Below are 70966 nucleotides of genomic sequence, written 5' to 3'. Positions count from 1 at the left end.
ATGTCACCCATTGAGCATGTTCGGGATGTGCTTGACCGGCGTATACAACAGCGTGTACCAGTTCCCACGAATATCCAACAACCTCGCACAGCCATTGAAGTGGAGTGGACCAACATTCCACAGGCCACAATTGACAATCTGATAGACTCCATGCGACGATGTGTTGCACTGCATGAGGCAAATGGTGGTCACACCAGATACTGACCGGTTCTGGGTCCCCAGACCCCCAATAGCGCAAAAAACTGCACATTCCAGGGTGGCCTTTTGTTGTGGGCAGTCTGAGGTACACCTGTGCACTACTCATGATGTCAGATCAGCATCCTGATGTGGCACACCTGTGAGGTGGGATGGATTATCTCAATATAGCAGATGTGCCCACTACCACACAATTGGACTGATTTGTGACCACTGTTTGGGAGGGATGGTTATATTGTGTATCTGGAATGAATTTTAGGTCTCTACGTCCATCCCATGGGGAATGGGAGCAGTAACAAAGGTGTTGCGTTTATATTTTTGTTGAGTGTAGCTTGCCACCACCAGTGTGTGAATGTGTGTGGGAATGGGTGGATGACTGGATGTGTAAAGCGCTTTAGGGTCCTTAGGGACTAGTAAAGCGCTATACAAATATAGGCCATTACTAATAAACACACACACAAAGTAACTCCACCAGAGTGCCTATTTCAGGTCACTTTTGCCGGTGCAAGCCCGGGTAAAGGAGCAGGGTTGGAATTGTGACATTAAAAAACAATAATTGCTAAAAGAAATTTAATTTATAGTTCTAAATAAATTCTAAATGCATTTAAGATGTTTTTTTTTTTTTTTACTCACTTTATGTGTCTTCCACAATGTTATTTCTCTCTCCAACAACTTAGGTTACAATTACATTAGCATGACCAATTATGCAAATTAGGCGATGACATCATTTAGCGACTTCTAGCGATTTTTAGGACAGCCAATAGCGATTTTCCTAACTGAGGAGCTGGCAACACTGGAGCACTCAAAGTGCTTTACACAACTTGTGCATTCACACCCAGTCGCACAAGCACATTCAACACACCCGTTCATTCTCCGATGGATGCATCGGAGAGTAATTTGGGGTTAGTATCTTGCCCAAGGATATTTGGCATGCAGACTAGGGGAAGCCAGGAATCGAACCTCTAACCTTCCGATCAGTAGATGACCTGCTCTAACATTGTTGCAACACATTTAAATAACCCCCCTGACTGTACTGCCACAGAGTCAATATTTCTGTTAAGTACAATTACAACACATAAGTAAACAATTGAGCAATACTTCACCTAAACTGGGCTGAGTCTCGAATGTCCAGAACACACTTCAGAGTCTGAAGCCACACTATCAGCAGATGAGCCATGATGGAGTTTGTTCACGTTGCTGTAGCTGTGCTCGGTCTTCTGTCTCTTGGACACTCAGCTCCTGTGACAAGCTGTGAGAATCTAATCCAGCCTCTTGAAATCTACAGAAGTCAGGTCAGACTCTCTCTTACATCATTTCTCACTTGTTTATTTGTTTTTTTATTTTCGATATGAAATGTTTGTTGTCTTATACAGCTAATACCATCTGTTTCAGCTGCTGGGCAAATGGGTACTACAAGGAGAGAGCACAAGCATACCTGGATCCAAAATTCTGGTACAGATGGTTATGGAAAATGCCTGGATGAAGATCACCGCTGCCAGTGAAGCCGATACATTTAACAACCTCCAAATTCAAAAAATGTAATAAAAAGGATGTTTTTCCTGAACTGACCCTGTTTTCAAATAATATTAATGTAAAAATCTCAATAATTGTATCTTCTAAAAGGATGGGCAAGTGCTTCACACGGAAAACCAACATGACTTTGGTTAACAACACTCTCACTGTGGGTGAGTATTACTGAGGGAACAAACATTTGATTTAGACTTTGTGCCTAGCATTGCCATAACACTTTCAGTATATATCGATTGGTGTGTATTTGCACACTGCAGCTTTACCCTTACCAATGCTAAAAGAATATGAAGTATGGCCATCATCTGTCATCTGTCCACAGAGCTCCCTTTCCAAAATTCTGCTGTCCTGCTGAATACTGGCTGCCCTGACTGCCTTGTTATCTTCGCAAATAACACCGTTGGAAGAACCACAGTTAAAGATCTCCAGCTCCTGAGTAAAAACAATGACACACCTAAATAATGTAATGTCAAAGTACTTATTTTAAGTATTTTTTATGAGACGCCGGCCACTAATTTCCAAAATAAAACAATGACTAATAATTGAACAGTGGTTTCCACTGTGCTACGGCTTAATAAATCGGAACACTGCCCTTTGAAATACCAGTTACAAATAACACTTGCCAGTTAAAGGCATATTTAGAAATATTTCTTTTAAAAAAAAAGAATAAAACATCTAAAAACATGCAGTGCTGTGAGAATGTATTTGCACCCTTCCTGGTTTCTCTCTATTTTACATATTAGTCACACTTAGATATTTCAGATCATCAAATACAATTTTAGATTAGACAAAAATAACCCAAGCAAATAGAAAACACAGTTCTTAAAGGAATATTTCCTTTACATGGCACTGTGTGAAAAGGAAATTGTCCCTAAACCTAATAATTGGTTATCAAGAACTGAAATCAAGCATTTGCAATCATTAGCAATGAGTCTTTCACATCGCTGTGGAAGAATTTTTCAAAACTCTACTATGTAGAGTCCGTTCAATTCAGCCGCACTGGATTGGATTTTCAAGCATGAACAGATTTTGAAAGCCATTCAGAGGTGGCCTTGCTCATGTGCTCATGGCCACAAATTCTCCTTCAATATCATGGTTCCTTCAATTGCAGCAAGTGGTCCAGGTCCTGAAATAGCAGCAGCAGTTGTTTCTTTGTGTTTTAATCTCTTTACTTACTTGGTGCCGTGCTAACACTTTTTCTGTCTCTCAGGTAGGAGAACTAAAGTGTCTGCTGCTGAGCTGGAAGAGTTTACAAAGCAGGCAGAGTGTCTGAACCTACAACCACCTGCTATCATGGACTTAGAAAAGGGTATGAACTTCTACTTAATATGAAAGTCTTAAAGCCACGTCTGTATGTGCCCTGAAAAATAAACAAAACGCAATAGACAGTAGCAGATTACAATTTTTCAAATGAGTTCAGTTACACAAAGAAACTGCAGCTGAACTAAATGTTACACCTTCAGTTTAATGTTGTCATTATTTGTATACCACCATGGTTTGAACAACTGTAGATTCAATTAATTTCTCCTCTCATAAATTAAAGGCATTCACAAATGTCATCTTCACAGGTTTGTGCCCAGATCCATCTCTTACCCCAGAAACAAATTTCACTGATGTAACCACACACACCATAAGCTCTGATGAGCGCAGCCTTCTAGAAGAACTTCTCAGTAGTGAAGATGGAGTGAAGACCCTTTTCGATATGATCCAAAGTATGGCTTCAGTCAAGCAAGACTGACGGCTATGCCTGTGAAGAATATTGCCACTTAAAATAAAGATGCGTGACTGTTTTTTCCTCTGTGGCAATTTGTTCTGTGTCATCAGTGTAATTTAGATTTAGTTTCATTGAACTGACATAAAAATGACAATGTGAACCTGCTTTAAGAAGAAAAGATTACTTAGTTTTGTCACTTTAATGCACCATGTACTAAAAACAATCAACAAACCATGATAAAGTTTGTTCATGTTGCTCCGGTTGGGCTCAGTCTGCTGATGGTTGGACAAAGCATTATGGACACTGTAAAACTATAAAGTCCAGCTCTTGTGACTACTAATCATCTTGTTTGATCCTTTTTACACTCAACAAAAATATAAACGCAACACCTTTGTTACTGCTCCCATTCCCCATGGGATGGACGTAGAGACCTAAAATTCATTCCAGATACACAATATAACCATCCCTCCCAAACAGTGGTCACAAATCAGTCCAAATGTGTGGTAGTGGGCACATCTGCTATATTGAGATAATCCATCCCACCTCACAGGTGTGCCACATCAGGATGCTGATCTGACATCATGAGTAGTGCACAGGTGTACCTCAGACTGCCCACAACAAAAGGCCACCCTGGAATGTGCAGTTTTTTGCACTATTGGGGGTCTGGGGACCCAGAACTGGTCAGTATCTGGTGTGACCACCATTTGCCTCATGCAGTGCAACACATCGTCGCATGGAGTCTATCAGATTGTCAATTGTGGCCTGTGGAATGTTGGTCCACTCCACTTCAATGGCTGTGCGAGGTTGTTGGATATTCGTGGGAACTGGTACACGCTGTTGTATACGCCGGTCAAGCACATCCCGAACATGCTCAATGGGTGACATGTCCGGTGAGTATGCTGGCCATGCAAGAACTGGGACATTCTCAGCTGCCATCTGCCCTGAACAATGTGAACCATGATTCATCCGTGAAGCGCACACCTCTCCAACGTGCCAGACGCCATCGAATGTGAGCATTTGCCCACACAAGTCTGTCACGGCGACGAGCTGGAGTCAGGTCAAGACCCCGATGAGGACGACGGGCATGCAGTTGAGCGTCCCTGAGACGGTTTCTGACAGTTTGTGCAGAAATTGTTTGGTTGTGCAAACCAATTGTTCCAGCAGCTGTCTGGGTGGCTGGTCTCAGACGATCTTGGAGGTGAACCTGCTGGATGTGGAGGTCCTGGGCTGGTGTGGTTACACGAGGTCTGCGGTTGTGAGGCCGGTTGGATGTGCTGCCATATTCTCTGAAACGCCTGTGGAGACGGCTTATGGTTGAGAAATGAACATTCAATGCACGGGCGACAGATCTGGTTGACATTCCTGCTGTCAGCATGCCAATTGCACGCTCCCTCATTGCTTGTGGCATCTGTGGCATTTTGCTGTGAGACAAAACTGCACATTCCAGGGTGGCCTTTTGTTGTGGGCAGTCTGAGGTACACCTGTGCACTACTCATGATGTCAGATCAGCATCCTGATGTGGCACACCTGTGAGGTGGGATGGATTATCTCAATATAGCAGATGTGCCCACTACCACACATTTGGACTGATTTGTGACCACTGTTTGGGAGGGATGGTTATATTGTGTATCTGGAATGAATTTTAGGTCTCTACGTCCATCCCATGGGGAATGGGAGCAGTAACAAAGGTGTTGCGTTTATATTTTTGTTGAGTGTAGTTGCTGGATTTGACTACAGAAGATCGAGCCAGTGGCAGTGTGGCCTTTCTGGTTGTGGCCCTGCTTTTTCACACTTCTTTTATTGACCAGCACTCTGGGTTTGAAGTGACTTATAGTGTCTGTATTTCTTTTCATTCCCTTTTGTTTGAGCCTCTAGCTACCAAGTCCATCCCAACATCTATTATTTTTCTTCATTGGTACTCCCAAAAGGTAGAGTCTGTTCATCTGGATTTAGCGCTTTCAGTGGGAGAAACGTTTCGTCACTCATCCAAGTGACTTCTTCAGTCTCAGCTGACTGCAGGTTTGCATGAAACTAGCCCACTGAATGAACAGTAGGCTGTGAGGTCAGTTCCTTGATCATTAAAAATGCTACGTCCAGATGAACAGGATCAACCTTGGTGGCACTTTGTGTTCGCTCGCTCTGTGGTAGAGTATCACTTCCTGTTCCTGCTCAAACACAGTGGTGTTTCTGAGTAGCTTATTTGCTTAGCAATTTAATTAACAACTTTTAAATACATTCTTTTTCATAGTATAATCTTCACGTGCTTCATCCGAAGCACACTTTCTGTGTACTCACTACCTAATTTATAGCCAAAGTATTCACTCACTGTCTCTGTACTGTCTCGCTAGCTTAGCTTAGCTCGTAGCCGACTCGTTAGCACCATGGCTACTTCACCTGTTCCTCCTGCACTTTCTTGCTCATTGTGTCAGATGTTTAGTTACTCCTCGGCCACCTTTAGCAGTAATGATATCTGTAACAAATGTAGCATATTTGCAGCGCTGGAGGCCAGGATTACTGAATTGGAGACTCTGCTTCGCACCCTTCATTCACCCGTAGCTAGCCAGGCCCCTGTAGCTGTTGCAGCCGAAGATAGCGTAGGCCCCGCTAGCTGTTCCCCGGCAGACCCCAAGCAGCTGGGGAAAGAGGGCGGCTGGGTCACGGTGAGGAGGAAGCATAGTCCTAAACAGAAGCCCCAGGTACACCATCAACCCGTTCATGTGTCTAACCGTTTTTCCCCACTCGGCGACACACCCGCCGGGGGTCAAACTCTGGTAATTGGCGATTCTGTTCTCAGACATGTGAAGCTAGAGACACCGGCAACCATAGTCAATTGTCTCCCAGGGGCCAGAGCAGGCGACATTGAAGGAAATTTAAAACTGCTGGCTAAGGGTAAACGTAAATTCAGTAAAATCATAATTCACGTTGGCAGTAATGACACCCGGTTACGCCAATCGGAGGTCACTAAAATCAATATTGAATCGGTGTGCAACTTTGCTAAAACAATGTCGGACTCTGTAGTTTTCTCTGGTCCCCTCCCCAATCAGACCAGGAGTGACATGTTTAGCCGCATGTTCTCCTTAAATTGCTGGCTGTCTGAGTGGCGTCCCAGAAACGATGTGGGCTTCATAGATAATTGGCAAACCTTCTGGAGGAAACCTGGTCTTGTTAGGAGAGACGGCATCCATCCCACCTTGGATGGAGCAGCTCTCATTTCTAGAAATATGGACAAATTTATTAAACCCCCCAAAATATGACTATCCAGAGTTGGGACCAGGAAGCAGAGTTGCAGTCTTACACGCCTCTCTGCAGCTTCTCTCCTCCTGCTACCCCCCCCCAAAAACCCATCTCCATAGAGACTGTGTCAGCTTCCAAAAAGACAAAACAAACTAAAAACCAGCAACAAACAACTTAAACATAAACAATCACAAAGAAAGAACAATACAGTATCCACATCTGAACCAAAGAGTAAAACAGTGAAATGTGGATTATTAAATATTAGGTCTCTCTCCTCCAAGTCTCTGTTAGTACATGACTTAATAATTGATCAACAAATCGATTTACTCTGCCTTACAGAAACCTGGTTGCAGCAGGATGATTATGTTAGTTTAAATGAATCAACACCCCCGAGTCATTCTAACTACCAGAAATCTCGAAGCACAGGCCGAGGGGGCGGTGTGGCAGCAATTTTTCACACCAGCCTATTAATTAATGAAAGACTAAGACAGACTTTTAATTCATTTGAAAGCCTGATGCTTAACATTGTCCACCCCAGCTGTGAAACTCAGAAACCAGTCTTACTTGTTATCATCTATCGTCCACCTGGGCCTTACACAGAGTTTCTGTCTGATTTCTCAGACTTTATATCTAATTTAGTTCTGAGCTCAGATAAAATAATTATTGTGGGTGATTTTAACATCCATGTAGATGCTAAAAATGACAGCCTCAACATGGCATTTAATCTGTTATTAGACTCAATTGGTTTCTCTCAAAATGTAAAAGAACCCACCCACCACTTTAATCACACTCTAGATCTTGTTTTAACATATGGCATAGAAACTGAACATTTAACAGTGTTTCCTGAAAACTCTCTCCTGTCTGATCATTTCCTGATAACATTTACATTTACAATAATTGATTACACAGCGGTGGAGAGTAGACTTTATCAAAGTAGATGTCTTTCTGAAAGTGCTGTAACTAAGTTTAAGAATATAATCCACCCACTGTTATCATCTCCAATGCCCTGTACCAACACAGAGCAGAGCAGCTATCTGAACGCTACCCCAACAGAGGTCGATTATCTTGTTAATAATTTCACCTCCTCACTACGTACGACTCTGGATACTGTAGCTCCAGTGAAAACTAAGGTCTCTAATCAGAAGTACCTGACTCCGTGGTATAATTCTCAAACATGTACCCTAAAGCAGATGACTCGTAATCTGGAGAGGAAATGGCGTGTCACAAATCTAGAGGATCATCATTTAGCCTGGAGAAATAGTTTGCTGCTTTATAAGAAAGCCCTCCGCAAAGCCAGAACATCTTACTATTCATCACTGATTGAAGAAAATAAGAACAACCCCAGGTTTCTCTTCAGCACTGTAGCCAGGCTGACAAAAAGTCAGAGCTCTTTTGAGCCAACCATCCCTTTAACGTTAACTAGTAATGACTTCATGAACTTCTTCACAAATAAAATTTTTATCATTAGAGAAAAAATTACCAATAATCATCCCACAGATGTAATATTATCTACAGCTACTCTTAGTACCATTGATGTTAAGTTAGACTCTTTTTCTCCAATTGATCTTTCTGAGTTAACTTCAATAATTACTTCCTCCAAACCATTAACGTGTCTTTTAGACCCCATTCCTACAAAACTGCTCAAAGAAGTCCTGCCATTAATTAATTCTTCGATCTTAAATATGATCAACCTATCTCTAATAATCGGCTATGTACCACAGGCCTTCAAGCTGGCTGTAGTTAAACCTTTACTCAAAAAGCCATCTCTAGACCCAGCAGTCTTAGCTAATTATAGGCCAATCTCCAACCTTCCTTTCATATCAAAAATCCTTGAAAGAGTAGTTGTCAAACAGCTAACAGATCATCTGCAGAGGAATGGTTTATTTGAAGAGTTTCAGTCAGGTTTCAGAGCTCATCACAGCACAGAAACAGCTTTAGTGAAGGTTACAAATGATCTTCTTATGGCCTCTGACAGTGGACTCATCTCTGTGCTTGTCCTGCTAGACCTTAGCGCAGCATTCGATACTGTTGACCATAATATCCTATTAGAGCGATTAGAACATGCTGTAGGTATTACAGGTACTGCACTGCAGTGGTTTGTATCATATCTATCTAATAGACTCCAATTTGTGCATGTAAATGGAGAGTCCTCTTCACACACTGAGGTTAATTATGGAGTTCCACAGGGTTCAGTGCTAGGACCAATTCTGTTTACATTATACATGCTTCCCTTAGGCAGTATCATTAGAAGACATAGCATACATTTTCACTGCTATGCTGATGACACCCAGCTCTATCTGTCCATGAAGCCAGATAACACACACCAATTAGTTAAACTGCAGGAATGTCTTAAAGACATAAAGACCTGGATGGCCGCTAACTTTCTGCTTCTTAATTCAGATAAAACTGAGGTTATTGTACTCTGCCCTGAAAATCTTAGAAATATGGTATCTAACCAGATTCTTACCCTGGATGGCATTACCTTGGCCTCCAGTAACGCTGTGAGGAACCTTGGAGTCATTTTTGACCAGGACATGTCCTTCAACGCACATATTAAACAAATATGTAAGACTGCTTTCTTCCATTTGCGCAACATCTCTAAAATTAGAAATATCCTGTCTCAGAGTGACGCTGAAAAACTAGTTCATGCATTTATTACTTCCAGGCTGGACTACTGTAATTCATTATTATCAGGATGTCCAAAAAACTCACTGAAAAGCCTTCAGCTAATCCAAAATGCTGCAGCCAGAGTCCTGACAGGGACTAGAAAGAGAGAGCATATTTCTCCTGTTTTGGCTTCCCTTCATTGGCTTCCTGTTAAGTCCAGAATTGAATTCAAAATCCTGCTCCTCACATACAAGGTCTTAAATAATCAGGCCCCATCTTATCTTAATGACCTTGTAGTACCATATCACCCTATTAGAGCACTTCGCTCTCGCTCTGCAGGCCTACTTGTTGTTCCTAGAGTATTTAAAAGTAGAATGGGAGGGAGAGCCTTCAGTTTTCAGGCCCCTCTTCTGTGGAACCAGCTTCCAGTTTGGATTCGGGAGACAGACACTATCTCTACTTTTAAGATTAGGCTTAAAACTTTCCTTTTTGCTAAAGCATATAGTTAGGGCTGGACCAGGTGACCCTGAATCCTCCCTTAGTTATGCTGCAATAGATGTAGGCTGCCGGGGGATTCCCATGATGCATTGAGTTTTTCCTTTCCAGTCACCTTTCTCACTCACTATGTATTAATAGACCTCTCTGCATTGAATCATATCTGTTATTAACCTCTGTCTCTCTTCCACAGCATGTCTTTTATCCTGTCTTCCTTCTCTCACCCCAACCGGTCGCAGCAGATGGCCGCCCCTCCCTGAGCCTGGTTCTGCCGGAGGTTTCTTCCTGTTAAAAGGGAGTTTTTCCTTCCCACTGTCGCCAAAGTGCTTGCTCATAGGGGGGTCATATGATTGTTGGGTTTTTCTCTGTATCTATGAAGCGCCTTGAGGCGACTTTTGTTGTGATTTGGCGCTATATAAATAAAATTGAATTGAATTGAATTGAACCTTTTGGGATTTACTTACCTGGATGACTGAGCATGCATCAAGACATTTATTGGTACTGATATGAGGACACTATTAGGCTTATTCTATTATTTTTATTCCATTTATGTTTTTATTGTATAACTTTCAATAAAGTGTTGTTTTTTGTCATTGAAACCATCTCTTGCTTGCTCCTCCCCTTTGTGAGTGTGGACGCTTCATCTCTTTGCTCTTGAATGCTTTGCTTCTTATATTGATTTTTATTGATTTTTATGCTGATTTTTTCCCTTTTTTCCGTGTGAGCTTACCTGCGATAACTTCTGGACACTTGTAGATCATTAGGACTAGAGTGTTCTTAACAGAAACAGCAACATTTTATGGTTACCTTATCCTCAGCGCTCCGTGTGTCTGTGGCCTAGACACAGCTGAAGCCTGATTACAGCGTCTGGGCACCGAGCAGCCTCAATAACCTGGAAAGGTGCTAACCGCTAGGCTAACTAGCAACAAGATGCCTTCCCTCTCCACAGATGACTACCACAGCCTCCTGCAGAAGATTGCAGTACTGGAGACAAAAATTCATCGCTTAGAATTAAACGTGGAGGTAAATGGACTGTGTGGAAATGAAACAACCTTGCCTTTGATTCAAAACAATGGCGATGAGCAAGCTAGTACACAGCTAAGGAGCACAGATAACATGACCAAGAAAGTAGACTCTGTGCATTATTATAAATCCTCAAGTGATAATCCCCCCTTAGACTGTCTTGGTGCAAAACCAAGACATAAATCATGTCTCCTGGAAGGGGGAGGACGTATCACAGGCAGGGCACAGCGAGCTGAAATCTCTGAAACCGACTGGCCTTCACTTCCTACGAGACAGAGAAGCTCTTCTACCCCTGTATACGGGAGGAAACAGGACTGGACAACCGTGAATAGGAAGGTTAACAACAAACCTCCAAAACAACTGAATGTGAAACTGCAGAACAGATTTGCTCCACTATCAAAGGACCCTGGATCTATATCGGACAACCATCCATCTAAAAGCAGCGAAATAAGGTCTGAAAATCTGTTGAAAAGTGAAAGGCCACAGGGAAAGCTAAAGGCTAGGCCTGAAACTCTGATTGTGGGTGACTCTGCCATAAAGGATGTACAAAGGATGTGCGGTAAGAACACTAAAGTCCTCTGCTTTCCTAACGATATGGTCAACAACCTGAAGGAGAGAATTCTTCAAATTGCAGATGAATATCCAACTGTGACAAACATTGTTCTGCATACAGGGTCAAACGATGTGTCCAAACAACAGTCGGAGGTTCTGAAACGGGACTTTACTGGATTATTAAATACTGTAAACTCTCTGAATGCAGCTGTATTCATCAGTGGACCTGTACCGCCGGTCAGAGGAGGAGACGAGAGATTCAGCAGGTTGTTTACACTGAATAAATGGCTTATATCAGCATGTGCTGACCACTCAGTGCACTTTATCGACAACTTTAATATTTTTTGGGAACGCAGGCATCTGTTCAAAGCAAATGGATTTAATTTTAACAAGTCAGGGGTGAAACTGTTCACCTCCAACTTGTTTTATTCCATACGTCATCCATCCGTGCTTGGTGCCAAGGCTGAGATAAACGAGGAGTTATCTCATAAAGAGGAACAAACAGTACTCCAAGAACAGACAAAGCCCAGCAGAAACCTTGAGGAGGAGCTCCATTTGCCCCCACCCGGGAAGAGCCTCAGAAAGGAGAGACATCCATGGCATCTGAGGAAGAGCCTCAGAAAGGAGAGACATCTAAGGCAAGAAGAGGGGTCCCAACTCTCTCAACAACACCAACGACCAGGACAAGGGACCACGACCTTCCCCAGTCCCCCAAACCCCTGACAGGCCATCACCCTCCTCCCCCTCCCTTTCTCCCTCCTCCCCACACCTGAAATTCACTGAGGAGATGATGGAGCGGGTCAATGCTGGGCTCAGATCTACCCCCCGTCCCAATCCCTTTTTGTCCCCCATAAACCCCCCCACCAGAGCGGCCAAAGGTTCGCCATCGAGCCCCACCCTCAACAGAGCAATCGAAGTCACATTGCCCAGCCTCGCCCCCCTTAGTTCCTCTTCATGCCCTGTCTCCGCAGTCTGATGCGTGATGTGTGAAGGGTCCGGGCTGTGAGGATTATGGCAGTGATGACTTTTCCCAGGAGAAGCTGGGACCCTGTTTACTAGAAGGTTTTAAAATTTCTGTACTTTTAGGTGACAGGAGACATGTGGCCTGGTCAAAACACAGAGAGCTGCACTCTAAAAGATCTTTAAACATAGTAAACATACCTTGTGTGCCACAGACTGCTCCCAAACACGAGGGGACAAGTAATACCTCTAAAACACTTAAGTTGGCTTTATTAAACATTAGATCTCTAGCTGGGAAAACATTTTTAATTAATGATTTAATCACTGAGCACAGCCTTGATTTTATGTTTTTAACTGAAAGTTGGTTGGACCAAAGTAACAGTGGAGCTGTTCTCATCGAGACAACCCTTCCTAACTACAGTTTTATCAGTGAGGTCAGGGCGAGCAGGAGAGGAGGAGGGGTTGCCGTCTTATTTAATGAATCATTTCAATGTAAGCAGCTATCTCCTGGAAGTTTTCAGTCTTTTGAATATGTGGCTTTACAGCTGAAGGCCCCATCCAAAGTTGTGTTTCTTAATGTTTACAGGCCTCCCAAATACTGCACAGACTTTTTTAATGACCTCAGTGAACTGCTGTCTGTGATCTGTGTTGATTTTGACTGTGTAATTATTGCTGGGGATTTTAACATTCATGTGGACGACCCTCAGGACAAAGGGACTAAAGACCTGAGTAACACTCTGGGCAACTTTGGGCTGACTCAGCATATAACAGAGGCCACACATAATAGAGGACACACTCTCGACCTACTGATCTCCAAGAGCCTGAGCATTTCAAACATTACTGTGTCTGATGTGGGCCTGTCTGATCATTACTGTGTTTTCTTTGAAAGTAAAATCTCAGCCCACACAAATATATCAACAACAGTGATCACAAAACGGTGTATAACTGAACACAGTAGTGCAATTTTTAACCAGGTCTTCCCATTAACACCTGACCTGCCCAGAGGGTCAGTCAATGAGCTCGTCAATAGCTTCAATGCTAACATGTTAAATGTAATGGACACTATTGCTCCCATTAAGGTGAAGGTTATCTCTGGAAGGAAAAAGTCTCCATGGAGAAACTCCACACTAGTAAAAAATGAAAAAAGAGAGTGTAGGAAAGCTGAGCGCAGATGGAGAAAAACAAACCTCCAGGTTCATTATGACATTTATAAAGAGAAACTTCACAATTATAATTTACAACTGAGGAATGCAAGGAGGTCCTACTTCTCTGACATCATCACTAAAAACAGCCATAATGCTCGGGTCTTATTTTCTACAGTTGACAGGCTAACAAACCCTCCTGTGTCAGTGGCAGCTGAACTTCATTCGACCATGGCCTGCAATGACTTTGCCAAATTCTTCACTGAAAAAATCCAAAAAATTAGACAAGCAATTGGTACATCAACAGCAGATCCAGGATATGTACTGTGTCCACCAAAAAACTGTTTAAACACCATGAAACAGTTTCAACCTATTAACAGCAAAGACCTGGAGGACATCTTAGGTCAACTGAACTCCTCCTCCTGCTGTTTAGATGTCCTGCCAACAAGTTTTTTCAAAAAGGTCTCAAAGACTTTAGAGTCAGACCTGTTACAGATCGTCAACTTTTCTTTATTATCAGGTGTGTTTCCAGAATCACTAAAAACTGCTGTAATCAAACCTATACTGAAAAAGGACAATCTTGACAAGACACAAATGAACAACTACAGGCCGATCTCAAATCTCCCGTTTTTAAGTAAGATCATTGAAAAAGCAGTTTCTCAACAGCTCAGTTACTTCTTAAAACAGAATAATTGCTACGATGCCTTCCAGTCAGGTTTTAGACAGAACCACAGCACTGAAACCGCTCTGACCAAAGTGTTTAATGACATATGTCTGAATACAGACAGTGGAAAAATGTCAGTCCTAGTTTTACTGGATCTCAGTGCAGCATTTGATACAGTTGACCACAACATATTACTCAAACGACTGGAGAACTGGACAGGTCTTTCAGGAACTGTACTAAACTGGTTCAAAACATACGTAGAAAACAGGAAATACTTTGTATCAATAGGTAACTTCACATCTGAGCAGACAAGTATCACATGTGGAGTTCCCCAAGGTTCCATCTTGGGACCCCTTCTGTTTAACATCTACATGCTCCCACTGGCACAGATTATAAACAACAACAAAATAAACTATCACAGCTATGCAGATGACACACAAATATATATCACAATGTCACCAGGAGCCCGAGGCCCTGTACAGGCTCTTGGTAAATGCATTGAGGAAATCAATGACTGGTTGTGCCACAATTTTCTCCAGCTAAACAAAAACAAAACTGAGGTAATAGTCTTTGGCGCCAAAGAAAAACGATTACAGGTCACCAGAGAACTTCAATCTATACATCTAAAAACCACAAACCAGGCGAGAAATTTGGGTGTAGTGATGGATGCAGACCTAAACTTAGAAAAACACATTAAGACAATAACAAAGTCAGCTTACTATCACCTCAAGAATATATCAAGGATAAAAGATCTGATGTCTCAACAGGACCTGGAAAAACTAGTCCATGCATTCATCTTTAGTAGGCTTGATTACTGTAACAGCATCTTTACAGGTCTACCTAAAAAATCAGTCAGACAACTACAGCTCATTCAGAACTCTGCTGCTCGAGTCCTCACTAAGACCAAAAAAGTGGACCACATCAGTCCAGCTCTGAGGTCCTTACACTGGCTGCCTGTCCGTCAGAGGATAGACTTTAAAGTTCTGATGCTGGCCTATAAAGCTCTGAATGGTTTAGGACCAAAATACATCAATGACCTCCTGACCCAGTATGAACCATCCAGATCCCTCAGGTCATCTGGATCCGGTCTTTTATCAGTTCCCAGAGTCAGAACCAGACACGGAGAAGCTGCATTCAGCTTTTATGCTCCTTATATCTGGAACAAACTCCCAGAAAGCCTCAGATCAGCTGAAACACTCAGTTTATTTAAATCCAGGTTGAAGACTCACCTGTTCTCAGCTGCATTTGAATAAAGCACCAAATCCACACTTTAAGCTTAAATTTCAAAACTTACATTTAACTACTGATTTTATCTACTGTTCTGATTTTATCTGTTTTGATTTTATATACTGTTGTTTGTTTGTTTGTTTGTTTGTTAATTAGTTAGTTAGTTTATTTGCTTGTTTTATTCAATTTTAAATCATGCTTTTTATTTGTTCTTGTTTCTAATGTCTCTGTAAAGCACTTTGAATCACCTTGTTGTTGAATTGTGCTATACAAATAAACTTGCCTTGCCTTGCCTCTCTTGCCGGGATGTGTTTTCAAACCCAGGTAGCTTTTAATTTAATTTGTTACATTTACATGTCAATCTTTTTATTTCCCAGAGGGTGAAATTCCCTTAGGTGGGATTGGTAAATGGACTGGTTCTTATATAGCGCTTTTCTAATCTTCTGAGCACTCAAAGCGCTTTACACAACTTGTGCATTCATACCCATTCGCACAAGCACATTTTCTTGGTGCTTTCTAACTAACATTCACACACCCGTTCATTCTCAGATGGATGCATCGGAGAGTAATTTGGGGTTAGTATCTTGCCCAAGGATATTTGGCATGCAGACTGGGGGAAGCCAGGAATCGAACCTCCAACCTTCCGATCAGTAGATGACCTGCTCTACCATTGTCGCAACACATTTAAATAACCCCCTGACTGTACTGCCACAGAGTCAATATTTCTGTTAAGTACAATTACAACACATAAGTAAACAATTGAGCAATACTTCACCTAAACTGGGCTGAGTCTCGAATGTCCAGAACACACTTCAGAGTCTGAAGCCACACTATCAGCAGATGAGCCATGATGGAGTTTGTTCACGTTGCTGTAGCTGTGCTCGGTCTTCTGTCTCTTGGACACTCAGCTCCTGTGACAAGCTGTGAGAATCTAATCCAGCCTCTTGAAATCCACGGCAATCAGGTCAGACTCTCTCTTATCTCACCTTTCACTTATGACTTTCTGCACATATACGCTGAGTAAAATAAGTTTTGAACATGCCACCAAATTTACATGAAATTCACACCCGATGTGGATAACCACCCATCCAGTCCACACATACAAAGAAATCAAACCATTGATATCCATAAATTAAGCTGTGTTATAATAAGAGGAAAAGTATTGAATATATAGAAAGGAAGGTGCAAAAAGGCATGGAAAGTCATGACACCAGCTGAAATCTATCAGCAATTACAAAGCAACCCTGCCCCCTAGTGCAAATTAATGTTAGCTGGTTCTGTTCTAACTGATGGCCTATAAAAAGTTGTCTCATTACCAATGTGTCACACAAGAAACATCTCATGATGGATAAAACCAATCCATCAGAATTACTAAACTAGTAAGTAGCAAGTAAATAAATTGTAATTTATATAGTGAAACAGTGAAAAATTTAATTAAGAGCTCGTTTGTATAAAAATGTCTTCAGCTGCTTTTTAAAGGAGTCAGTGGAGTCTAGAGAGCGTAAAGACAACAGCAGGGACTTCCACAGCCTCTGTGCCAGTGCCTGAAAAGCCCGATCCCCATGTGTTTTAAACCTAGTACTTTTCAGATCCAACATAACCAGAACGGTTGTGTTGGATCTGAAGGTTCCAGTGAGCACTGTTGGGGCAGGAGAGAACATCATTTCACCATAAACTGGCCAGGACCAGCTGCTCCCCACCAGTTTTCAGACAGGGGAGTGAAAAGAATTATCAGAAGAGTTGTCAAAAGCAAAGGAGCACTTGCGAAGAGCTACAAAAAGACTTGGAATCAGCTCAACTGCTGTGGCCTGTATGCACGCTCACCATACAAGACTCCATTGCTGAAGAAAAAGCATGCTAAAGCACGTTTAAAGTTTGCTGAACAAAATTTAGACAAGAGATACTAGCAGAATATACTCTGGTCAGTAGAGATGTGATGGCTGCACTTACAGCCACACAGTGGTAATACCCACCATGTTAGTGTAGAGGCTTATAAGTAACATTGCAGTCACATTTCTTTCTTTAAATATAGGAATTTGTTTACAGGACAATAAATAACTGGTTTTGGTTTAGAGTTAATTTACATATCCACATAACACTGCATTCTAAAATAAGTGCAGACATTTTAGTTTACACTGTTATGTATGATTAATTTTTTGTTTTCTGAGTTACCTTAGTTGCAGCTGTTCCAGTCCCTTGATTAAGGAGCCAAGAGGTGGAAAAGGGGCAGAGCGAGCTTTAAAGGAAGACTACAAATTGGTTCATGCCATAACTCAGGACCATGGGGGGGAATTGAAGTTCATTATGTTTGGTTTAGTTAGGTTTTGTGTGTTTTACCCCTTCTCCTGTTTTTGTGGGCTGATCAGCCACTATTTAAGTTTCCCCTTTGTCTCATTAAGTTAGGTCAGTTTGTTTGAGTTATCAGTTGTGTTGTCGACTTTGAGTAGAGTTTTGTTATTTTGACCTCTTTTATGGGCCCAAGATTTTGATTCTTTTTGCATGAGTTAACCAAATATGTTTTTTGGGTTAAATAAAAAATCATTTTTTTGGACTTTAACCTGTGCCTAAGTTTCCTTCACTGCTCGGTCCGTCACAAGAGACCAAAACTGAACTGATGCTATAATACATGCCATGTCTGGAGGTCAAAAGGCACTGCATATCACCCCAAAAACACTATACCAGCAGTGAAGTTTGGAGTTGGGAACATCAAAGTATGGGGCTGTTTTTCGTCATGTGGCACTGGAATGTTTCATATAAATGGAGGAAGATGAATAGAAAAATGTTCTGCTAGCATCTACCAGGATGTTGAAGATGAAATGAGGACGGACCTTTCAGCAAGACGATGATCCCAAACACAAAGCCAAAGAAGCTGCTAGAATGACCTGTCAATCTATATATATAATAGAGTTTAGAGTTCATAGCAGGGCTCACAGAACGTTCAGAATCTGAAGACTGTTTGTGTAGAAGAATGAACCAAAATCACACCTGAGCGATGCCTGCGGCTAGGAGGCGTCTTGAAGTTGTCATTACCAACAAAAGCTTTTGCATGAAGTATTAAATACAATTTCAGTAAGCGTGTTCAATACTTTTTCCTTCTTTCATTTCTCATTCTTACACATAACATCTATGGTTTGATTTCTTTGCATGTGTGGACTGGCTGGATTGTTACTGACATTTGGTGAGAATTTTATGTCAATAGCACCTTTAGAAATGTATGTACTGAGAAATCTGGTGATGTTTTCAATATTTATTTTACCCCCTGTATATTATACACCATCTGTTTCAGCTGGTGGGAAAATGGACACAAATAGCAGAGAGCACAGGCATACCTGGATTCAAAATGCTGATGAAGATGCTTGTGGTGTCCGCCTGGATGAACACCACTGCTGCCACTGAGGCTAATACGTTCAATAATCTCTACATTAATAAAATGTAATAAAAATGATAAAACCTTGCCTGAACTGATACTGTTTTCTTTTTTTCTTTTTTTTTTTTTTTCTCCAAATGACATCAGAAACAGCAGTATGCGACATTACGTGATGGCAGAGCTTCAGTTCATCCTTTGTCATTTTTTTTTTTTTTTTTTTTTTTTTTTTTTTAATAAATAGGACAGGGGGAATGAATGAGAGAGAGAGGGGGAGAGAAAGAAAGAAAACCAAAGGGGAGAAGAGACGGTGAGAAGGGGGGGGAAGAGAGACAAAAAAAAAAACAAAAAAAACTCCTGGGTCACCTGTATGGAGAAAAAAAAACAAACAAACAAACAAACAAACAGAGGAGATAGCAAACAACAAAGAGCAACATAATAATAGAGAAAACAAAGCACCATCACAATAAACTAGCTAGTCATAGATATCAGTATTTACTAAGTAATAAACAATATTGTGCAGCACGCAAGATAGACAGCGCACAGTGTGCTTTGAGGCAGCAGCCAAGAAAGCTTTAGTCCGCGTCTGTGAATACCCATGTGTGCATACCTGTGTGGATCAGCATGCTTGCATTCCAAAGGTTTCTCCATGTAATGATCTGCTAGGGAGTGTGGGGGGGCCTCAGCCCCGTCCTCCAGGGTGTGAAGCGGGTATGGAGGAGATCAAAACTCCAGACATCCAGAGGCCCCCAGAACACAAAAGACCATGGAAGACCAACAGAGGGGCAGCCGCGCCACTGTTCCAGTAAGAGCTTAGGAGAGTCCCAGATGAGGGCTCACTCAGCAGCCGCGGAGCAGAAGCCAGGGGGGGTTGCAGTGACGCGCCCGTGAGCTCCGCCGGCCCCCAGCTGCGCCTGAGTGACCGAGCCCTAGGCCGAGAGGTCGGGGGCACCCCACCTCCAAAGGGGGCCCGAGCGAGCCCCAGGCCCCAGGCCCCGACAAGCGGCCGCCAAGGAGTGAGCCGGTGTGTACCCGGACGTCCACCCCCAGACACAAAGAACCACCAACACACCGACACCTGAGGGAGTCCGCCACCGGCAGGGGAAGTGGTGGTGGGTGGAGATAGGCCTCCAAACCTTGGAGGGCCTGAGGTGTCCCCAGAGAGGTGGCGTCTGATACCCAACCTGACATATAGACACAGACATACAGGCACACACAGACACAAACATCCATTCCCACCCTCATGCTCTCATATGCACTCACTCCACACTCAACCAACGTGGAGACAGACATAAAGAGACGCTGTACACACAATCACACTCCCCAAGCGTACTCTACAATCCGGGTCTAGGTACCCTTGCCCCTGGAGGGGGGAATTGCACCCAGACCCAGGTGGTGTTACCCTTTTCCCTGCGGTGGGGAGAGGCAGACCACCCCGACTCCGCAGCAGCAGGGAGGCCCCACACCCCAGACCGCAGTCGGACGGCCAACTCCTCCTACTAGCCCTCCCGCTCCAGCAGGCCGCAGAGAATGGGGGTGGGAGAAGACTCCAAACCTCCCTCCACCCGCTCATTGTAGTGTTGATGCATATGTGTTCTAAGGTGCAATTAAAACCCAGGAGGGCATGGAGCTACCTGCCAAGGAGCAGCAGGTAAGCGCATAGTCCCTCCTGCTAACCCTCAATGACTAAGTGTATTTAAAATTGAGAGGTGGGCAACGACGTCAGGGGTGAGGTATACACCCTGATGGTGATTTGGACTCCGTGATTGTGCCCACCCCCAAGATCCTATATGTATGTGTAATGAGAGTGTGAATAATGTGAATGTCTAAGATGTGGGATAAAATTGAGGCAGAGGCAGCCAGAAGGGGACGGGGGGGGGGGGGGGGGTAGCCTCCTCTGCACCCTGGTGACATACCCCCACTCCAAGGCCCTGCATGTGTGGGTGGTTGTGGAGGAGCGGGAAGAGGGAGGCAGCTGGAGATGGGGAGGGAAGGAAGGGAGGGGCAGGTAACCCCTCCCTGGGGCCAGCTCCCCCGCTGACCCCAGTAGGCACTCCCACCCTCCGCGACCCGCCAGGGAAGGGGGGCCCAGGCCCATCAGACCGGGGCCCAGTGCAGTAGCGCCCCCCGGCTCCACAGAGCCCTGGACAGTCCACCCAACCCCACCACAGAGAAAACTGCACCCACCCCACCAACCACACATCTTCCAGACTACATAAGACGGTAAACGCCCAGGCTGAGATCTTCCTCCACCTCTCCTGTATCTCCCCCTCCTGCAGAGAGTTCCTGAGAGAAGAAAGCTCCTGCCAGATGTGACCATCCCCCCCACCAGTTGAAGAGCCCCCCAGGCGGCTCGATGCACCGGCGGCACCCTGCTCCAGGGCCGGGCCCCCATGCACCCACCCGCCCACAACCCCGGCAACACACCAACCAGGACCCGAGCCCCCGAGGCCCGGCCCGGGCCCCCGCCCAGAGACGGAGCACCCCCAGAACCTCACGCCCATCCCGGACCCACCCAGGGGCAGCCAGGTTGCCAGGTCAGTAACCCACGTCCGTCAGCACAGACCCTCCCCTAGCCCCGCTGCACGCAGCCGCGAGGAAACAGTCACCTGAGAGCCAACAGAGCCCTCAACCGGACGTGACCGCTACCCCGGGTTGAGCCCCCCAAGGAAGATGCCTCCGGGGAACCCCCCGACGCCCTAAGCCTGTCCCTACCCCCTCACCAATCACAACAGTGAAGGCGGGACCAAACTATGACCCCCCACCCCCACTAGGTGATGGAGCTGATAAAAGGGGCCCAGAGCAATTGATCTGATGTGGTGGCAGAGGCTGTGTCAAGACTAATGTAATCTAATAGATAATTTCTATATTGGTTAGAATTAAGATTATTTTTATTTTTCCAGTTCATGAGGACTGTTTTCTTGGCTATGCATAGGGCAGTGAAGATCATATGGGCTATATTCTTTTCTGAAGTGACATTATCTAAGCTGCCCAACAAACACACTAAGGGGGAGGTTGGAATGTTACATTTCAGACATTTTGATAAGTCTTCACATATCTCGCGCCAAAACTTTTGCACTGGTGGACAGAACCAAAGAGCGTGGATGTAATTGTCTGGTGTATTGCCTTGACAGTGTGAGCAGTTGTTGGAAGATGTAAAGCCCATCTTGAACATCCGATGACCTGTATAGTGCACTCTATGAAGTATTTTGTATTGTATTAATTGCAGACTGGGATTTTTAATTAATTTACTGATACTGTTTTCAAGTAATGTGAATTTAGAAATCTCTTTAATTTTATCTTCTAAAAGGATGGGCAAGTGTTTCACACTGAAAACCACCATGACTTTGGTTAACAACAGTTTGGGTGAGTATTAGTGAGGGAACAAACATTCAATGACCAGATTTAGACTTTGATTTAGACTTTGGACCTAGCATTGCCACAACACTTTTAGTATATATCGATTGGTGTGTATTTGCACACTGCACCCTTACCAATGCTAAAAGAATATGAAGCGTGGCCATCATCTGTCATCTGTCCACAGTGCACAATAACCAATCTTCTGCTGTCCTGCTGAATACTGGCTGCCCTGACTGCCTTGTTATCTTCGCAAATGACACCGTTGGAAGAACCACAAGCAAACTCAATCTCCTGAGTAAGAACAATGACACACTAAATAATGTAATGTCAAAGTACTTAAGTATTTTTTATGAGACGCCGGCCACTAATTTCCAAAATAAAACAATGACTAATAATTGAACAGTGGTTTCCACGGCTTAATAAACTGGAACACTGCTGTTAGGTTTGTAGCATAAATCTATTCGCTGGAACGTTAAGACAATATAATTACACTGCTAAGCAAGACACAAATAGGCAAAGTTCTTCATGTTACTCGTGCACGGGAGAGAACCGGACAACCGCTTGACTCCAGTTGGTCTCGTCCGTCCTCCTGTAACACTGCCCTTTTATTGAGGTTACATGAATATGCATAGGTTCATTAACATACGACGTCTACATACAAACAAAGAGTACCTTGCCTGTGTGTGTGTGTGTGTGTGTGTGTGTGTGTGTGTGTTGCTGATCAAAGGGTTAAACATCCTTGGTCAGGAAGAGGGTAGCCTCCCCCTCACCCTAGATGGTTCATCCTAGATAACACGGTGAGGAAGTCCTGCAGTTCATCTAAACAAAGAGCACTTAGACTAGAACAGACGTAGCTACGTTAATCCTACCATAAAACAATAAGACACGGTATGACCTCTCATGCTCCCAAAGTGCTGTCTAATACACACAAAGTTTGCAGACTATCAAGGATCAAAACCTCTACCAATCTACAACTAATTACAAAACTCTAAGCATATATAAGTAAATATTTCTAAGCATAAATGACAATCAACAATACAAATCTAACATTTCCCCCCTTTTTGACCTTTATGCTTAAAAAGTTCCCAGGTATGAATACCTCATGTCTGACAGTTTCAATGCAAACCTTTTTATACTCAGCATATGTCAAATCACCCTAAATTACTGAAAAGGTACACAGTTTAATAAATGTATTAGCAGTTACCCCATTCATTGAGCTCATCTCATGGCAAACTACATCTTACGAGCAACCAAAGAAATTGTTAATTTAATAGTGAAACTAAAAAAGTAACATTTTCAAAAACATCTCAGCTTGGTGGTGCTTCCTCCGGGTGTGCACATCACATGTCTCTCTGCAGAGTGGTTTAAGCTCTGCAGGGCGTCATGAATGTCTCTTCCAGTTGTTTCCATCACTGTCCATAGGACCAGAGTCCAAATGTATGTAGAATAGACATTCAAACATACCAGTTGGTTTTGTTGTTCGTCAACATGGGCCTCAGCTATTTCCAAGCTGCAGACCTCTCAGCACTCTAGTTTTATGGCCTCTTACCAGCCCCCATCACCTGACTTCAGACCTTCGTCTTGTGAGGGGGATATTTATGACTCCTTAATTGTCCACGCTCTGCAGAGAAACACCTCTGTGGAAAGGGTGCAGGGTTCAGTTGTCTTACTGCTGTTATGATCCCAGCAGCCTTCAGAGTGTCATCGTATGCACAGTATAGTGGCACAGCATTAGGTGATGTTCATAGGAAACTGCTGTCATCACCACCATAGCTTCTGGTTCCTGTGCTTTCATAGAATCATGATGTCATCCCCGAACTCCTTCTGCGCTGTCGATGGAGCTTGGCACGCTCCCCTCATCCCACGAGTTTTCATGTTCCAACGCTGCTGAAGGTTTAAGGCAGAGCACGTCGTACACCTTAGTTGTCTTCCTCAGCGTCAATATTGAATCTTTCATTTTATTTAAAATCTCCTGGAAGCTCAGTAGCACAGCTCTCTGTGTGATGTCTGCTGTGCTGAAGATGATCTCTGATCCTCCTGAAGCCTCTCTCCTGGCCTCAGCTCCCATCTTGTGGACGATCCTCTCCTCTATTTTGCAGGCAGTTTCATGGTCCTTGCTGTGGCTCCAAGGTCTGATCTCATGATGGGCCCCAACCAGCTTGACCTTTGACCTCAACCACTGCCTGGCTGTCGGCTATGCCTGGAATGGTTCACGCTTCTCACTGGGCCTCTGAAGATTTCTCAGGAGATTACTGCTGCACCTGTATTTCCTTGCTAAGAAGAAAAACTTCTATTTGGAGAGCATGTCAACAATCATCAAACCACATTCTTTAGTTCAGTGAACTTCACTTATAGGCCATCAAAGCCTCATCTGAACATGGATGCACCACTTGCATAGGTTTAATATTTGTAAATAAAACGGCTAATCACACAAATCACTGCAACAATAATAGTAAACATTGTTTAATGTTAATCCTTGCACTCCACCTCTTGACGCATGGACATTCCCATGCGTCAACTCACCAAACCTGGATCCCTGTCTTAAAGAAAAAGATTAGCTAGATCATGTCCCAGGCAACATCAGGGCATCTCCTCTGGAGTAGCTCCGTAACCCTGCAATAAAAGATGTTAGCGTGTGTTGCATATTAAGTTTGCTTAACACCTGGCTCTCCCAGGAGCCTGCATACACACCATCACGGCCTGGAAAGCAAAATCTGGAAGTGAAATCAAACTTCATACCTGTAAACAATTGTATCATAAGAGTAATAAGCATTCAACATCAGCAAGACAAGTGTCATGTGCAGGTTTTCTCAAATCAGTAACTACAACTATTACCCTAATTCACCTCAGACATGGATTATCCCATGTACTCTGTTAACATTAATGTAATCAGTGACTTCTCTTAAGCAAAGTCACTCCACTCATATATTATTATTATGGGTTCAAAAGTGGCCAGCAAATGAGCCCATAATAAACTATTCCATAAATACCGTAATCTCTTATTTGTTTTACCCATGTCACTTGTCCGCTTCAGCTGAATCTACTACAGCATTCTCAAAGAAACAAACATTAGCAATACACATTGACTGTGGTCAGACGGAGGTCAGACACAGGTCAACGGATTCTAGAGGTGCCATAAAACACCATTAAGTTAACACTCGCTGTGGAAACAGTAACACTGGTCTCATCACAGTATGTCTCAAACTATATTAATTTCTCCATCAACATATGCCTGTAACTACAGTTTTCTTCACACATAAACCCAGAAATCTCGTAGTAGAGAAACATTAGCCAGTATTCCTATAAATCACATGATCAAACACATGAAGAACCGTAATGCTGTAAAAACGAAAATGCAAATGTTAGCGCTTGCGCAGGCGTATGCATACTTTGTCACAGATATCTCTGTGAGCACACAAGCTAGTGAATGACGCACACATAGTAAATTCACAGACACAGAAAATGGCATTTAAAATGTTAAATCATCATGCAACCTCGAGTGTTGCTGTCATCTTTCTGCTCCTGTAAAGGGAAGCACACACAGACTCATCTGCACCCCTGCCAGGCGGGGGTCAACTTCACACAGTCGTGTTACATCAGTAAAGTCTTGTCAGCTTTTGTCAGCTTTTACCAGTCAGTCAGTTTGTTTTCCTTTCACTCACTCATTCATGCATTCATTCTTTCTTTCTTTGCTGATAGTGGAACCTATCGTCGCATTTAGTTTCCACTCTCAGCAAAATGACGTCATTTCAAAAAGAAAAAGAAGAACTTTAGTTTGGATTACATCGCTGAATCCTTTTGGACTGGGACTGTCATTTAATAATTGTCCCAAATAAGTGGCTTTCTCCAGAGTCCATTTAAATGTGGAGAACTCACTTGGCACAATTTTCTCGACGACGTGTAGCGCTTTTAATTCCCGACGTGCAGATCTGCTTAAAGAACAGAGATTATCAAACAAAACTTTCAGTGCACTGTGAAAGTATCAAAATAAAAAGGCCTTGTTAAGTCATGACACAAGCTCCTCATCTCAGGAGGGTAAATCATACCATTAGCATGGTTTATCATACCATCATACTAATCGGCAGGCTCAACTTCACAACAAAAGAAAAATCATCAGCTAGATTCACTCCAAATCAACCATCAGCTGCACAACACACAACATAATCCTAATGTCTTATTAGCTATGAGTTTAATTACCAGGTCTGTGCTCTTCACTCATTTAGGCCACAGATCTATTTTATTCAATTTTCCTTTTCCCTTCATCATAAAACATGTGACATGCTGTCATGCACTTCACAAAACAGTCTGTTCTGACGTATTCAGAGTTGTGTATCTAAATACAGGATTCACTCGCACATCAAAGCAGGAAACTCAGTGTTTTAGAGTCTCTACTCAACACACAACAACTCCAACACATCTCATTCACTCGTGCTAGAATTCAGTCACCTTTCATTAATCTAAAACCAATCAACTAATTTGCATATCAGCTATTAACCCACTAAGTTGACAGGACGACAGAAAAGCATGTTCAAAATAGTATCACAAAAGACAATTTCCCTCATACAGTAAATTACATGTGCTGCCTCAATCAAGCAGGAAGCTTCTCCCAATTTACCATTTTAACAACTAAATTTATTGTCTGATCACTGGTTGGTCAAACCAGGATCTTTTTTCTCACAAAAGTTAAATTGTTGTCCTGCAACTTGGAGAGTCAATTTTTTTTCTTTAGGATAAATTCAGCATTTGATAACAAGTGTCTGCTAAATTGACACTATTGTAACACTGATGAAAGATAACAAGCTAATTTTCATTACATGTGTTTGTGTTATTAGGCAGGTCTAATGCATGTCTGTGGAGCTGCATCTCCAGCAGAGCATGTTCTTAAAGCTGCCTTTCCTACACACTTCTCTGCTATTATTTAATCATTTCTTAACTAATGTGCTATGAGTCTTCATGAGTCATTTTGTGTTTGGAATTGTTAGTAGGGTTAATGCATGTTCTGCTTGTGTGTGTGTGTGATTTTGTATATGTTTCTATTTTCGCAATGTTTCAGACTCCGTCTCAATTTTCCAACTTAAGCAGTCAGTTTTCTTTTCCCCAGGTTTGCTAACCCAAATTTTGATTTCCCACATTAAATAATTCCTATGTGTTCTCACCTAGTCTTCTCACTCTGTTGTCCTCTCCCACTTCAACAGTCCAACAGCCGGCAGTTCTCCTTCAGCTTTGTCCTGTGTCCCACTGTCTCTTCTTGCCATTTTACTCCACAGGTGGCAAATGTCAAACTCCAACTGTTCAGTTCTCCTCAAACGTTTTCTTCACATGCACAGTGAAGTCACAGCCACTCTCACTATTGTCCTCTGATGCGGTTGACTTCGTGCTAGTGGCTGAAGTGCTGCTGCTGCTGCCTTCCTGGGCGACTTCTTAGCAGCTGCTGCCGGTTTCTTGGCTTTGGCCGCGGCGGGCGTCTTAGCTTTGGTCTCAGTAACCCTGTTCATCTTGAAGGATCCGGAGGCCCCGGTGCCCTTGGTCTGCACCAGAGTGCCCTTCGCCACCAGACTCTTGATGGCGGTCTTGACACGGGCCTTGTTCTTGTCCACATCGTAGCCTCCGGCAGCCAGAGCCTTCTTGAGGGCGGCCACGGACAGGCCGTTGCGCTCCTTGGAAGCGGCCACGGCTTTCACAATCAGCTCGCCCACGCTGAGGCTGACCTTCTTGGGCTTGGAAGTCATCGTCTTCTTCTTCTTGGCCTGAACCTCGGCGCAGGGCGCAGGGCATGTTTATGATGGAGCCTTTCCCACCACAGCGCTGGCACGTTGAACGCATCATGAAGGGTCCATTTCTTTCATGTCGCTAGCCAGCATGCTAGCTGCATGTGGCTTGCCCGAGTCACTCAGTCCTTTTTGAGCATTTCAACATGCTGCCACCGCCATCTTGCTCGCCCCTCCGTGGAATTCATCCAATCAGACAGGAAGATGGGTTTGCTTTCTTCTGCTGCTGTTTATCCACATTGCTGCTGCTTTGCTGGGACTTTTTGTGCTCAGGACTTGCTGCTGTCTCTTTATCATGGAGCTGCATTCCTTATCTTCAGGGAGGAGTGAGCTCGCTTGTGAGGTTGAGAAACACATGGCACTGTAAATAAGTCAGCCAGAAACTTGGCCTGCATGTTTCCAATGATGTTAAACTATAACTTTCTTCCGACCGCTGCATGTGGAAAATTGATTCAGGTCTGCTTTTCACCTGAAAGTGACAACTAAGACATTTCATTATTATCATCACTGCTTAATCAACACATATCTCTCTCTCTCTCTCTCGCTCTGTGTTTTTGTGAACAGTCCTTTCTTAAAAGCAGAAAATGAAATTATAGTTGTTTTTTTTTGGTTGATCAACACAAAACCTTTTTCCTATGATTATTTTTTTCTACAATATAAATTCTCCCTCTTATTCACTCTTTTTTTTTTTTTTTTTTTATTTACAATAGCTGGTGACCTGCAAAATCACCGCTGTCACTCACAATCAAAGGCAATTACTCTTGCACAGTGCACAAAAACACTGTGATGTCAGACACATTCACACTCACTTTGTCATCTGCAAAAATAAATCACATGGCTGATGATATGTGCCATGGTGATCCGTAAATATGATCACCAGTTTATTTAACTATTTTTCAACCCAACAAACAAATAATCAAAAACATGATGCTGATGTTATGAACACTCTACACACAAGTCAAGATGCAGGAAAACTGCTCATGGAAACGTTGCACACTCCAGTTATCACAGTTATCATAGCGCTGTTTCCCTCTCTTAGAGTAGTTCTCAGACAGCTCTCGATCTGATAATGTGTAGCCTGCTCATCAGCTCAGAAGAAAAAAAAAAAACTGCAACGCAACATCACACAGTAGTTGCTCTGCCCACAGCGGCAAAGTCTTACACTTTCATATTCAACTCAGCTTCTCCATCATGTACTTTTAGATGTTTCATACAGCGTGCCTCTCCCCCCCTCGGTGAATGCGATTCCAGGGCTCCGGCTCTCGAAGGACCAATTAATGTTAGGTTTGTAGCATAAACCTATTCGCTGGAACGTTAAGACAATATAATTACACTGCTAAGCAAGACACAAATAGGCAAAGTTCTTCATGTTACTCGTGCACGGGAGAGAACCGGACAACCGCTTGACTCCAGTTGGTCTCGTCCGTCCTCCTGTAACACTGCCCTTTTATTGAGGTTACATGAATATGCATAGGTTCATTAACATACGACGTCTACATACAAACAAAGAGTACCTTGCCTGTGTGTGTGTGTGTGTGTGTGTGTGTGTGTGTGTGTGTGTGTGTGTGTGTGTGTGTGTGTTGCTGATCAAAGGGTTAAACATCCTTGGTCAGGAAGAGGGTAGCCTCCCCCTCACCCTAGATGGTTCATCCTAGATAACACGGTGAGGAAGTCCTGCAGTTCATCTAAACAAAGAGCACTTAGACTAGAACAGACGTAGCTACGTTAATCCTACCATAAAACAATAAGACACGGTATGACCTCTCATGCTCCCAAAGTGCTGTCTAATACACACAAAGTTTGCAGACTATCAAGGATCAAAACCTCTACCAATCTACAACTAATTACAAAACTCTAAGCATATATAAGTAAATATTTCTAAGCATAAATGACAATCAACAATACAAATCTAACAACTGCCTTTAGAAATACCAGTTACAAATAACACTTGCCAGTTAAAGGCATATTTAGAAATGTTTCTTCTTTTTTTAAAAAAGAAAAGAAAAGAATAAAACATCTAAAAACATGCAGTGCTGTGAGAATGTATTTGCACCCTTCCTGGTTTCTCTCTATTTTACATATTAGTCACACTTAGATATTTCAGATCATCAAATACAATTTTAGATTAGACAAAAATAACCCAAGCAAATAGAAAACACAGTTCTTAAAGGAATATTTCCTTTACATGGCACTGTGTGAAAAGGAAATTGTCCCTAAACCTAATAACTGGTTATCAAGAACTGAAATCAAGCATTTGCAATCATTAGCAATGAGTCTTTCACATCGCTGTGGAAGAATTTTTCAAAACTCTACTATGTAGAGTCCATTCAATACACCAGCACTGGATTGGATTTTCAAGCATGAACAGATTTTGAAAGCCATTCAGAGGTGGCCTTGCTCATGTGCTCATGGCCACAAATTCTCCTTCAATATCATGGTTCCTTCAATTGCAGCAAGTGGTCCAGGTCCTGAAATAGCAGCAGCAGTTGTTTCTTTGTGTTTTAATCTCTTTACTAACTTGGTGCCGTGCTAACACTTTTTCTGTCTCTCAGGTAGGAGAACTAAAGTGTCTGCTGCTGAGCTGGAAGAGTTTACAAAGCAGGCAGAGTGTCTGAACCTACAACCACCTGCTATCATGGATTCAGAAAAAGGTATAAACCTTTATATAATATGAAAACCTAGAAACTGCAGTTGAACTGAATGTTACTTCTTCAATCTAATATTATCTTTATACTCTTTATATTTTTGTAACCACCATGTTTGATAAGGTCATAGATTAATCAAATTTATGAATGAACTTTATTTACAAATGTCTTCTTGCAGGGTTTTGCCCAGATCCAGCGCTCAGCCCAGGAACAAAGACTATTGATCTGACCTTGAGCAGCACAACGCCCGATGATCTCAACCTATTTGAGAAGCTTTTCACTGAGAGTAGAATGAAGACCATTTTGGACATGGTCCAAACTAGTGTGGATCTATTCAAGGAAGACTGACATGGTCATAAATGTCACTAAGTGTTGATGAAGAAGCCATGTCTGTCAAGAGCATTACCACGAAAATTAAACATGCTAAAAACATATGAGTGGCTGTCATCTCTCTTCTAAAGCAATTTAGATTTAGCTTCACTGAACTGACATAAAAATGAAAATATTCATTTGCTTTCTGAATAAATGGCACCAAGACCATTTTAGACATGGTCCAAAGTAGTCTGGATCTATTCAAGGAAGACTGAAGTAGTCATAAATGTCACTAAGCCATTCTTCTCTGACCTCTGGTGTTAACACATTTTCTAAATCTAAAGCCTACTTGATCTCTTTGTCCGACCACTCTCTGTAAACCCTAGATCCATGCTATGTTAAATGTTACTCAAATCAACTGTCTTACCCATTCTGATGTTCCGATTTGAGCTTCAGCAGGTTATCTTGCGTCTTCATGCTTAAATAAACGGAGTTGCTGTCATTTGATTGGCTGATTAGAATGAAAGAGCAGGTGGACAGGTGTACCTTACAAAGATGCCTGTCAGCGCTTATTATCTAGCAAATAATAGCAGCCAAGGAAGCAGTTAATAAAAAAATGAGTTGAAGAGAAGAATGTCCATACCTTTGTTTAATTAAGTTTATTCCTTTACATACATCTGCTCATGAGTCATGTATATACATTTTCTGTCTCTCAGACACACACGCACACATACGACCACTCAAGATTATATAAAAAGGACTCATTTTTTGTGCAGGATTTCATCACAGTCAGATCTACATCGGAACATTTGCTTCTGCAAACATCATGCACACACACCACAAATATGCATACGGCCCTATGCCTCGCTTTACACAGAACAGTTCAAAGTATAGAAAAGTGACAGATGAACCGACAGGCAAACCAGCAGTAATCAAGTGAATTTGGGTCTTTTAACATAAAAAGGCTAAATCTGTTTTTTGTTGGTGCATGTGCTTCCTTCACTTTCTAAATAGAAAGACCACAGAAATGTTATAAAGGTTATTCTTTTTTTTCCTCAGGGATATTTCCAAATCTTCAACTGCATCGTTTAGCAATTACTCAAAGTAACGTGTGACGCGTGTACTATATGCGACACCCTGGTGTAACAGTGAGATTTTGCTACATTTTGGGGCTTTTCAAAATCTAGTGCAATCCCCTGAGTGTGATCCATGCAATCACCAGACCTCAGTGAACAAAAACTAAGTGGCTTAGCTCAAATTCTTGACATACATAACCTCATAGTCTTCTTATGCTTTCACAAAGGTGTGTGGAGCAGGGAAAGACAATTATACAATCTACTCAAAAAGGCCTTCTTTCAGATTTCCATCTGTTCCTCTCTTTGTCAATGTCAAACATATGCAAGATATGTGATGTGCTTCACGTTGTGATCTGTGACATGAAACCATTTGTTGAAGTAACCATCATGAAGTAGGATTACAGGCTAAATAACTCACTCAGAAACAAGGCTTCATAATCAACATTTTATAACAAAGTGGACTTCTCTGGAGCTGAAAAATCCTGCTAACATCGAACTGCCACCGGCTGCAGCTCCTCATATGACCACCTGAGGCAGGCTCCTTTTAACCATGTTTGCGGCACTCAAACCTTTTTAGGTTGCTTTTAATGGATTTACGCGAAAAATAATAACTGCCTATTATTTAGCAGTTATTTCTGCTAAATATGGCCTATAAATGCCCCTTGCTTGTCAGGCTAGCTGATAACTATAGATGATATAAAAAATGGACATGGCTCCAAGACCTGAAAAAAAAAATGAAGCCAATGTGGAAGAGCCAATACTTGCACTCAGTTGTGATTAAAAACAAAAACAAAAAAAGAGTTCAGGTTCTATAGAAGTCTTTGGAAAAACTGCAATCAAATTAGACACACTTTACTACTGTACGGAGTGCATTTTGTTACTTCCCTTTGAGGTCTGTTACTGGTGTTCACTAACTTCTGCTGGAAAGAGCGGCATGTTTACATATTAGCAGACTGTGGAGAGTCTGAGCTTTTTTTCTGAAAACAACTGGTTCAAACTGGAAGACAAAAACGCCTCATAGAACAGAGTAGGGCTGAAAACTTCTTTACACATATTAGACCTGCGTCATTTCCTTGTTGATTGTTTGAGTTTCCCCATACTATATTGAACGCCCAAATCCTGCTTCATGACACAGATCACTTGTACCACATAACACCTCACAAGGTGGAACTCTTATTCTTTATGCTCATCTCGAGTAAGTTTACATCTAAAACAGAATATCTGCCTTGTACACATCCACATCCTTTAGACACGAGTAAGCCAAGGTCAGCAGATAATCAACACCTTTACTTGGCCTCTCTTATGTACAAAGCGATTGTGTGCTTTAGTCACGACACAAGACCCCAGAGAGAAATAAAACAACCAAGGCATTCCTTTGCAGTTACACAAAAGATGCTTATTTCATCAATGCACGCTCACATTTATAAATTACTTAAACTAAAAGATTGAAGTACTTTTTTTTCATTACCAAAGAAGAGTATCCTCTGTTTGATTTGTCCAATTTCGGTTATTTTTTTGCTTATGTTTGACACACATAAAAGTTTTGCAAGCATTGTCCGTCTTTTCTTTCAACAAAACAGAAAACAAACCTTCAAATAATAAAAACAAAGAAGAAGAAGAAGAAAAAAAAAAAAAAAAAAAAAAAAAAGCTTTTCTTTAACACCGGTGGCCGTCTCTTCAAGAGTCAGCCCACCACCTGGACACATGTTTAAAACAAACTGCTCCACGTAGCCTGTGTAGCATAAAGACCCATTCATACAGTACAGTCAAAGTGTGTGATTGTCACTGGGTTAGGTTGATGCACAGTGAAGTGACGTGAAAAGAGGCCAGAGGATGCCTGGTATTTGAATAGTGACATTGAGTTCAGCTGTTTTTGCCACTGGCCCAACATGTTCCCGCAGGACCCCCACGTTCCGCTACAGCGTCGATTTGGATGAAGGCTCTTTTGAAGTTCAGTGTTGCTTCCTCTGCCTTTAACAAATCGAAAGCACCAAACCAACTATTACAAATGCACTGGCGTGTACTTTTTGCAGGTGAAGTTGGTGGTGTAACATATGAAAGTGTTTTATTGATTGATATATTTTTTAATCATGGTCTGTCTGTGCCATGTGCTTCGGTTAGGAAACATAAAAATGACAAATTTCCAGTCGTGGCTCCCAGAACTCAATTTGAGAGTCTAGTCTCCAGGTATAGTTCCAAAGATCAAGAAAATTGTCCACGGCTGGTTCTCCCCTCACATCCCATAGGCTGATATAGGTTTGCCCAGCTGGCCAAGGTTCAATGGTGATGTCACCCCCCCCCAAAAAAAAAAAAAAAAAAAAAAAGTATGGGGCTGCTGGATTTGTAAACAAGGCTGTAGATATGTTATAGGGAATGGATCCAAGAGAAAACAGGGAGAATAAATGTCAACATAAATGCTGGAGTATTTAAGGAACTGTAATAATTTGGGAACTTTACAGCCATCATGATTCTGTGACAGCGGCAGACAGCAGAAGAAGTTTCAGATCAGCTGTAGTCAGGCTAGTCCGGTCTGAAGATCGGGACCTTAGGTAGGAATTCTATTAGGATTACCTGCAGGGAATAGAACAAAAGGCTCTCAGTAGTGAGTCAGGGATGTTTCAACAAGATTTAAGTCTTAAGATTTAGGCTGTGCTGAGCCGACCCGAGTAGGTATTGATGGAAAAAAAACTCACTTCACTTGGAGAGGTTTGGCCACAGCGTTTATATCAAAACAGCCACCATCTCACATCTAACTGGGTCACAGATGCAAACCTGTGCAAGCCCATTTGTTTACTTCTGAGTGCCAACTTAACTAAGCAGATCGTGCTAAAGTTACTTTTTCTGAAATACAAAAAAACCCCCAAAAAACAAGCAGGCTGCCCGTGGCTATACGCAAAACTAGGGCTGCTCAATTAATCGAATTTTAATCACGATTACGATCTGGGCTTTCAACGATCATTAAAAATGACGGAGCCGATTATTAGCCCCTCCCTCATTTATCCGCGACACCTTAAAGGCCGGTCCGTGAAAATATTGTCGGGCATAAACCGGTCCGTGGCGCAAAAAAGGTTGGAGACCGCTGATTAAGAGGACCCGAGGGAAGCTCGGAAAGCTAAGCAGAAGTTATTTGGAGAGGAGAGTGACTGCCGTTGGTTGAAAAGAGAGGTTAAAAACAACTTCAGTGGTGTTGCACACTATTTTATATTATTTTTTAAAGTCATTGTTAACCCTTTAAAGCCGGTCAGAGCAGCACGCTCCGTTTTGTGTAACTATTTTTAAATCCCTGTAGAACCGGAACCGTGTAAGCTAGCGCAATAACCCGGAGGAGTTGTACTTACATCTGATGCCATCAGCTTGTCCTCGGTCACGGTTTCCTTCCACATATGCAAAAACTGCATAAAAAGCGGTTGCAGGAACAAAAACATAATATTCCAGAAACAGCTTTGCCAATCCGATCAGCTGTTCGTAACACTTCCCACAGTGAAACAGACGTCAGCGCGAACTATCACATGTCCGCCATTTCCTGCCCGAAACCGGAAGTGATGTCATTTTCGCGGAAATTGTAGTTTTTTACTTGTAGGCCTTAAAAGCCTATACTGGTCATGTTTGACTTTTCTGAATAGTTTCTGAGATGCTTAGAACTCGAATTGCACAGCTGGAAATAGTTTATTTTGATGCACCTGCTGTTTTCTTTGCAAATTTGCATCATAGGATTGTTTTTTCGTTTTTCCTGCAGTATATAAAAATTGGTGTATCTCCAAAATAAAACTATGAAGACACTCAAAATAAATTTCCTGTTGTTGTAAAGTATTTTTTGCAACTTTTTTGTATTTAAAGTTTTGAGGGATAAGCCTCTTAAATTTCTCCAAGCAGAAATATATGTAAAAAAAACAAAAACGATTTTCAATTTTTTTTGTAGTTTATTGCACTTTTTTGCAATTAATGTAGTTACTATGGACTTAATGCATACATATTATTAAAATATGGTCTATAATAGTTGTATAGCAACTTGAAATGCTCCCACAAATGGCACTACAACATGTAAAAAAATAATATAAGCTCTGGCGGACTTGGTTCTATAGTAGGTCTTAAAGGGTTAAATAAATATCGTCAAATAATCGAGATCTCAATTTCAGTGAAAATAATCGTGATTATCATTTTTGCCATAATCGAGCAGCCCTACGCAAAACTATGAAAAAGAGGAACTGGCTGATGGATAAATGGCTATTGTGTTACCATTATGAGGAAGCCAGATATATTAACAGATAACAACCACAGAATATTACATTTTGTGTATCTTTACAAGAATCAATATGCTGCGTTTATATTTAGAGGACCATGTCAGTCTCTTCTAAACACAATTAAACTGGCACAGAATCAGATGAAGTAGCTGAAAGCTGGCTGGATAAACAACATCTGTATATAAAAGCCCAGACACCATGACACAAAATTGCTAATGTTAGTAATAAGAAACGCTAATACTAGTAGGTTAAACTAATTTGTAATATTTTGTTAATGCACAACAAAAGACAAGGTGGTACACAACCACTAGCCAGGGCTGTGGATTGCAGGAGCCCCATTTACTCGACAACTAAATATACTCAATTAAAAAGTTGTTGTTTTTTTTCTACCCCTTTCTTTTGGACTGAGCAACAATGCGCTACACTAATCGATCAAAGACACGCAAGCATACACTGCAGATACAATAACTGCCTAACATCTGCGCTCAAAAAGGTTGGAGATATGATACTTTTCCATGGTGCAGCGATAAACCTGTAACTACATGAACAACCACAAACCAACCCTCGGCACAATTTATCATCTGAAATAGTACCTCTTGAGTTAAAATCAGCAGCTTTTTAACGCAATCTGGTAGTGGGTGTAACACCTAGTATACTTTCTTTAACTGTACTGGGATAATTGCACCACTGAAAAGAGCTAATACTTACATATTCCATCATGTTGTTGGTTTCACACTTCCTTTTGCTTAGTCTCCAATGCAAACACAACTACACAGAAACAGTGATTATAGAAGATTAGATAAGTTTCATCAACCCACACATTTCAAATGATGCCTTCATTGCTTACCTTGTGGTAAAGTCTGCTGTTTTCCCACTCCAAAAGTTTCTCTATAGATCTTCTTGTCTGGAAAAAGATATTAGATGATACTGTTGTGAAAAAACGGCCTCATATCAACTTAGGGCACAACATTTTTTGTTGTGTTCACTGTGATGCTGCAACAAATGCGTAACATTTTCAAACTGTGGGACGAAGTGAATGGGCATCTCACCCTTTTGCTGAGGCAGATGACGGGCCACAAACTGAAGCCCAGTGTGCAACAGCAGCAAAGACAACCACACAGAAGCCACCGCACATTCACCGGGAGCGTCTTTCTTAGGCAGCTGTTCACACGATTGATACTGGCTTTGAATTCCTCTGGTGCCACCTAAGGGAAGCACACAGTATTACTTTTATTATTAAAAGTATGTATATTCACACTTTTAGCACCATTAAATGTGGATCAAATATCTGTATTTCGTACAAAAAAAAAAAAAAAAGAGGAAAGAAATTAATTTAAATGACGCACTCCATGTTGATTCTGATCTAAATCCCACGGTCATGGTTTGCTTTCAATAAAAACAACACACTCACCTTTCCTGTAAGTGCTGAAGGAAATTCTGACTCGAATTTGTTACTGAGTCCAAACCTGAAAGTAGGTAAAAAATTACATTTTTACTTACAACATTAAAGATGAAACTGTATCAGACATGAACCACTATTAGAGATTTAATATACTTTTAGTGCAGAAATTAAAAATCACATCACAACATCTTTCTGAGACCCACAGCAAAGAGAAGCTATTTACTTTATCAGAACAAAAATAATTATTTTATAATTCATCTAAAACATTCAAAGATAATGTATAATACACAGTTCAAACATCCCATACATCTGTGTACTATCACACAGACCTGCTTATTTAGCTTCTGTCACTGTTAATTTTGAATTACACAAACAAATCTAATGTTCAACGCAAAGAGCAGCGTAGTGTAAAACACTGTGAGAATGAATGTGAGGCACTGTTAAATTAAAGAAACAGTACCAGTAGGTTAAACTCCCCAAAACAGTAAGGACACAGATTTATGTTTGGAGGTAACTCAACTGTAAGCTCATTTCCACCCAACTAAACTGGACATTTAAAAAAAAAAAACCCAACTTTTAAATCCACAAATGTAAATTGGCTGAAATACGGAGGTATATTTATCCATTCAAGGCACAAAACTTTAACAAACTGCAACCTTTATCCCTTTCCCGTCTTTATTCTTAGTATTTGTACGCTTGATACGCTTCCTTTTTTTTTTTTTTTTTTGAAGAGACAAGGTAAGATAAGCGGAAAAAACAAGTTAAGCGTATACTTGTTTGGAAAAAAGCTCTACTCTCAGTACAGTCAACTACTTAAGAATACAATTTCTTTACTCAAGATATGGTAGGTTATTACTAGCTTTAATTGTGAGAATACCTATTTACGGACACAGTACTGTCTTGTGTTGTAATGATCGGTATAAACAGCTCTGAAAGTCTGTACTTAACTTCAGAAAAATGAAACCAGTGATGGGAACACGTTGTCACAACTTGACAATAGCTACAATAAAAAAATCTCAAGAAAGGTCAAATTTATCTGAAGCTAGACCCGATCATTCACTTCTCGGTTAGTTAGCTTGATGCTAAGTTAGAAGCTAACTAGCTAGGCTAAGCCAGACAGCGGCAGCTAACGCAGCTAGCCACCGGTTACCCACGGAAAGCTGTGTTAGCCGCCGCATTTTACTGTAACGTTAAACTGTTTTGTAGACCCCCGTGAGCTCTGTCAGTTCCTTACACAGTTACGTGACCGGACCCTCGCACCACTACCGGGTCCGGAGCGTACTTAAGGAGCTGTTCTTCCGCGGCCCTGTCCTCGTCCTCCTCTTCCTCCTCCTCCTCTTCGTAGATCTCATCAAAGTCCTCCATCATCGCACGACTCGGCCTCGCGCTTCCCGGGACAGACACCGGGAGAGACACGATGCCGACAAACAGCGAAACCTTAAAGAGAAATAGGACAAAAAGTATCGGGGAAGACGGCCACAAAAATATCGAGCAGTCCCGGAGACGATACAGTTTCACATCGTTCTGAGATCTCTGAAACAAAACATCAACATCCGCCGCAGTAACCGTACGACACCGGAAGAGGGACAGACTTCTTTTCAGACTTTTTTTTTAACAAGCCGATTCACAAAACAAGGCTTTGGTGTCGCGTGTAATTCTTATATGTACTGTTTGTTAAATAAAATAAAATAAAATATGATAGCAATCCATTTTGTTTGGATGCACTTTTCATAGAGGTGTAATTGAGGAATGGACAGATGTACAGAAAAACACCAAGAACAGCACAATTCACAGTTAAACAACGAAGGCCACTATATGAAATAACAATATATAAAATATGTAAAACTAATTCGAGAAATATTTGTAAACAAGTATTCAATTACAGCTCTCTGCAATGTACTAACCCAGGAAGATGGATATCTGTAAAAATCCCAGGTCATTCCACAGATAGATGTTTCTGAAGGCATCTATCTGTGGAATGACATTTACTGCTGTCTAGTGATACTGATATTCCACAGCACATTTTATTTAAAAAATCAGAGTTATCACAATTTGACGCACTGATGCGTGTGAGAGGTTCAAATGGCAAAAAATATTTGTCTCATTTGCTCAGTAAAACAAAGGGAGAACTGAAGTATTGCATTAAGTTTCCTTCATGCTCTTTGAGCTGAGTTATTATTATTTATAGTTTTCATAATTATTGACTGTAGCATGTAATCACTGGCAGTTTTATGTCATTTTAAAAACCTTTATAAACTATTGAGCTTTTCAGTCGGTGTTTCACAGTCTAATATGGTGTCTTGATGCATACTCAATCTCCCAACTATTTAGGAGTCTTGCATGTTGTTATATGAAGATTATTCAAGTATCTTAAACTTGTACAAATACTTGTGGTAAAGAAAAAAGTGCATCTCTTCACTTTGAGCAGAAGGCGCAGAGGTGTGAATGATAGCTAGAGGATGGGCAGTTAAAACCGGAAGCTGAGCAAAGTCTTTTTCAAAATATGACTTGAATGTCGTTGGTTAAATCTTAGAACATACATGTTTTTACTAAAATAAATTAGAGGGAAACTTATTTTGAAAGTTTTACCGAGAAGTTTTCTTATTACCCATGCTAGCCGCCCTGATTCATACCTAGCTAGATGTTTGTACAGTAAGTTAATTTGGTGTGCTTTTTATCGATATATTGCATCACAGACTGCACGCCATTTCTATCCATCAAAAAGGAAACATCCTGAGAAAGTCACAGAAGCCTTCGGCTCGAAACATCCCGGAAATGGCACTTCTTCCTCTTTAGGAAGTGAAGACATCGATGAAGCAGTTCGGCAAGTCTTGCTCAACTTCTATTTAGCTCATTAATCGTGGATATCCTGAGTTGGATGATAAAATGGCTCTCACTGAGCATATTAAGATGATCTGCAAAATTATCAAAGATATTGTTCCAGCTTTCACCAGCGGGATTGTCACAGTGAGCATCATATCGTGTGTTTTATTTGCAATCCAAACATGTTTGAGCTTAAAACAAGGCATCTTCAGCATCGGCGCAAGTGTTTTTCAAAACGGACACCTATACTGCATCCTGATGTTTCCCTTTTACCACCGAACCTTTGCTCAGCTTCTTCTGAACATCACAACTTTGGTGTTTCTCAGCGGGAGCTTGGAGAAAGGTGTGGGGACGGTCCGTTTCCTCTTTCTGTTCCTCCTGCTGTCCTCGATCATAGGCTTGTTTTACAGCTTCATGGATCTCCTGCAGGAGGACGGCTTCCAGGGTCACACTGAGGGGTTGGTTCCCGTCACTCTTGCCTCTGTGGCTATAACTACCATGCACACAAAGATGACTAAAGCCTTTCTATGTGGAGTGAGTTTTCCCACTATGGCCCTTCCTTGGGTGTTCCTTGTCATCACCACTGCTCTGGTCCCTCACTGTGTGCTGCCCTGTAATGTGATTGCCATCCTGGTTGGGGTGATGTACGGTAAAGGATGGGTCTCTTTTCTGGACATGTCTGAGGCAAAGGCTGGAGTTCTGGAGAAGTTGTTGCCTTTCAGGCTGTTCAGGACCGTCAGCGGTGATATGTTCATCCCAGCTTCCTCCGAGGACAGGAAGAAGACCTTGCTTCCACAGATCAATCCCACACCTGGGTCTTACCCAGTGCAAGCTTATGCTCCATTACCCACTGCCAACACTGCTGCCATGACTTATGAAGGCTGGCCACACCAGGCGAGTCCCACACCACCTCTTAGTCTTCATGGACATGTTGCAGGACACAGCTCTGGACACTTTTCACCACAGAGTTTCGACCACAGCTGCAACCACAGTCACAGCCATGGCCACGGTCACAGTCATGGTCATAGCCATGGTCATAGCCATGGCCATAAGAGCGGAGGATCACTGTTACAAGAGTAGATATTTTCAGATGAGTTTGCCTTGGCAAGGATCCACTTATGAAGGCTTATCCTATATAAAAGCTACTCAGTTTTTATCATCTATAAGATCCTGCAGCATCTCAGCACTGATTGTTTCTGCCTGCTTGTATAATTAATTGTAGTTTTTTTTTTTTTGAAAGTTCAAATATTTCTGGTGACTTGTCATTTTTAAAAATTCCAATTTTCTATATTTTTATTCCTACTAATTAAAAATTAAATAAAAACCTTCTAATCTCTTTCTTACAAATTGGAAACCAGAATTGATGCACAGAAGTAACAATACAGACCATGCAGTTAATACAGACCCTAATAGGGCTGTATTAACTGCATGGTCAACCCATAAGAAAAATGACAATCAAGTATAACTAATAACCAGTGTGCAGTGTTGTTGGAGCAGTCATGTTTTCCCAGTATTTCTTAAAATATTCCAATCTTTTTATGGTAGTATTAAAAAACTTATTTTATTAGACCACCAAATTCAACTATTTATGTTCCTGGTAAGAAATGCATGTAAATAATTGCAACTTGGCATCAAGAAAGCAATAATGTGCTTTACCAGTTTTTGTAAAAGTACATCTGAAAATTCATGGATAACTATATTTTAGCATTAAATATATTTTGATTAAAAGTGTTTGCACATACTGGTGGAATAACCAAATAACACCAAATATGATTTTTATGCCAGTGCTATTAATTTATGGGAGCTGCTGCGTAATCCTTACGCTAGTTGGTGATCTAGTAAAATTGCTAAGCACTGTATCTTTCTATTTTTCTTTTTTTGTCTGATTATCTGAATTTGGTGTCAGCAGGATGTACTCCACTTTCTGTGTTGCATCTAGACAAACAGTCCAAACAAATTTCACTGATTAGGTTTAGAGAGTGGTTTCCTTGGTGGTTTTGGTCCATTTCTCTGCAAGTTAAATTGTCATATTTATGCCTAAATTAAAGGCCTCTGTGATGAGTAAAACAGAAGTTTCTCTTTCACTATTAAACTCCCTGTTGTACTTGCACCATGGTATTAAACATGATGCAATTACAACAGTGCTTAAATCATTGTAACAACTGCAGGTTAGGAAAGCGTCTTAAACTCTGGATGCAAGTTCAAACAAGTCAAATGCACCTCCAGGGTTTTTTGTTTTGAACCTTTGCCTTTATCCTAGTTAATAGAAAATTTTTTGATAAAGTCACATTAGTGTGAAAACACAGAGCACCAAGACCTGAAACTGTTTGGTTTTATTAATACTTAAAAGACAAAATTATCATAATCTTGTACATCATGAAAAGTGACCACTGAAAAGCCCGTGTCCTGTACAATAAGTGACACTCGAATACTGATCACATCTTATTTTCACCAAAGGACTCATTCCTCCCAAGCGTCTCCATAGATGTTCTTCTTCACTGTACAGAGACAGAAGGAGAAATGCAAATTATTTTACAAATTACTTAAAAGACAGGCTGTACTTGCAAATCGACCTCTATCTATCCACCACCATTTTTTAAGGAAATTATCCTAGTCCTCCTGTAAGGTGCAATCCACACTGCATCTTGAATTATAATAAAAGGCAGTAATGAGGTCAAATTTCTCCCTCCCTACTATTTGTTTCCATGCCAGTTGCTCCTCTGCTTGTTCACGATATAGATGCAGGCGCATCACAGGAATAGGATTCTGCTGCCACGACTAAATAAGGTTTTCTTCTTTGATGGACTTCCAGACATTTGGTTTTGTACATTTTACTTCCTTGAATTCTATAAGATTTTTTTTTCTCTCAGCTGTTGCTATAATTTAATTATTGTGTCATTTAATGCTAACTTACAGACATTGTCAGAATTATAGACTATGAAGCAACTCCTTTAACAGCTAACTTTGAACCTCTGTAAGACACCACTTTAGAGACACAAATATACAGTTCTATAATGTTGGTTATCTTCCATCTAGTTTGGCCAAGGAAGGAAAAAAAAAAAAGTATATATCAAGTTCTATATATGCCTTAGCAGTAACCACCTACCATCTTTCTTGGGTCTTTCTGGCTCTTTTGCAGGTGGTGTTTTGAGCAATGCGTCAGCTTTCTGAGTGAGTGTGACCTCATAGTTCTCTCTGTTTTTGAGCCTCAGGTCCTCATAGAGGATAGACTTCCTCTTGGGCTCCTCCTCTTCCACATATGACTGGACTGAAATTTACAGGGCAAAAGATGGGATTTAAAAAAAAAAAAGTTCATTTCTACTGGAAAGTTTTGTTGAAATGTTTGGATGATTAAATTAACTCAGTCTGTGAATTCAGTGGACACCTTTTGCAACTTACATGTTTAATCTCAGTAAGAATACAAGTTACAATATAACATTTGCAAAAAAGTAGTTTGATGCTTTATACACTGATTACTTTTTAGAATGAGAGGATTAAAAATAGTATTTTGCAAAGAGGTATGTTTGGAGGTGTGAAGGGGAGACTTTTAAACCCAAGAACACTGTATCATCAAGCATGGGGGTGGTAGTTTATGATCTGCAGCTGTTTTGGTGCCAGTGGTACATTATACAAAGTGGAAAGAATAATGAAGAAGGGCCACGTCTTAATGCATGCTCAATAATCCACGTAAGGAAATCTGAAATCTCAAAAAAGTTGATTTTGTTCATCTGGACGCAGCTACTTCCTAATTCTTCAAATTCACCTAAAATCAGCAGACGAACGATTGAAACTTGGACACAACTGAGTGTTCCAACAGGACAATGATCTCAGTACTTTAAAACTGACTTTGCAATAGATAAAGCAGGTTGCCATTAAGCTGGAGTTGCCTTCAGAAAGCTTAGACCTTAAAGTCTATTAAAAAATTTTGGAGTATGCTCAAAAAGTCAGACCTGTACCACAAAATCAACAGATTTAAATTAACCAAGAAATCCAGCCAGCACTATGCCAGAAGCTTGTTGATGACTACCAGAAGCATATGGCTAAGGTGCAACTTGCTAAGGGACATATAACAAAATATCAAGGGAGATATGTGTATCTATTTTTGAGCCTGTGTGGATTAGAGAACATCCAAAGTAAATTCAAATTTGTGCAACCAACTCTTGTTTTGTTTTGTTTAAAAAAAAAAAAGTAATTTCAGATGTATGCCGAACAAGAAAAACTAGTAAATGCTGGACTTTGATGACCACCTAACTGTAACAAGTGAAAAGGATAGAAAAGGTCTTTCCTTTTCACTGGTAGCACTTTTCTATTCTTGCTGCAAGCAAAATTCAGAGAGCACTTTATCAATACAATATTAACACTCGTGGAAAATTAACTGAAGACGGCTAGTGGGAGCCGCAAACTCCTTGCAAAAAAAGAGAACAGGAAGCTTTGGCCCCAGGACTTTCTTTTGGTGAGCTACTGTGGAGAACTCAATTGTGAATAACCCACATATTGCCCGTTTGGAATACCTGGAGCAGTAAAGTCATCTCCTCTGTCCATCTGTGCTGGTGGGTCTGGACTGTAGCCATATCCATAATCTTTGCTGTAGGTGTGGCTCGAGGCTTCTGCAGGCTGGAATATGGGTTCAAAAGACTGAGAGTCTGGGTCACCCAACTCTGACTGAGGACCCTGGGATCTGTAAAGAAGGGGACAAAATGCTAAAGGCAATGCTGCTGACAGTTAATCTCAACAGGCCAGCATTTAATTAAGTGTATGTGATACTCACTTCAGTGGAGGCAGGCCTGACTTCTGTCTGATAATCTCGCCAAGAGGAGAGTTCTCCAGCCTCTTGAATTTTTCCTGACATGTTTTCATATATGACAGTTTTCCAGCCAGGTAGCCACAGAAACCAGCAACTGTAGGGTCAAACACAGTCAAAAAAAAAAGAAACGAGAAAACAACACAAACTGAGTTTAACAGAGAGGTTTTTCTTATTCTACTCAGTAAATACAGGGCAAGTGTGTGTATGTGTGTATCCCACATATTTAACACTTATAAACTTACAGGCAACTTTGGGTAAAGATCCAAATCTTGGAGATGCAGACAGAGCCCCTGCAAATTTAACACATTCATGTCAACTTGAGTATCAACATGTGACAATGTTCATTTAACTGATATTGTGCCGATTCCAGTACAGCAGGGATGTTAAACACATGGCCCTGGGGCCAGAATGATCTCGTCCCTCTGGATGCTTTAGAAAATGTGAAAATTACAAAGGAGAGCATAAATTTCAACATTTCACTGTGCTTTCTGTCAGTTTTAGAGCCATCTTACAAACAGAAATATCAGCAACCCATCAACAGCTCTGTCCTTGCCAGTCCCCAAGACTCCATAGAGGAAGTGGGTGAGAGCAGGATGTTAACCATGCTAATGTTCATTATGGACATTAGCATGGTCCACATCCACAGTCTCTTACCCCCTGCATGAGACTGTGGATGCCCTGAGCAGGTCCTTCAGCAGTAGACTGTTACAGACACTGTGTAGGAACGAGCACTATCGCAAGTCCTTCATCCCAACAGCAGTCAGAGTGTACAATGTAGACACAGAAAAAACACCATCTAAAAATACTTGTGTATAAATATAATGTCTAATTTACTTTTTCTTTCTGACCCTTGTAACAAGGGAATTTCCACAGTGTGGAATTAGTAAAGTATCTATAATTATAGATTTTTTTTTAAAATTATTGTTAATACTCCATTAATTAGCAGAAGTTCAAGTTTTTCACTATGTTCTTTAGAAATCAATGTTTTGTGGTAAAATTCGATCAAATTTATCTGTAAAATAAAAAACAAAGCTACATTTCTTTCTAAACATTTAAGACCAAAGTGACACGCCAATTCACTCCCACATATTTTCTTTATAAATTGTTTTCATAAGACTTCTCTTACGTCTTCAGAGTGAAAGAAAGAGGAACACTTTATAATACGTATGACTGATCTGTCCTATTGAAAACCAGATTGGACTGCTCTGAATGTGGCCCACTGTGTAAAATGAGTTTGACACCCCTGCTCCACAGTATGAACAACATTACCTCTGGCCACTAGGGCTTGGGTAATAGCCATGCTGATCACAGAGAAGGGCACCGCTGTGGAGAAATCATAATGATGTCAGTGTAAACACGACGGAGTCACAACAAACAACATTTTCACATCCTAAACCATCAAGCTGGCGTGCACGGGAAACTTACACCTGTAAAAAAAGCTCTCCTGGTTGCACTCTCTCAACACTCTCCTCTCTTCTTCTGTGGGGATGTAGTCAATGTTCAGCGGCGTCTGCAGGTTAACGCAAACACCTTACTGTTAGTTAACAGCCGCTAGAAGTCATAGAAATCCATGCAAACGTATCCATCTTCAAATTACTGAAATTAAAACGGAGGGCAACAAAGCACACACCCCTCTCCATAAAACTGCGCGTGCAGTTCATCCAAAGTCACTGCCAGCTACCGTAAGCTAACGTGTTAGCATCTAAATTAGTGCGTGTTTATCTCCATGTTTTACCTGCGCCGGTTGGTGCTGCCGCTCGCCCGGGAAACCTGTAGTGGAGGACGACATACTGACGATAATGTCCAAGCTTCCTGACACCTCAAAGCATGTGAACTAACATAGTATAAGCCACTCGGCGTACTGACTTGTCTAGAGTTTGGTACAATGTCATTGCTACAGATTGGTTGACATTAACCCGGAAGTTAAAGGAAAGTTGCATTTGTTTAGCTAACAAAAAAGGAGAAAAGAAAGCCTGTTAATCTCAGTTTTACTGCTGGAATGTAATCTCCCATGAACATGATTCCAAATAATAAAAAATAAACATCGTTGCAATTGTATTACTTTAAAACATCAGAAAGCGCTCTCAACTGGGTCTTTTATTTTGGAAAAAAAAAGGCTGTTAGAGCGGTACTAATGTTGTCAACCCGCTCCCTCTAGTGGAGGTGAACTATTTTCTGTCACTTTCCGGTTCACATCTTCATATTATGCAAACTATTTAATTGTTTTCATAATCATAACTGCCTTATTGTGTGGCTATTGGTTTGCTGGTAAGAAGAATACATTTTTTTAGAGCCACACGCCCAAAGAGATCCGATACTAATGAGAATTATTAGAACAATAGTTTCTTGCCTGTCAAATAGTGTAATCTTGGACATTTGTCATAGAGTCGGTTAAAGACGGCTAAAGACTCTATGACTCTACTTTATTACTAGTAGTCTGATTACTAGTAATAAAGTAGTAATCAGACTACTAGTAATAAAGTAGCTGAAGATACAATTTAAAAAGGGTTCTTTGCTAAGTTGTCTGTTATGTGTAGACACAACACTGTTCCATCTCTTAAATTGCACAGCCTTTTCATGAACAAATCATTCATAGGTCAGTATTAAGTGACTTAAGAAACAAAAAGCATTCCTGTGAAAATAGCCAGGTGCAAGTACTTTGATTTAATATAAACAAAAAAGCAGCCATTGTCTTTTAAAAGACCTTGATAAAACTGAAGAAGCATTTCTCAAGAACATTTTAAAAACATGACAGGAAAGTCTGGCTGCTAGAAAGCAAAATGAGGGGTGACTCAAGATGTTTGCACAGTTTGTCACATAATCATATATGTCTCATCATATTACATTTTACAATACTGCAACTTTTATAATATACATTATGCATGCTACGTAATATTTCAATTGAATAACACATTACATTTTACTATAATTTTGTCCATGTTGTGCTGATTATTTAGACTTTACAGACAGCAAAATACTTTCCAGAGTTGCACAACTAATTTTTCTGTACTTCGTTAGTGATGTATCAGTTTAGGAACCATTAATGGCAACTTGATTTTCATTAAAAATAATATACAGGGCCACAAATGGGTGATAAGAGCCAAATTGTGCAGTGCTGTAATATCATGGTATAGTGCCTAGATGATGCTGTTGCACTTGTAAACTGAAAAAGACTTTGCCTCACATCCTCCTGAGAACCAGCCTATTAATTTATGTCCTCTTTAATGGACAATTGTTTTTGTTCTATGTCTTTGGACATATTTGAGCTACCATAATAAGCCCCGTTGTGTTCAAAAGAGAAAATCCTGGCTTTTCCAATGATATCTCATGTGTTTGGGTGGCCTCTTTCATCTCCAAATAGGCGGGACATCACAAAAGAAGTTCAACTAAAACATAATTGTTTACTTGGTTTTCAGAAGGACATGCCATGTAGAGGCACATATATGCATCAAAGGTCTTTTAATGCTTCTATTAAGGAGAAGATCAAGCCTGTGAATCTTTTTATCCTAAGCATGTTCAAAATAAGTACAGCAGAAGAGAGACCACAATCAATAAAAGTAAAAGAAAACTAAAAGACAATGTCAGTTGTATCCTTTGTCACCTTAGTTATCTTCCATTTGGTTTTACTGCATGGCAGGAGATGCAAGGCTAAAGGGTATATGTGCCTTAACTGTGTTGGTGTGCGATGGAGGTGCTCCTGTTTAGGGGTAAGGCCAAACTGGAATGCTAAGGCATAATCAGCCAATTAGAACTGTAGCTGGGGAGTTGTAATTTGTGGGCTTTTGGGACAACCAGACGGGCACCTCAGTGCACTGGGTTGCAGAGGGGCACAGCGTGGCTTCTGGGACAATCAATACTGGCAACGGTTTCATTAGGTCACTGCAGAGTTACTTGAGCTAACCACACTGTTACATAACTGGGCCACCCAAGTAGCTCTAAGCTGTGGTATAGGTACAAATTACTTGCTGAGTTAACTGTGGCACTTTGGTTTGTTTTTTGGATTCATATTAACTACCCCCATTTCACCCCCCCCCCCCCCCCCCCCCAAAAAAAAAGAAGCAAAAAAACAAAACAAAAAAAAAACAGTTACACATTTGCTTGGTTAATCTATCTAAAATCAATTATGTCTACTAAAGCAGTCCTCTTACACAGAATTCCTTTATGAAAGTTAAGGTGTTCAGTATTTGTTGAAAGTGCTTCAAAAAAATCAAATTAGCACTTCTTTAAAATGGAAAATTATGAGTTCATATTTATTTCATGTACATCCACATTGACAAGCTGAACCTAATAAATTAGCAACAGAGCATTTGGTCAGATGGGAAGGATACATGGAAATGTCCCACAGGGGCTTGTTGTGCACTAGAGCAGTGGATTCTGGGTTCCCATGCTGGCGCAGCTACCATGGAGATTCAGTGCATCACTCTGGCGCAGATTGACTTTTTTTGTTTGTTATGAAGAGTTTTATGGAGCTAAACTTAATTCACTGGCAGTTTGAAATATTGACCAATGGGTAGCTGGATTAGGAAAATCAATAATTTCTATCCAAAAATGCTCCAAAAATACACTCAAGTTGGACTTGTATGACATTATAGACCCACCCCATCCCCAATACAGTCAATGATCACACCCCACTGCCCTGTGTGGTATAAATAAATCTTTGTCAGGGCATCCATTGTGTCTGTCACCTCTTTCCCATGTTAATCTCAGGGTCCACCAGCTGGAGATATCCTCACTCTGAGAGCTGTGCATGAGACATGCAACGAAGAATTATTTTTTTTAACAGCTAAATTAAGCACAGAGTTTTTGCTTTAAGAGTTCATGTTTTAAATGGATGATCATATTTCCAAACGGGACACGCAAACAGAACTGATTATGAGTTTTGCGTGCAAAATGTACAAAGTACATCGGTAGGGTAAGTTTAGCAGCAGGTGTGGAGGTGCAGTTGAAAGCTGACGCCACCAGCCTGAGACTTATCAGGTACAATGTGAGTTGGATTGCAACACCACTGACAACAAGATTAAAGCCGAGTCAGGTAAGAATAATCAAAGTTTGGAAGGTGTGTTTATCTTATCATCGTGACGGAAGTGTTCCCAGTGATGTGAACACTGCACATCACATTTTTTTATCTGCACAAAGGCAGCATTTTTAAACCGGAGGCTGAAGTAAAAAGTGCACGGGAAGGATGGACACACTACACCCGCCACAGGTGAGGACAGACATGTCTCAGTCAATCTTCTAATTATTTTTGCTGCTGTTAACTGAAAACTGAATGCAAAACTGGAGTATTTAAGTTAATAAAATTATATGATGGATTGGGAGAATCAGTATGGGTCAAGAGTTCATGAACTGCAACATTTGTATGGTAACACGAGGATGTGTGGAGATTTTTAAATTATATTTATTTATAAATTCTTAAAATATGTTTTAACATACATACTGCTGTGTATGCATGTGGCTCTTAATTCATGTGGAAAAAAAACACGTTTATTGTTACTGAGCTGGAATTCAGAACAGAAAACACTGAAATTAAGTCTGAAAATGATTGGATGTGGTCCACTGAAGCCCAGCATGTGAAAACTAAAACTGACGTTCAATATTAGCTGTGCAGTAATCCTCTTATGAACAAGTAATGATAGAAAACAGGGCACAGCTTAGACAAATGTGACACAAAGATCAATACATGTATCAATACATGGCATGAGACAAGATGTGTGTGTGTGTGTGTGTGTTATTCCTGAAGCCAATACCTGCTAGAGAAAATTAGTTTAAAAGCGAGGAGCCGATACAGCTGAATGAGGTTTTCTGTATCTATGCTTAGTTTGCTGCATTGTTAGTTAACGGCAATCATCACTCTAACAAATTGCAGCAAAAATAGAGGAAATTTTACATAGCAATGCATCATTCTGTGTAAAAGCTTGCTGCATTTAGGGATAACAGCAAGCTACTTTACAGTTTATGTATAATATGGAGTTTTTTCTTTGTGTTATCTAAATATTACAATAGCGTTGATATAATTTAAGTATTATTTATGCTAAAGAATAGTTTGAGAATGACTAAAGCTAAATGAGTGAAAATGAATCTGATTTTTTTTCAGCAAATGGCTACAAAAAACAAATGTAAGGAAGACAACGATGAGAAAAATGGATATAAAAGTAAAGGTGTGTAAGGAAAAGCTACTGATTGATTTAATCAGAATTACATGTGTGTGTGCAGCAGGACAAAAATGGTCTTTTTTCTCATGTTTATAGAAATCAAAGCGAGCCCTGCACATTCCACTGCGGCTCTGATCGTGGATGAGCCGGAGGAGACAGATCCATGGGACCTGCCAGAACTGAAGGACGCGGGTGTCCCGTGGTCAGGTGTAGACTCGTTGTTTCTAATAGTACAAGCAATGTTTCATCAAGGACTGTGATAAGACAGTCCTGATAAGATGAGCACATTGTTAATAACTATTGCATTTACAAATCAGGCCTAGTGATTAAGAACATTACCTGTACATCACACCATAAAGAGCTGCAGTAAAACACAAAGTCCTGCAGCTAAAGAGTTACTGTTTGTTACAGTGATAATTAAAATAGTCACTGAGAAGCTTTTATATTTGATTTTTAAACAAAGTGAACCCCCCCCCCCCATAAGTTTATGTGTTTAGGAGTTTTTCCTCATGTACACCATATTAATTTTCAGTGTGTTAATATTCAGTGTGTCCTATTAAAGGTGTAAATGCTTTTGCAAACACTTGTTTCATATTTCGAGTTTGTCTGTAAGTTTGATGATTTTGTAAATATTTATTTAAAAACAGCTTTAAGTGTTGATCTGTATAAAACTAAAAGAATAAGACATAAAAGGTTTTCATGTTTTAAAACATTAATACAAACTCTAGTTTGCTTCTGGATCATCATTACCTCATTTTAAGAAGTTCAAACATTGATCTGATTACTTGAACAGTGTACCAGTAATAAATGGTAGTGTTAGTGATAGCAGTGAACAAACGTCCTGTTCAGATAAGATAAATTAGGTAAATTTGCTTTGACTGCAATAGAGGTTAAGATGAACTCTAAAATTATAGAACATAATACTACTAGTATATAAAATTATTAGTGCTGTCAGCGCTAGTCTTGTTAAAATGATGTTAACGCCATAACCGCATTAACGTGGCAAATCTCCGTTAGCGAGTTACTGCGTGGGGCTGCACGGCGTCAATGTGTTAGCGTGGTTAGGTCGTTAACGCATTAACGCCGTGCAGCCCCACGAGATTAACGCTGACAGCACTAAAAATATACATGAATTACTATATTCACTTAGTTGTTACCCTCCTCTTTGAATCCAGCGCCACTGGACTATAGAGTTTACAATAAAGAAGAAGGGGGGGGGAGTAAGGTGTATTTTTGTGTAATAGTGCTTTTTTTCAGTCAGTTATTTCAGACATGTTGATCTTGTATATTTTGCTTTGTCTCTTTCTCTTTGTTTCAGCTCTGGATACCAAAGGGAAGGTCCTCAGAGTGCTGATATCAGTGGGGAAGCTGATTCTGCTTTTAGGTTTCCTCTATATGTTCGTCTGTTCTCTTGACATCCTGAGCTCAGCTTTCCAGCTTGTGGGAGGTACTCACTCTTAAACTTATCAGAAGCTGTGAGTTAATGTAATATTGAGCAATAAACTTGCAAGCTATAGTCCTTTTACCACAGCAGACATCTTGTTTTTAAGACACTGTGCAAGTCACCTTTAGCAGTACTCAGTTCTACTACTGTTTAAAATGTACCCGATCACCAATCCCAAGCATAATATATAATATTTTTATATTCAAAAATAAAATATGGTATGAATGTGAAAATGTTCACTCTCTACTTTTCACCTGGTCCAGGTAAAACGGCAGGTGACATCTTTCAGGACAACGAAATTTTGTCCAACCCTCTGGCTGGTTTAGTCATTGGTGTTCTGGTCACCCTGCTGGTCCAGAGCTCATCCACTTCCTCCTCCATAGTTGTCAGCATGGTCTCGTCTGGTTGTGAGTATGAACTTCTCCCCTCTACCAGCACATACAGAGACACATCCATGCATAGAAAACTCATTATGAGTGAGGATGATATTGAAGGAGGTCTTTGTGTCTCCACAGTGTTAACAGTTCAGGTAGCCGTTCCTATCATCATGGGCACCAACATCGGCACCTCGGTCACAAACACTCTAGTCGCCATGACGCAGGCTGGTGAACGCAACACTTTTCGGAGGTAATGAATTTGTGCATCATGGAAGCTTCCTTTCCTTCTGCTAAACAGAAAAAAGTAACCCAGGAGAAAATATGTGTGTGTTCTTCATTATATTGTAGTAATATACAGAAATATATACCTTGCGAATCTTGTGGGCATTCTCCCACGGTATCTAGAGGAACACCCTGATGAATTATAGCTCTGTTCAGACGTTTACATGCACTCATCATGGGCATCGATGTATGGTTATTCGGGGATTTCCATGTTTTCTTTTAACTGCTCTTTTTCCAGAGTGAACTTATTGTACAGAATACATCTTTACTGACTTAAAAAAAGGATTGAGTGCATAAATTTGAATTTTCTGTAATCTACACATGGTCAAAACTATATACGCAGGATCAAATATATACTTTATCCACTCCAAAACTAGTTTTGATGTGTGAACGTCCAAACTGTTTCCAAGTTTCAACCATCTAGCTGTTGCTTTGAGATGAAGTTAGAGAATGTGTAGGACCTTTAGCTTCTCCTTTGCTTCACCATATGGGGGTGGTGTTGAAGGTCTCAGTCCATGGCGACATAATACTCACTTCACTGACCGTTATGTGGTATTTCAGAAGTTTCTAGTTCATGGCAGGCTTTTTCCAGAATATCTTAAGCAATGTCTTCTCATCCCGGGTAACAGTTTGGGACTTCCTCCAGAACTCTACAGTTCTTCTTCTTTGCTGGCAAAGAGAAATTATCAGCCGTAGTCTCTCATGATCAAAAAATTCTTGCTTTTATTTTTTTTTTAACATTTAAAGTCAGTAAAATGTATTCTGTACAATCATTCCACCCTGAAAGAAGAACAGTTCAATGAAGTCATTAAAGCCAAAAATTACCATGGCATTCATGCCAATGATAAATACATGTAATAATAATAATAATAATAATAATAAATTTTATATATAGGCACCTTTCAGACCCTCAAGGTCACCTTACAGTAACACGTAAACAATACCATAAAAAAAGATAAGAAAAATGTATATATAGCAAACATGGTAGATAAAATTTAGACATAAACAGTCATAAAAGTATAAAGGCAAATATAAAAACTGGGCAAGGTAAAAATGGACTCAGACAGATCAGGTGTATGCAATTCTAAATAGATGAGTCTTGAGACGTGATTGAAAAGTGGTGAGACAGTGTGTGGTCTGGAGAGCAAGTGGAAGTGCATTCCAAAGTCTCGGGGCAGAACAACTAAAGGCTCTGAGTCTAATGGTAGTCAGGCGAGCAGGTGGAACTGACAGAAGGGAAGCTGAAGAAGAGCGGAGTGTACGGAGGGGTGAGTATGTATGGAGAAGATCGGATAGATATGGAGGAGCAAAGTTATGAAGCGCTTTGAAAGTGAGAAGCAGGATCTTGAAATTGACACGGAGGTGAATTGGAAGCCAATAGAGCTGTTTAAGAACAGGTGTTATATGTTCAGTGGATTTAGTTCTGGAAATAATACGAGCAGCTGTATTTTGAACCAACTGCAGTTTATGGAGGGATTTATGAGGTAAACCATAGAGAAGAGAATTACAGTAATCCAGACGAGATGTGACAAGAGCATTGACAAGTATGGCGGTACTGATATTATTTATATGTGCTGTGAAGGACAGAGTGCTATCGAGGATGACACCAAGACTCTTAACCCGAGGGGAGGGTGTGACAACAGAGTTATCAATGGATAACGAAAGACTGGTTGGAACTGTTTTGATCTGGTGCCTATTAAAATTAATTCTGTTTTATTGCCATTAAGTTTAAGAAAGTTGTGAGTAAACCAGACCTTGATTTCACTTAAACCGTCAGAAATGGATGTGGGTGGGAGAGTAGCTGTGGGTTTGGAGGATAGGTAGAGCTGGGTGTCATCTGCGTAGCAGTGAAACTGGATGTTATGCTTCCTAAAAATATTACCTAGGGGTAGGAGATAGATGATAAAAAAGTAAAGGACCCAGGACAGAGCCTTGGGGTACACCGGAATTAACTGGAGTAGATACTGAACTGTAATTGAACAAACTGTGAGCGGCCAGAGAGATAAGAAGTAAACCAGGTGAGTACTGTACCATTGATGCCAATAGATGCTAATCTGTGAAGGAGGATGCGGTGGGACAAAAGCTGCTGTAAGGTCAAGGAGAATGAGAATGGATATAAGTCCAGAATCAGCTACAAGCAAAAGATCATTGGTGATTTTTACTAGGGCTGTTTCTGTACTGTGACATGAACGGAAGCCGGACTGAAACTGTTCATACAAGTTATTTCCAATGAGATGATGATGAACCTGTGCAGCCACTATCTTTTCAAGAATTTTTGCTAGGAAAGGGAGATTTGAACTTGGCCTGAAATTTTTTAGATTGGAGAGATCTGAACCATTCTTTTTCAGTATTGGAGTTATTATTGCAGTTTTAAGAGAAGAAGGAACAGAACCAGATATAAGAGAGGAGTGTGCGATATTAGCAATCAGTGGGGCAAGCGACGGGAATGAGAGTTTAACAAGATTTGTTGGCAGTGGATCAAGTTTACATGATGATGACTTTAAGTTAGTAATTATGGAAGATAGCTGAGTTATTGTGGGAAGTTCAAAATTGGATAGAGAGGATGACAGCTGAGAAGGACAAAAAATGCAGATAGAACAATTGACCATTTCACAGGACGAGGGCAATTGCTGATGAATAGTCTCAATCTTGGTGTAAAAAAAGTCCATAAATTTGTTGCAAACTGTGGCAGAGTGTGTATGTATGGCAAAGGTATCTGGGGTTTAACAATATTATGCAATGTAGAAAACAAAGTGCGAGTGTTTCCTTCAGCGGATTTAATAACAGAGGTGTAGTAAGCAGATTTAGCATGATGAATAGCTTCTTTATAGTGTTGTATATGACTGAGATACATGTCTTTGTGAATAGTAAGTCCTGTTTTCCTGGATAGACGTTCCAGGCAGCGTCCAGTAGCTTTAAGTTGGCGAAGTTCAGATGAGTATCAGAAAGAAACAGTCCGAGTTTTTTGGGGAGCCAAGGTATCTAAGAGGTTGATAAGTTCATTGTTATAGTGTTATAGTCTATGGAAGCTGAGGCATCAATGGTAGGTAAGTTGTTAATGCCATGGGAAAGAGCTGATAGATCAATGCTCCTAATATTTCTAAAAGTAATTGAGCGGTTTTGTTTATTTTTTATGGAGCCCCGCAGGGGACATGGGAGAAAAAAAATTAAGACAGACTTTTGCGAGATCTCGCAAAACTATCTCGGGATCTCGCAAAAGTTTTGCGAGATCTCGCAAAACAAACTCGGGATCTCGCAAAACAAACTCGGGATCTCGCAAAACTTTTGCGAGATCTCGCAAAAGTTTTAGCCGCATTCTTCCCGTTAGCTTCGAGCTAACGGGAGGTCGAGACCCACTACAGCCGGGAGGAACACCGCTTTCCCGGCACATCGTGCCTCGACCTCCCCGTCGGCTTCGAGCCGGCGTCCGAAGAATGCGGCTAAAAGTTTTGCGAGATCTCGCAAAACTTTTGCGAGATCCCGAGTTTGTTTTGCGAGATCTCGCAAAACTTTTGCAAGATGTGATGATCTGTCCTAAAAAGATGAACATAGATAAATTAAAAGTGTGATGAACTTACTGTGAAGTTATACATATTTCCGCCAGAATTACTTTATTGTATTTTTATGGATACTGTTATCTGCATTCAATTTTAGATAACTAATCCTGTGAATTTTATTTCATTTTATGATGTTTTGTTCTTTTCTTGACTTGTTTACTTAGCTGTAAATGAATATTAATCGGTCTGTTTTATTACTCTCTTATTATCTGTATTATTATCTTACCTCTGAAGCTCTTTGAACTCCAATAACCTGCTACTATGTAACTGACAAACAGCCTTCTTTTCAACCTGAGATTCTTAGGCCTCCGGGAAATAAAATAAATACAAAATTAACCATGTAATATTTAATAAAAAATAAATAAATCAACAAACAAAATAGTTAATTAATTTTTATTTTATGACTCTCAGGTTCAGAGAAAAGATAAATGGTACACATTTCCTAGAATTCTTTACCTGGAAAGCAGTGATATCACGCTTTCATCAAAAAGATCAAAGGTCATTGTTGTCTTGCTTTTGTGTTTCATTATACACTTAGAGCTTTCGCAGGGGCCACAGTGCACGACTTCTTTAACTGGCTCTCAGTGTTGGTGCTGCTGCCTCTGGAGGTAGCCAGTGGTTACTTGTTTGTGGTCACCAAGCTCATCACTGATTCATTCGAAATCCAGAGTGGAGAGGCCCCAGATCTGTTAAATGTGATCACTGACCCCCTCACTGAATCAATCATAGAGGTAAGATGTCATTATTATCTTAATTTTCCAAATAACAAACAAACATGCAGCTGCCTTATTCAGTTTTTGGTCATCAATAAGGTGAAAAAACATGCTTGACAGGCCTGGATGATACAGTAAGAGTGGCCATGCATAACATCTATATATAACAGCAGAATTTCACCTCTATCTAAAATGACATTGAGAACACAAAGTATTAAGTAGCACGATTCATTTCCTGAAAGATGAATGCTGACATGAATGTCTGTAGTCTATTGCTTTTTTTCACACTCTTAACATTATCAGACAGATAAGATGCTCATATATAAGACTGTTATCTCTCATGGTTTATAGTTCACAGTTTATTTCCCCCTCCCTTTTTCCTTCTGACTCAGCTGGATGCATCTGTGATTAGTGGGATTGCCACCGACGATCCAGAAGCTAAAAACAAGAGCCTCATAAAGAGATGGTGCCAAACCTTCACCAACACAGTAAGACCAAAGCATGTCAAATATATCCAAATATACTCCAAAGAACTAAGAATTAAATGCTGAATATATGTTTTCCACCCTGTTTCAGACCTTAATGAATGTCACAGTTCCTGGTCCAGAGAACTGTACCTCTCCTTCTCTGTGCTGGGTTGATGGCAATTATACCTTCACGCTAAAGAACATTTCTCAGACATACAATATAAAGAAATGTAAGACCACTATTTACTTTAATTTAATTATGTAAATAAAGGAATAATGTTTCCATCACAATATGATAGACAGTCTCCTTGTAGAGACATTTGGATTGAACTGTGTACTTTTCATTGTCCTTGTGGGACAGTAGTCTGCCCAGATTAAGCATCTCATATACATATATATACATTAGATATACATCAGATGTCATCATAATAATAGTGCAATTTACTAATAGCACTGTGAGTCTATCAGTAAATTGCATACAAAAGTTACTACAACATTATATGAACAAAAGTAGTGGGACACCTACACATTATACCTACAGGAGCTGCTTCAGCTTGGAGACTCATGCCATGAAGCTTCCAGCACACAGTTTTTGTGCTGATGTTAATGCCAGAGGTAATGAGCTGTTCAGTTATTGCATCAGTAGAGCACCGGTGACTTTTATGCACCACGCTCCTCAGCACTCAGTTTATCAGGTCTACCTCTTTAAGGCTGAGTTGCTGTGTTTCCCGAATGCTTCCACTTTGCAACAAAACTACTTCGACTTGATCGTGGGAAAAAAAAATGTTACAAACTGACTTGTTGCATTGCATTGCAGTACCTTACTCAAATTCAGTGGGCCCATTCTTTTACAAATGTTTATAATGGTAGACCTATAAACATTTTTACACTCCTGTGGCAATGAGGCTGAATGAAACACTTGAATTCAAAGACATGTTAAGACATGTAGGCCAGTAGTTTTGTCCACATTGTGTATTTCTTTCTTGTAATTATGTGCGTGTTTCTGTGTGTTGCCAGGTACACACCTCTTTGTGGATGTGAATCTGTCTGATATGGCGGTGGGTCTGATTCTGCTGGCTCTCTCTCTGCTCGTGCTCTGCTCCTGCCTGATCCTCATAGTCAAGCTGCTCAACTCTATGCTGAAGGGACAGGTGGCTGTTGTCATCAAGAAAGTCCTCAACACCAGTGAGCATCACTGCACTCTATAAATTCTGTAAAAAAAAACTGGATGTGATGTGTAGAATAATACATGAATGTTCTTGTATCTGCACAGATTTCCCATTTCCCTTCGGTTGGGTCACGGGCTACATCGCCATTTTAGTCGGTGCTGGAATGACCTTCATCGTGCAGAGCAGCTCAGTGTTCACTTCTGCCATTACGCCACTAGTTGGTGAGGTTAATTATGCATTCATCCATTACTTCTATCACCTCCATGTATTTATTATTAAAAACAGCATTGATGCACGATTGAAAATATTTGTTTCCTTCTGAATATTTTTTTCTAAAGATTTCTATATCTTGTTTGTCTTCTTTATGTGACTTTTTAGGCAGTAAAGGACAGAATCTGTCTGAAAGGAGTATTGTTCTTTTCTTGATATTTTTGTTTATCCATAATGACCAGGACCTAAATCTAATGACTGTAATATCATGGTGAAGCAGATAGTGATGGTTGTCAGACACATGGTGAAAATATGTATTCCAACCATGTCGTTTTTAATTCAATAGGCATTGGTGTCATCAGTATAGAGAGAGCGTACCCACTGTGTCTTGGTTCAAATATCGGCACAACCACCACAGCCATTCTGGCAGCCATGGCTAGTCCCGGAGAAACTCTGGCTGACGCTCTACAGGTCAGTCATTCCCACAAAAACACTCTCCTGTCCTGGTTAACATTAAATGTGTCAGTAATTGTATTTAGAACCACTACAAGCCTTTCTAAGGTTTTATACTGTACTAAAAAATCATTTTCTTAATTTATAATAATTTAAATATCATTGCAGGTACATCTTCTCATGAGAAATTATGTCATATTTGCTATTTAACATATTTCCTATGGTTACCTACATATTAAGGTCTGCAAAAATCCAAATGACTAATTTTACCCTAATAATAATAATATTTTATCCAACTAATTTAATTTTTATTCAACTGTGACATTTAGCTGAACTTTAAATTTGTGGTTTGAGGGAGAAATTGGGTGCCTCCATGAAAATTTGGGACAAATTGTTGTGGAAACAGCTGTTGGAAATATAAACTTACTGGACACTTCATTAGGTACACCTTATCAACTACTTGTTAATACTATCCAGAAAAGGCCGTTCTTTAAATTTGAACAAAATGAAAACTAAAAGACTTTCAAATCACATGAGCCAGTATTTTATTCACAACTCCAAGCATAGATAAGATAACAAATGTTAAAACTGAGAAATCTTATAATTGATTAACAAAATGAGCTCATTTCAATTATGGGTGATTTCAGTAATCTCGACTTGTTGGTGCCAGATGAGCTGGTCTGCATATTTGAGAAACTACTGGGATTTTCCCAACAACTACATAAAAAATAGGTCAGAGGAGAATAGCCATACTGCTTCAAGCTGATAGGTACAATTTAAATAACCACCAATTAACGACTCTCAATGCACACCACATCGAACCTTGAAGCAGATTGGCTACAGCAGCAGAGGACCACACCAGATGCCCCTCCTGTCCGCTAAGAACAGGAAACTGAGATTACAGTTTCCTGTTCTTAGCGGACAGGAAACTGTCCCAACCATCTGCGACATTCAGATGGTTGGGACAGAATTAGCTGTAAACAACATACATGGCTCCATTGTGCTTTACATCAAAGAGTAAGGCTGGTCGTAGTGTTGAAATGGGGTGGGAGATATTTGGCACATTTTGACCCCCTAGTACCAACTGAGCATCTTCTGCTGGCTGCATCCAGCAGGATAACACACCATGTCATAAAGCTCAAACTATGTCAAACTGGTTTCTTGAACGTGACAATGAGTTCACTGTACTCATCCCAGCCTCCTCAGTTACCCGATATCAATCAAATAGAGCACCTTTAGGATGTGGCAGAATGAGAAATTCATATCATGGATGTGGAGCTGACCTATCTGCAGAGGTTGTACGATGCTTTCGTCAATATAGACCAAAATCTCTGAATCTTGTTGAATCCATGTCAGGAAGAATTGAAGTCCAAGCAAGGTGTACCTAATAAAGTGACCAGTATCTTTGTGGCTCTGACATCTCGTGCCAAATCATTTATTTTCAATAAAAAAGAAACTTATCAGGAAATTATCAACCTGTAAAAGATTACATTTTTTACTCTGAATTTGTAGCAAGCTACCTCTTTGCACTTACACTGATGCTTGTTGTTTGTTAACAATTCAGATTGCCCTCGTGCACTTCCTGTTCAACATCTCTGGCATCATTCTGTGGTATCCCATTCCATTTACCCGCGTCCCTATCCGGTTGGCTAAAGGTCTGGGCAACATCACGGGCAAGTACCGCTGGTTTGCTGTAGTCTACATCATCTGCTGCTTCTTCGTTTTACCGCTTCTCATTTTCGCCCTGTCGCTGGCTGGCTGGAAGGTACTGGTGGGCGTGGGTGTTCCTCTACTCATCATGTTGATCATAATCATTGTGATCAACATACTACAAAAGCGGAAACCTGGGTGGCTGCCTGCAGTCCTGCGATCCTGGGACTTCCTCCCACTATGGGCACACTCCCTGGCTCCCTGCGACAAAGCAGTTGGGGTTTTAATCGCAAAATGCTGTTGCTGCTGCAAATGCTGCCAAGCTGCATCCGACGACCAAGAAGACAGAGCAGAACAATTGGAAAATAACAAGACAACACACACAGCAGTATATGACAATCATGCAATGAGTGTAGAGAATGAAGCGGAAGATGGGATGAAAATAGAGTTAAATATCCTGAAAATGACCACGCTTTGAGATTTGATATTTTAAGTGCAGTTGTGGTCAGAAGTTTACATGCACTCGTCATGGCCATGAACGTAACTGTGATGTTGGAGTTCTAATGATTTCTTTAACTGTTGTTTTTCCAGGGGGGAATTAAGCCAACTTACAGGACTTTAAAAAGCAAGAACTGGGTGCAAGTTTGAATGTATTTTGAATTTTCTCTAATCCACACATGATCGAAATTATACATAAACTCATTTAGGTTGTGCTGATAGTTGTACAATGTTATTAAAACGCCTTTTTTCAATTCTTCATTTCAAACAATTCTCTGTAAGTACAAGTTATTTGTCACCACTTTGCCAACTTCTCGAAGAAGACCCCAACTCTCACCCCTTAGATGACAGGGAATTGTTCAGGAACATGTTGAGAAACCACAAAGGCTCAAGCCTGCCATGAACTGGAAACTGCTGGAAAACCAGCAGTAGGAACTGAACAATTGAAGCATGTTTTACATTGCCATGGACTGAGACGGCGCTGACCAAGACAGAAGTCCTTGCTCCAAAATCGACACCTTAAACAACTGATCTACAATTTTCAGCTGCCCACGTGGACAAGCCAAATGCCAAATTTTATGGTCAGGTGACACAAAGATTGAGCTGTTTGATCACAATGACAAGAGGTATGTTTGGATGGTTAAAGGTGAGGCTTTCAAACCTAAGAACACAAATTTATGGATTATGCTTAAAAGCCAGGTTTTTGCCAGGAGACCAGCCAATTTAAACCAAACTCTGCCAAGACTGATGGATGCCAAAAGTATCTGGTCGGACTGCAACTTGATAAGGGACATTTAATCAAATATGTCATTTTGACGCTTTGTGGATGAAGAAATTCCAAAATAAATTCAAACATGTGCACCCTATTGATATTTTTTACTGTCATTAAAGATGTATGCTGTCATTCCACCATGGAAAAAGCAGTTCCAAGAAATCATTAAAAATCCAAAAATCTCCACGATGTATTTAAAGTTCCTACCACAACTGTATGTGTGTGACTGTGTGTGATGCAAAGAAACATACTAATGGACATATTGTAGTGTAACATAGGAAATGACTGCGTAGACGAATGCACTAAAACGTTACATCGTTAACTGAAGTGACCTTGAAATACTAGTGGAAATCTATAATTATATTAATGTCAGCAAATCCTAGGAAAGGATGAAAACCAACCACTTTAGTTTCTCAGAGTCATCATATCGCGGCCCCAAACCTAACCCTAACACTAAGGCTAGCCAATCAGAATGTGTGTATGTGTGTTTTTTTCACAGAATATGTAATATTTGTTTTGGGTCTTTTTTTATTTTTTTCTCCTGAAAGATCCTCCTTTACTTTTTCCACAGCATACTATTAGAGTGGGGTTAGGGTTATTAACTATGATGACTTAGATCTCGGAGTACTAATACTTCATAATTTAGCAAGTTTATGATTTTAACATCAAATCCGTTTGGCCTTGCTGAAGACATAAATGCAGCAAACATCAGTGCAATTCTATTAACCTTATAAAGGACATCATCATTTCTTAAAGCAGCTTGCTACTTTAATTGTTTTTACCTTCATTATTTAAATGAAGGGAAATTTTTATTTGACTATTTTTCCGCTGTAAATCAGGGCACAAGACAGGGAACTGTGACAGTGCCAGTCAAATACTTTCACCCAGACATGTTGATTTTCGCTGTTTGAAATTTTGCTATAAAAATGCTGATTTTATTTATGAGTCCTGCTGAGTTGGTGAATTTAAATTTTAATAGTTCCCTGGTTCATGATTAAACACTTGAAAAACCCAAAGGCTTCAACTAAACTTTGTGTTGTGTCATTGTGTCAGTATGCCATCATGATTTTCTGCCTGCTCATTGTTTGCTGATGAACATTTAGCTCATGTGTATAGCCTCAGAACTGGTAGCATCGCTATAAAGTGGTGCATGATGTGACAATTTTTAGCTACACAGACAAAGCTAGACTCAATCATGTTGACTTTGGTCTTTTAAATCAATTTGTGTGTGGATATAAAAATGCAGAATATCACCAGTCTTATCCTTTTGACATTTGAGTAACTGTATTGTCATGAACTAACATAACATAGCATTTAACGTGCTAACTGTGGAGTCTGAGATGTAGTGCTTGTTTTTTTGTTTTTTGTTGTTGTTGTTGTTTGTTTGTTTTTTTTGCAATTTCATTGACACACCAACCTGTCATGTTTACCTAGTTTCATCATTTTCCCATTTTTGTATTTTTATACAGAGACAAAAAAAAATCACTGTGTATAAAAGACACATTCAGATCTTTAAAACATCGTTTTAAGGTGTAGAATAACTTTGTAATTGAAGAGGTAATTGTATTCAAGGAATATATAGTCCGGAATTAGATGAATGCACATCTAACAATTTGTTTTTGTTTGTTTAATTGTGAGTTGTCCCTCCCAAAAAAAACCGTGTTAAAAAGGAAAAAGAATAAAATAATGCTAGATTCATCAATTGGTATGGTTTCCTGACCCGTTTATATGCTGATCATTTCTATATAGCCCTGTTATCTGTGTTATTTGTTTCTGAGCTAACCAAAGTATAAGGAGGGTGTTCAAAGTGTTAAGAGAGATAAAGACAGAGCCCTGCAGTGGTAAGAGTCACATCAGCAGGGGTCCAGAATACAAGGTCATCACGTGGTTCATGTAGGCTTTAGCTAGTTCCAGGAAGTGCATAATAAGTGAATACAGAGAGACAGAGCACTGTTTCTCCAGAACTAGCAGTCAATAAATGCATCTATCTACACACACACACACACACACACACACACACACACACACACACACACACACACACACACACACACACACACACACACATATGTATAGAGTCTAAAAATATCATAAACTTTGTTAGTATTATTGAATTATTCTTTCATACTTTTTAAAATGACTGTCCAACGGTCCTCTCATTGTACGTTCACTGTATTGTTAGATCTGTGAAGTTTTAATTATTGATGTTTTGTTATTTTTATTTTTTTTCTAGACATCATCTACATCTACAAGATTGTATGTGTTTAGTTATTTCTTACCTATTTCCTTGATTATTTTCTTTACATTCTACGTTTTGCACAGAATTTAGGTCAACAGTAATTTTTCTCCTAAATGTGCTTTTTAAAAAAATTAGAGTAGAGTTGTACCATCACACCCGGTATCTGGGAAACCTTCACTGTCACGTGTCAGTGAACCATGTGCAGGGAACATGAGATGCACCATCAATATATCAATAAAGAGGGTGTGCAACTGTGTCAAAGCACAACACGGGAATCACGACAGTTTCCACATGGTCAACTGACATTACAGTTTTTTACAGCTGCTAGGACACATTTCACAATACTTAGGTCACTTTTGCAAAACTCTTCACACAATCCTCCTAACTGACCGTCAGCTTGGCAAAGCAGTTCATTTCACATTCAAAATGCACTACAACTACCAAAACACTTTATTCAGGTCTCAAATAAACTCATTCTTCCAGAACACTAGCAAAGGTTGACAGCCGACAAACACACTTTGTCACCCACAAAACAATGACCTAAAAAACACTAACAACATGTAGCATTACAGTGTTTTCTTGTGTAAAACAAGGACACATCTGTTTATAATTTCAATGTATGTTACTGGAATGAATCAGACATCATGCAGAATTCGTTAATATTTGTTTATGTATTATTTTTTTGCACCAAGTAATCCCAAAATACAAGAATTTGTATACACACCATCCACTGATGCACATACAATAGTAATGCTAATCAACCCGGTCTTCTCCATTTGGCCACAGGTTCTCATCCACATCACATCTAATGTCATCTAGAGCAATACATCTAGGCATCCCTGGCAATCTTCTGCTGATATGTCCAGGCATCCAGCATTCATTGCATCCAGGAGGGACATTTGATCATGTGGATGATGGTCGTAAACCTTCCACCGCCATGAGGAAAAGAATTCCTCTATGGGGTTGAGGAATGAGAGTAAGGTGGGAGGAAAAGAGACTCCATTCTGGGATGGGCTGCAAACCACTCTGACTGCACGGGAGTGATGAAATGCCACATTGTCCCATACAATCATAAATGTTGGCTGATTCCTTCTCTCCGCATCCCTTTCCTCACCTAGCACAACCCTTCCATAGAGATCATGCAGGAATGCAAGGAGCCGTTCAGTGTTGTATGGCCCAATCAGTGGTCTGTGTAGCAGCAGTCCATCAGTGGATATTGCTCCGCACATTGTGATGTTGGCACCCCTCTGGCCCGGGACATTCACTGTGGCTCTCTTCCCAATCACATTCCTCCCTCGTCGCCGTGCTTTGGCCAAGTTGAAACCTGCCTCATCCACAAAGATGAAAATGTGGTGTGTTTGCCTGCCTTCAATCTCCATGACTTTCTAACATAAATCCACATGGCAACATAAGCTGTTACAGTAGTAAATTTGTATAATTGTCTTTGTGTGTTTGGTTTTGTTCAAAAACAGATCTGTATTTTATTCTGATCTTACTTGGACATACTGGTTCCTGAGTTGCTTGACATGTTCAGAGTTCCTCTCAAAAGGCACAGTGTACAACTGTTTCATCCTGACCTGATGTTTTTTCAGGACTCTAGAAATTGTTGTTACGCTTACACTGTGAATATTTGCAAAAGTAACGTTGTCTGCCAAGACTCTGTCTAATTTCAGTGAGTTTTATCCCATTGTTTCTGATGACCATATCAACAATGGCAGTTTCCTGCACATCAGTGAACATCCGTCCTCTCCCTCCTGTGTGAGGTGACCGTTGAGTCCTAAGCAGAAATGCAACAACAATTACACAAAAGCTTATTTACTTCTGAAATGTGCAAATGCCCCTGCAGAATACAAGTTACCTGTTGGTTTGCTCTAGCAATAGATGCCACTGTAGAGCGTTGCAGATTTGGCTGCACTCTCTGACCAGCCTCTCTCATTGAGTGACCATGATTTACTACATGATCAATTACAGTAGCTCTGATCTCATCTGAGACTACAGCTCTTGATCTTCCTCTTATTCTTCTTCCACCACGCATACGTATTCCTCGCCCCCTCCCAGCCACTCTTCTTCCTCTTTCAGCCACTTCTCCATTTCTGGCTGGGTCCATGTTTACGTCACAAAACAAACCTATTCAGCAGTTGTCTCCTTTTGTAATGAAATTGAAGGAGTAACACCTGTGTAGAGGTTCATCTACAATGGGAATCAGCTGTGGCTGGTTAAACTGCATTTTTAGATTTAAAATATGTTTCAATAAAATATTGCTGTTGAATTTTGCTGTCTTTTCAAGTTTTGCATTGTGTTATTGTTTTGGCCATAAGTTTAACAGTTTTGAAAACAGTATGTAAGCACATGCAAAATGTCCTGTACAAAGATTTTTGGCAGTTGTTGTATCTGAGTGAGAAAATAATTCATGAAATTTGAGAGATGTAGTCATTGAATGCATTTTGTGCCAAAACAATGATAACTGATCCTCAGTTTAGCCCACATAGACTTCTGTTGTGCTCACTGTGTGAGGAGTTTTGCAAAAGTGACCTAAGTATTGAGAAATGTGTCCTAGCGTCTGTAAAAAACTGTAATGCCATGGAAATGTCTCTCTCTCTCTCTCTCTCTCTCTCTCACACACACACACACACACACACACACTGCTGTCACCCATTTCATTGGGTGACAGCAGATCAGATTAATTTTGATAGACATACTAATATTATGACATCTGTGTGACGGCGTGTGTTTGTTGTATTTTTAGTCCATCAGAAGAAAAATAGTTTAGATGTCTTGAACATAATTAATCCCAAATTCAGAATAACATATCTTGTATCTTTGGAAACTCTTAAATCACCTATAAAACTAGTACAGAATTACACTCAGCAGCCACTTTATTAGGTACACTGTGCTAGTACTGTTTTGACCCCCATTTTGCCTTCATACCTGCCTTTATTCTTTGTTGTACATATTGAACACGCTATTAGAGAAAATCCACATTGACATGATAGTATCACACAGTCGCTGCAGATGTGTCAGCTGCACATCTATGATGTGAGCCTTTACAATAAATCCCAGAGGTGTTCCACTGTTATCTGGTGACTCTGTGCAGTGAACTCACTGTCATGTTGAAGAAACAAGTTTGAGATGATTTGAGCTTTGTGACATGATGCACTATCCTTTCCAAAAACCATCTCAACATCAAAGGAAGGACATAATCAGCAGCCGTATTCAGATAGACTACCCTGCACACCTTGGTTGTAGCAAGCCTTTACAGGTGTTACTGTCAAGTCTTGACCAACTCTACCTGCTTAAATGCCCTGGCTGGTTAAATATTTGCACTAATGAGGTTTTGAACAGGTCGACCTAAACAAGTGGCCGGTGAGTATAAAAGTCCTGACTTCTACAGGCTAAGGTGACTGATTGACCAACACTGCCATCTAATGGTAATCAAAGGAAGCACAAGGCATTTGAGGAAAAGAAGAGGAAGAGGATACTGAAGACACAACGCATGTCTATGTGTAATAGTTCAGCGCAAATCCATCTGAATCACCTCAATTGTTCAGTTCCAATTATTTGTCTACTGTATGTACTATTTGTGTATTTGTATGTATGTTGTAATGCGGTCTGTTTTAAGGTGAGAACTAGCATACAGAATTACATTATGTGACTGCATAATGACAATAGAGAATCTGTCTCATAAGGTTTCCTAACTACCTCTGACAACTGACGGCTCTGGCTGCTCATCTTCAAGCTGCAGCTGGGATCTCACAGTGCTTTATCTGACTAGAACCACTGCTGTTAGCTCACAAGTTAGCATATTAAACAATCTGACATATATCAGTGTGGAGCATGTGTTCAGTGCCCTTTAGTGCCAAACCTTGAGTATCCCCCCAAACATTCTGTTTTCTTAGATCAGGAACTAAAATTAAAAATTCATGAGGACAATGCAACAATTTGACAAAAACCAAAATAATTTATTATTTTCAAACCCAGAGGCAATTTGTGGTTACAGTCATAACAGATAACTGATGTGCATTTTACACATAGTGTACACTACCACTATCAACACAATGCTAACACTACACTACCTCTACGACTACATCCATTACTCACTTGAACTACCACTTAAAGTAAGACTATCCATAATATCAAAACATCAGTACATCAAAAGAAAAAAAAAGAAAAACGAAACAATACATTTGCACTTGTAGCACCATTCACTGCATTACACTACAGATGAAAAGAATAATTTAAAACTTGTGTGGGCTACTATAACATACTTCACAGGCTTGTGTTTCCATGTGCCTCTCTCTGAAAGCCTGGAAGAGGCAGTTTCTTTCAGGACCACTATAGCTGGCCACTTGTGCAATAATTTGTGCCTAAAGAAATTCTCTGTGTAGCATCATAGCATGGTTCTGAACCATGGTTTTTGTGTTCTGCTTCTGATTTAGGGGAGTTGTTGCACTGTTGCATAAGAAAATGACAGAAAAACAGTACACATATGAATGACAGAGATCTTTTTTAACTTAGAAAGGGACGGGACCATAGTAGGCGGTGTACGCGGCCACAATGCCGGAAGTGTCGGCCATCTCGTCGCAGGCAACGTTCAGCTCACACACCTCTCTGAGGCTGAAGGGTGGTGGAGAGAAATGGTTTTAGATGGTGCATGTATGTACCGCATTTTACTTATGAATATTGACTTTTGTAGCAAGAAACTGCAAAGTGAAAGAAAACGGCTGTACCTTTCCAGCTGCAGAGGGGAGAGGTTACCAGCTGGAGCGGCTCTTCGGCTTCTCAGAAGAACAGCGGCCAGATCTCTCTTCATCACCACTGGATTGGCTGAAGAGTCAAACATTGCAACTTTAGACTTTTACTTTTTTCACGTTTAAATTCTAAAACTATGCAAAGCTTCTATCAAACAAATCTGCTACCCACCCTCAGAACTGGCTGACTCTGAGGAAGATGAGGATGACGATGATGATGAAGAAGAGTCAGAGCCAGAGTCTGATGCAGAGGAGTCGGACTCAGAGGACTCGGAAGATTCAGAGGACTCTGAAGACTGTGAGGACTCAGAGGATTCAGAGGACTCTGAGGATGATGAATCGGATGCTGAAGAGTCTGAGGAAGAGTCAGATGAGGCGGAATCGGACTCAGAGGAGGAAGAGGAGTCGGAAGCGGAGGAGGAATCAGAAGCGGCAGGGTCAGCAGGTGCAACATCAGCAGCTGTGTCGGCATCGGGGTCCACGACAACCTCGGGTTCCACCGCTGATGAAAACAAACAATGGCATACGTTAATCGTACTGTAGGTGCTCACATCGCCCCTAAAAAGGTCGAGAACGATTCTCAGCTTCACAGCATTAACAAGAGTTTGTCCTTACCTCCCATGGACCAGCACACTGAGAGAAGAGCGCAGATGGAGAGGAGAGTTAGAGCCTTCATGATGTCTTGTAGTTAGTGTCTCCTTGTAGACAACTCGATTCTTTTACAGCTTCTTCTTCTTCTTCTTTGCTTTCCTCTGACGGCTTGTTCTGTTTCTTTCTCCCAAGTCGAGGTCAATATATACTGTAGTCCACCTCTCTTGTCAGACCAGACCCACACAATGAGATAATCCTCTGATTGGCTGGGGAATCAAATGTCACCGTTTCCGCTTCCATTTATCATGAAAACTCACATAAACATCCAAACAGCTCCTGGCACAGAGTCCAAAAACTCATCCAACAGCCACAGCCACAAACATTTCTGGCATTTGACATTACGTACAGTACATGGCAACACATGTAAACCTGTGAGTACGAGCATATGTTGACAGAATGATGGATGAATTATTCCCTACACTCTTTGTGGAAGTGCTGTTTTCTCCACA

The 70966-nt window shown here is 40.6% G+C and overlaps 7 protein-coding genes and 1 long non-coding RNA gene across 9 annotated transcripts; 4 read left to right on the top strand and 4 right to left on the bottom strand.

Moving 5' to 3' along the window:
• The first annotated feature begins 450 nt into the window (after positions 1-450).
• Positions 451-3867, top strand: LOC308395615 (uncharacterized protein). Its single transcript, XM_080880532.1, has 4 exons — positions 451-1880; positions 2045-2158; positions 2933-3031; positions 3291-3867. Exons 1-4 carry the CDS (start codon positions 1820-1822, stop codon positions 3458-3460), a joined length of 444 nt encoding a protein of 147 aa, XP_080736658.1. The 5' UTR covers positions 451-1819; the 3' UTR covers positions 3461-3867.
• An 18716-nt stretch (positions 3868-22583) lies between these two features.
• LOC308395850 (histone H1-like) lies at positions 22584-29016 on the bottom strand. Its single transcript, XM_080880873.1, has one exon. It carries the CDS (start codon positions 27791-27793, stop codon positions 27380-27382), a length of 414 nt encoding a protein of 137 aa, XP_080736999.1. The 5' UTR covers positions 27794-29016; the 3' UTR covers positions 22584-27379.
• Positions 29017-29054: 38 nt separating this feature from the next.
• On the top strand, positions 29055-31010 carry LOC308395851. Its single transcript, XR_013971485.1, has 3 exons — positions 29055-29116; positions 30385-30483; positions 30656-31010. It is a non-coding gene; the product is annotated as an uncharacterized lncRNA (long non-coding RNA).
• Positions 31011-31430: 420 nt separating this feature from the next.
• Positions 31431-39093, bottom strand: chic2 (cysteine-rich hydrophobic domain 2). Of its 2 annotated transcripts, none has more exons than XM_080879485.1 (6): positions 38791-39093; positions 37518-37572; positions 37156-37311; positions 36954-37010; positions 36815-36874; positions 31431-34436 (listed from the first exon to the last, which is right to left on the bottom strand). In XM_080879485.1, the coding sequence occupies exons 1-6, from the start codon at positions 38874-38876 to the stop codon at positions 34386-34388; spliced, it is 465 nt and encodes a 154-aa protein (XP_080735611.1). In that variant the 5' UTR covers positions 38877-39093; the 3' UTR covers positions 31431-34385. The 2 variants fall into 2 exon arrangements, with proteins under 2 accessions (XP_080735611.1, XP_080735610.1); XM_080879484.1 differs by having other exon boundaries at positions 38743-39083.
• Positions 39094-40067: 974 nt separating this feature from the next.
• On the top strand, positions 40068-42510 carry rhbdd2 (rhomboid domain containing 2). Its single transcript, XM_080879481.1, has one exon. The coding sequence runs from the start codon at positions 40395-40397 to the stop codon at positions 41409-41411; it is 1017 nt and encodes a 338-aa protein (XP_080735607.1). The 5' UTR covers positions 40068-40394; the 3' UTR covers positions 41412-42510.
• A 135-nt stretch (positions 42511-42645) lies between these two features.
• LOC308394885 (OCIA domain-containing protein 1) lies at positions 42646-47052 on the bottom strand. The gene is made up of 8 exons (XM_080879483.1): positions 46871-47052; positions 46561-46645; positions 46405-46458; positions 45378-45425; positions 45100-45229; positions 44843-45009; positions 43438-43599; positions 42646-42829 (listed from the first exon to the last, which is right to left on the bottom strand). Exons 1-8 carry the CDS (start codon positions 46922-46924, stop codon positions 42792-42794), a joined length of 738 nt encoding a protein of 245 aa, XP_080735609.1. The 5' UTR covers positions 46925-47052; the 3' UTR covers positions 42646-42791.
• A 3110-nt stretch (positions 47053-50162) lies between these two features.
• On the top strand, positions 50163-62087 carry slc34a2a (solute carrier family 34 member 2a; the record flags this gene model as incomplete). Its single annotated transcript, XM_080881116.1, has 13 exons — positions 50163-50341; positions 51230-51293; positions 51384-51494; positions 52606-52734; positions 52995-53138; positions 53247-53358; positions 57486-57678; positions 58053-58148; positions 58237-58357; positions 59145-59312; positions 59401-59517; positions 59853-59977; positions 61524-62087. The coding sequence occupies exons 1-13, from the start codon at positions 50318-50320 to the stop codon at positions 62085-62087; spliced, it is 1968 nt and encodes a 655-aa protein (XP_080737242.1). The 5' UTR covers positions 50163-50317.
• Positions 62088-69629: 7542 nt separating this feature from the next.
• Positions 69630-70542, bottom strand: bglapl (bone gamma-carboxyglutamate (gla) protein, like; the record flags this gene model as incomplete). The annotated part of the gene is made up of 4 exons (XM_080880778.1): positions 69630-69732; positions 69846-69942; positions 70039-70368; positions 70482-70542. The coding sequence occupies 4 exons, from the start codon at positions 70540-70542 to the stop codon at positions 69630-69632; spliced, it is 591 nt and encodes a 196-aa protein (XP_080736904.1).
• Between the last annotated feature and the right edge of the window lie 424 nt (positions 70543-70966).

Source organism: Rhamphochromis sp. 'chilingali', assembly GCF_963969265.1.
Source record: "Rhamphochromis sp. 'chilingali' genome assembly, chromosome: 4".
Classification (NCBI taxonomy): Eukaryota; Metazoa; Chordata; class Actinopteri; order Cichliformes; family Cichlidae; genus Rhamphochromis; species Rhamphochromis sp. 'chilingali'.
The sequence above is the reverse complement of the archived record's forward strand: the minus strand, read 5'-3'. Positions and strand labels throughout refer to the sequence as shown.

Coding starts and splice junctions, on each gene's coding strand:
- LOC308395615 (XM_080880532.1), top strand. CDS start 1,820: ATGGGCAAGTGCTTCACACGGAAAACCAACATGACTTTGGTTAACAAC. Junction 2,159..2,932: donor TAAAGATCTCCAGCTCCTGA/GTAAAAACAATG, acceptor TCTGTCTCTCAG/GTAGGAGAACTAAAGTGTCT. Junction 3,032..3,290: donor TATCATGGACTTAGAAAAGG/GTATGAACTTCT, acceptor TCATCTTCACAG/GTTTGTGCCCAGATCCATCT.
- LOC308395850 (XM_080880873.1), bottom strand. CDS start 27,793: ATGACTTCCAAGCCCAAGAAGGTCAGCCTCAGCGTGGGCGAGCTGATT.
- chic2 (XM_080879484.1), bottom strand. CDS start 38,876: ATGATGGAGGACTTTGATGAGATCTACGAAGAGGAGGAGGAGGAAGAG. Junction 37,312..37,517: donor CTTCAGCACTTACAGGAAAG/GTGAGTGTGTTG, acceptor TGCTTCCCTTAG/GTGGCACCAGAGGAATTCAA. Junction 37,011..37,155: donor TCATCTGCCTCAGCAAAAGG/GTGAGATGCCCA, acceptor ATCTTTTTCCAG/ACAAGAAGATCTATAGAGAA.
- rhbdd2 (XM_080879481.1), top strand. CDS start 40,395: ATGGCTCTCACTGAGCATATTAAGATGATCTGCAAAATTATCAAAGAT.
- LOC308394885 (XM_080879483.1), bottom strand. CDS start 46,924: ATGTCGTCCTCCACTACAGGTTTCCCGGGCGAGCGGCAGCACCAACCG. Junction 46,459..46,560: donor GGAGAGCTTTTTTTACAGGT/GTAAGTTTCCCG, acceptor ATTTCTCCACAG/CGGTGCCCTTCTCTGTGATC. Junction 45,010..45,099: donor TCAGGCCTGCCTCCACTGAA/GTGAGTATCACA, acceptor CCTTCTTTACAG/ATCCCAGGGTCCTCAGTCAG.